We start from the raw sequence: 72,089 nt of genomic DNA, 5'->3' as shown, positions 1-72,089 counted from the left end.
TATGTCACACAAAGGTGGTGTTCGAGGACTTGACGATATGTCACACACATGTGGTGTTCGCGGACACGACAATATGTCACACACATGTGGTGTTCGCGGACATGGCGATATATCACACACATGTGGTTTTCCCGGACATGGCGATATGTCACACATATGTGATGCTCGCTGATTGGCGATATGTCACACACATGTGGTGTTCGCGGACACTACGATATGTCACACACATGTGATGTCCGCGGACATGGCGATATATCACACATGTGGTTTTCGTGGACATGGCGATATGTCACACTCAAGTGGTGTTCGCGGACATGGTAAAATGTCACACACATGTGGTGTTTGCGGACTTTGCAAAATGTCACACACATGGGATGTTCGCTGACACGGCGATATGTCACACACATGTGGTGTTCGCGGACATGGCGATTAGTCACACACATGTGGTTTTCCCGGACATGGATAAATGTCACACACATGTGACGTTCGCGGACTTGACGAAATGTCAAACACATGTGGTGTTCGCGAACATGGCGAAATGTCACACACATGTGATGTTCGCGGACTTGGCGATATGTCACAGACGTGGTGTTAGCAGACTTGGCGATATGTCACACACATGTGGTGTTCGCGAACATGGCGATATGTCACACACATGTGGTGATCGCGGACATGGAGATATGTCACACACATGTGGTGTTCTCGGACATGGCGAAATGTCGCACACATCTGATGTTCGCGGACTTGGCGATATAACACCCACATGTGGTGGTCTCGGACTTGGCGATATGTCGCACACATCTTCTGTTCGCGGACTTGGCGATATGTCACATACATGTGGTGTTCGCGGACACTGCGATATGTCACACATATGTGGTTTTCCCGGACATGACTATATGTCACACATATGTGATGCTCGCTCACTTGGCGATATCTCACGCACATGTGGTTTTCGCGTACTTGGCGATATGTCACACACATGTGGAGTTCGCGAACATGGCGATATGTCACACACATGTGGTTTTCGCGGACTTGGCGATATTTCACACACATGTGATGTTCGCGGACACTGCGATATGTCACACACATGTGGCGTTCGCGGACACTGCGATATGTCACACACATGTGGTGCTCGCGGACATGGCAATATATCACACATGTGGTTTTCGCGGACATGGCGTTATGTCACACATATGTCATGCTTGCTGACTTGGCGATATGTCGCACATATGTGGTGTTCGCGGAGACCGCGATATGTCACACACGTGTGATGTTCGCGGACACGGCGATATGTCACACACATCCGGTGTTCGCGGACATGCCGATGTGTCACACACATTTAGTGTTCGGGGACATCGAGAAATGTCACAAACATGTGGTGTCCGCGGACTAGGCAATATGTCACACACATGTGGTGCTCGCAGACTGGGCGATATGTCACACAGATGTGGTTTTCGACGACATGTCGAAATGTCACACAGATATGGTGTTCGCATACATGGCGACATGTCACACACATGTGGTGTTCGCGGACTTGGCGATTTGTTACACACATGTGGTGTTCGCGGACATGGCGATATGTCACACATATGTGGTGTTCATAGACTCAGCGACATGTCACACACTTGTGGTGTTCGCGGAATTGGCGGTATGTCACACACATGTGGTGTTCACGGACACTGCGATATTTCACACACATGTGGTGTTCGCGGACATGGCAATATATCACACATGTGGTGTTTGAGAACATGGCGATATGTCACACACATGTGGTGTTCGCGAACATGGCGATATGTCACACACATGTCTTAGCGAACTTGACGATATGTCACACACGTGTGGTGTTCGCGAACATGGCGATATGTCGCACATATGTGGTGTTCACGGACATGGAGATATGTCACACACATGTGGTGTTCGCGGACATGGAGATATGTCACACACATGTGGTGTTCCCGCGGACAAGGCGATATTTCACACACATGTGATGTTCGCGGACTTAGCGATATGTCACACACATGTGGTGTTCGCGGACACTGCGATATGTCACACACATGTGGTGTTCGGGGACATGGCAATATGTCACACACATGTGGTGTTCGCGGACATGGCGAAATGTCACACACATCTGGTGTTCGCGGACTTGGCGATATGTCACACACATGTGGTGTTCGCGGACACTGCGATATGTCACACACAAGTGGTGTACGCGGACTTGGCGATATGTCACACACATGTGGTGTTCGCGAACATGGCGATATGTCGCACATGTGTGGTGTTCGCGGACATGGCGAAATGTCACACACATGGGATGTTCGTTGGCTTGGCGATCTGTCACACAAATGGTGTTCGCGTAGACGGCGATATGTCACACACATGTCATGTTTCAAGACACAGCGATATATGACACACATGTGGTGTTCGTGGAGACGGCGATATGTCACACACATGTGACGGTCGCGTACACGGCAATATGTCACACACATGTGGTGTTCGCGGACTTGGTAATATGTCACACACATGAGGTGTTCGCAGACTGGGTGATATGTCACACACATGTGGTTTTCGCGGACATGGCGAAATGTCACACACGTGGTGTTCACAGACATGGCGACAAGTTACACACATGTGGTGTTCGCGGACTTGGCGATTTGTCCCACACATGTGGTGTTTCCGGGCTTGGCGATATGTCACACACATGTGGTGTTCGTGAACATGGCGATATATCACACACATGTCTTCGCGAACTTGACGATATGTCACACACGTGTGGTGTTCGCGAACATGGCGATATGTCACACACATGTGGTGTTCGGGAACATGGCGATATGTCACACACATGTGGTGTTCGCGGACATGGAGATAAATCACACACATGTGGTGTTCGCGGAGAAGGCGATATTTCACACACATGTGATGTTCGCGGACTTGGCGATATGTCACACACATGTGGTGTTCGCTGACATGGCGATATGTCACACACATGTGGTGTTCGCAGACATGGCGATATGTCACACATATGTGATGCTTGCTGATTTGGCGATTTGTCGCACATATGTGGTGTTCGCGGTCTTGGCGATATGTCACACAAAGGTGGTGTTCGAGGACTTGACGATATGTCACACACATGTGGTGTTCGCGGACATGGCGATATGTCACACAAATGTGGTTTTCGCGGACATTGCGATATGTCACACATATGTGATGCTTGCTGACTTGGCGATATGTCGTACACATGTGGTGTTCGCGGACTTGGCGATATGTCACACAAAGGTGGTGTTCGAGGACTTGACGATATGTCAGAGAGATGTGGTGTTCGCGGACACGGCAATATGTCACACACATGTGGTGTTCGCGGACATGGCGATATATCACACGCATGTGGTGTTCCCGGACATGGCGATATGTCACACATATGTGATGATCGCTGACTTGGCGATATGTCACACACAGGTGGTTTTCGTGGACATGGCGATATGTTTCACACAAGTGGTGTTCGCGGACTTGGCGATATGTCACACACATGTGGTGTTCGCGAAAGTGGCGATATGTCACACACAAGTGGTGTTCGCGGACATGACGATATGTCACACACATGTGGTGTTCGCGGACATGGAGATACATGTATGTCACACACATGTGGTGTTCGCGGAATTGGCGATATGTCACACATGTGGTGTTCGCGGACACTGCGATATGTCACACACATGTGGTGTTCGCGGACATGGCAATATATCACACCTGTGGTTTTCGCGGACATGGCGATATGTCACACACAAGTGGTGTTCGCGAACATGGCGATATGTCACACACATGTGGTGTTCGCGGACATGGCGAAATGTCACACACATGGGATGTTCGCTGACACGGCGATATGTCACACAAATGGTGTTCACGGACATGGCGATATGTCACACAAATGTCATGTTACCAAACACAGTGATATATGACACACATGTGGTGTTCGTGGAGACGGTGATATGTCACACACATGTGATGTTCGTGGACACGCCGATATGTCACACACATGTGGTGTTCGCGGACATGGCGAAATGTCACACACATGCGGTGCTCGCAGACATGGCGACATGTCACACACATGTGGTGTTCGCGGACTTGGCGATTTGTCACACACATGTGGTGTTCGTGGGCTTGGTGATATGTCACACACATGTGGTGTTCGCGAACATGGCAATATGTCACACACATGTGGTGTTCGCGGACATGGAGATATGTCACACACATGTGGTGTTCGCGGACACTGCGATATGTCACACACATGTGGTGTTCGCAGACTGGGCGATATGTCACACACATGTGGTTTTCGCGGACATGGCGAAATGCCTCACCCATGTGGTGTTCTCGGACTTGGCGATATGTTACACACATGTGGTGTTCGCGGACTTGGCGATATGTCACACACATGTTGTGTTCGCGGACTTGGCGATATGTCACACACATGTTGTGTTCGCGGACTTGGCGATATGTCACACAAAGGTGGTGTTCGAGGACGTGAAAATGTCACACACATGTGGTGTTCGCGGACTGGGCGATATGTCACACAAATGTGGTTTTCGCGGACATGGCGAAATGTCTCAGAGATGTGGTTTTCGCGGACATGGCGATATGTCACACATATGTGATGCTTGCTGACTTGGCGATATGTCACATACATGTGATTTTCCCGGACTTGGCGATATGTCACATACATGTGATTTTCCCGGACTTGGCGATATGTCACACAGATGTCATTTTTCCGGACACGGCGATATATCACACACATGTGGTGTTCGTGGAGACGGCGATATGTCACACACGTGTGATGTTCGCGGACACGGCGATATGTCACACACATCCGGTGTTTGCGGACATGGTGATGTGTCACACACACGTGGTGTTCGCGGACACGGCGATATGTCACACACATGTGGTGTTCGCTGACATGGCGATGTGTCACACACATTTGGTGTTTGCGGACATGGCGAAACGTCACACACATGTGGTGTTCGCGGACATGGCGAAATGTCACACACATGTGGTGTCCGCGGACTAGGCAATATGTAACACACAATTGGTGCTCGCACACTGGGCGAAATGTCACACACATGTGGTTTTCGAGGACATGGCGAAATGTCACTCACATGTGGTGTTCGCGGACATGGCGAAATGTCACAAACATGTGGTGTTCGCGGACATGGCAATATATCACACATGTGGTTTTCACGGACATTGCGATATGTCACACATATGTGATGCTTGCTGACTTGGCGATATGTCGCACACATTAGGTGTTCGCGGACTTGGCGATATGTCACACACATGTGGTGTTCGCGGACACTGCGATATGTCACACAAACGTGGTGTTCGAGGACTTGACGATATGTCACACACATGTGGTGTTCGCGGACACGGCGATATGTCACACACATGTGGTTTTCGCGGACATGGCGATATGTCACACACATTCAGTGTTCGCGGACATAGCGATATGTCACACACATGTGGTGTTCGCGGACATGGAGATACATGTATGTCACACACATGTGGTGTTCGCGGAATTGGCGATATGTCACACACATGTGGTGTTCGCGGACACTACGATATGTCACACATATGTGGTGTTCGCGGACATGGTAATATATCACACATGTGGTTTTCGCGGACATGGCGATATGTCACACACAAGTGGTGTTCGCGGACTTGGCGATATGTCACACACATGTGGTGTTCACGAACATGGCGATATGTCACACAAATGTGGTGTTCACTGACATGGTGAAATGTCACACACATGGGATGTTCGGTGACTTGGCGATATGTCACACAAATTGTGTTCGCGGAGATGGCGATATGTCACACAAATGTCATGTTACCAAAGACAGCGATATATGACACACATGTGGTGCTCGTGGAGACGGTGATATGTCGCACACATGTGATGTTCGCGGACACGGCGATATGTCACACAAATGTGGTGTTCGCGGACATGGCGATGTGTCACACACATGTGGTGTTCGGGGACATGGCGATATGTCACACACATGTGGTGTTCGCGGACATGGCGAAATGTCACACACATGTGATGTTCGCAGACATTGCGACATGTCACAGATATGTGGTGTTCGCTGACTTGGCGATATGTCACACACATGTGGTGTTCGCGGGATTGGCGATATGCCACACATGTGGTGTTCGCGGACTTAGCGATATGTCACACATATGTGGTGTTCGCAGACTTGACGATATGTCACACACATGTGGTGTTCGCGGACATGGCGATATGTCAAAAACATGTTGTGTTGACGTACATGGCAAAATGTTACACACATGTGATGTTCGCCGACTTGGCGATATAACACCCACATGTGGTGTTTTCGGACTTGGCGATATGTCACACACATGTGGTGTTTGCAGACACGGCGATATGTCACACACATGTGGTGTTCTTGGATATGGCGATATGTCACTCACATGTGGTGTTCGCGGACATGACGATATGTCACACACATGTGGTTTTCGCAGACTTGGCGATATGTCACACAAATGTGGTGTTTGCGAACATGGCGATATGTCACACACATGTGGTGTTCGCGGACATGGCGAAATGTCACACACATGTGGTGTTCGCGGACATGGCGATATGTCACTCACATGTGGTGTTCGCGAACATGGCGATATGTCACACATATGTGGTGTTCGTGGACATGGCGATATATCACACATGTGGTTTTCGCGGACATGGCGATATGTCACACATATGTGATCTTCGCTGACTTGGCGATATGTCACACACATGTGGTGTTCACGGGATTGGCGATATGCCACACACATGTGGTGTTCGCGGACTTAGCGATATGTCACACATATGTGGTGTTCGCAGACTTGGCGATATGTCACACACATGTGATCTTCGCGGACATGGCGATATGTCACACACATGTTGTGTTGACGGACATGGCAAAATGTTACACACATGTGATGTTCGCGGACTTGGCGATATAACACCCACATGTGGTGTTTTCGGACTTGGCGATATGTCACACACATGTGGTGTTTGCGGACACGGCGATATGTCACACACATGTGGTGTTCTTGGATATGGCGATATGTCACTCACATGTGGTGTTCGCGGACATGGCGATATATCACACATGTGGTTTTCGCGGACATGGCGATATGTCACACATATGTGATCTTCGCTGACTTGGCGATATGTCACACACATGTGGTGTTCACGGGATTGGCGATATGCCACACACATGTGGTGTTCGCGGACTTAGCGATATGTCACACATATGTGGTGTTCGCAGACTTGGCGATATGTCACACACATGTGATCTTCGCGGACATGGCGATATGTCACACACATGTTGTGTTGACGGACATGGCAAAATGTTACATACATGTGATGTTCGCGGACTTGGCGATATAACACCCACATGTGGTGTTTTCGGACTTGGCGATATGTCACACACATGTGGTGTTCTTGGATATGGCGATATGTCACTCACATGTGGTGTTCGCGGACATGGCGATATGTCACACACATGTGGTGTTCGTGGACATGGCGATATATCACACATGTGGTTTTCGCGGACATGGCGATATGTCACACACATGTGATCTTCGCGGACATGGCGATATGTCACACACATGTTGTGTTGACGGACATGGCAAAATGTTACACACATGTGATGTTCGCGGACTTGGCGATATAACACCCACATGTGGTGTTTTCGGACTTGGCGATATGTCACACACATGTGGTGTTTGCGGACACGGCGATATGTCACACACATGTGGTGTTCTTGGATATGGCGATATGTCACTCACATGTGGTGTTCGCGGACATGGCGATATATCACACATGTGGTTTTCGCGGACATGGCGATATGTCACACATATGTGATCTTCGCTGACTTGGCGATATGTCACACACATGTGGTGTTCACGGGATTGGCGATATGCCACACACATGTGGTGTTCGCGGACTTAGCGATATGTCACACATATGTGGTGTTCGCAGACTTGGCGATATGTCACACACATGTGATCTTCGCGGACATGGCGATATGTCACACACATGTTGTGTTGACGGACATGGCAAAATGTTACATACATGTGATGTTCGCGGACTTGGCGATATAACACCCACATGTGGTGTTTTCGGACTTGGCGATATGTCACACACATGTGGTGTTCTTGGATATGGCGATATGTCACTCACATGTGGTGTTCGCGGACATGGCGATATGTCACACACATGTGGTGTTCGTGGACATGGCGATATATCACACATGTGGTTTTCGCGGACATGGCGATATGTCACACATATGTGATCTTCGCTGACTTGGCGATATGTCACACACATGTGGTGTTCACGGGATTGGCGATATGTCACAGACATGTGGTGTTCGCGGACTTAGCGATATGTCACACATATGTGGTGTTCGCAGACTTGGCGATATGTCACACACATGTGGTGTTCGCGGACATGGTAGCATACAAGTAACAGTATACTTACATCGAGAACACCTGTAAAGTATCTCCACGGCAAAATTTGGCAAGAAGGTTCCGTTACAGGTGATTAATAACTGCAGCGACACATTACAACTTCTTTGGCCGTTACAATTGAACACTTGAGAGAAGTTGGCGTTTGGGCTGTCGCACTCCTTGCTGACCTTACAGTCTGAGGTTGTAGGCCCAGCCAACACGGCATCTATAGTGATATACTGTCCAGGGTCGCAGGCCAGGGGGAGAGTGACATTGTTTGTGAAGATAGCACAATCCCTGGATGTTTCTGCGTGAAGATACACGATGATTATGTACTTAAGTGAAAACTAAGGTGCAGGGCCTAGATTTTCGAAGCTCTCTTAGCGCTAAGATAGTCGTAAGTTAATGTTAATTAATGTATGGCACTTACGACTATCTTAGCCCTAGGAGAGCTTCGCAAATCTAGGCCCAGGTAGACAGTTGGTATATGTCTTTGAAGATGTATTATTTACAATATTTACATGACGGTGAAATATTGTATCCATACGCTTGACGGGACCTATGAAGTTATTTATATACAAGTACAACGAATATTTCGTTCGTCTTATACAAGAAGTATTCACAAGTTTTATATTTCCTTTACAATGTCTGTTTCCACAGTCTGTATTGGAACTCTAGTATGTGGTGTAGAACATAGTTACAGGCGGGCTGTTTACCCTGTAGGCAGTTTTCTGTTCAATGGAAATATACTGAACAGCAAAAGAAACGCAAGTCTGGCTTTTCGTCAAGTTTTTGAATAGAAGAAAACCAAAATCATGTCTAATCATTTATTCTATAGAAACCTCTGTCAATTTAACAACTGAAAGGTGCTCTTGACATTGAATTGCAATAAGTTCAAATTGATCACAGTCCGTCAAATGGAGATACCCCTGAACGCGAAAAGTGACAGTCTCTTTAACAGCGTGTATAGCCACCTTGAACTTGCACATAGGCCGTGCAACGTGGCCTCATTGAGTTTACTAGAGTCTGAAAGGATGCCTGAGGCAATTGGTTCCGCTCAAACACCAATCTCTATTCCACTTGTGCAAGTATGAGTGGCTGTCTACCTGCCCCAATCCTCCGTCCAATTTCGTCCCAGAATGTTCCGAGAAAGAGACGGCCATGGAAAAATGTTAATGTTGTTCTGAGCTAGAAAATCCATCGACACCCTTGCTTTGTGAGGACTGCAAAGGTCGCTGGCGTTGTTGGCGTACCAAAATTGGCCCCACATATAGCTTTCGGCAGTGGATTCCAGCAGCCCGATGATGACGCCTAATCGCATTGCTGGACACTGCTCCCCTTGACCCAAGAACTAAGGCTACTGTAAATGTTGCTGCTTGGGTCGGTTCCTTAGATGAGTGACCCGGATGAACCGATCTTGTGTATGAGTTGTCACTCATTGCCGTCCGGTACGGGGACGATCATCAGCAACCCCGGTTTGCTGATGACTTTGACCAAGTCGTGTAATGGTGGTAAGATGACAGAAAAATTGTCTAGCTACAGCGGTTGCAGAGCTACCTCCGTGCAACTTTCTAATGCCCATTCCCCTCTGCTTAGTCGTTAGTCTAGGCATCGTTTGTGTTGCGTGTACACCTCCTAGTGTCAATACTGAACTGTTTTTTGGCACAGACCTTTATAAAGAATACCTCAGAGTGAAATGCATGCTTTCCATCCAGAACCGTCGATGCATGTGCTAAAATTACGGTTTTGCTGCATTGTTGGCGTGTTTGTGGGAATGGTTCGTATGGACGTCAAATTGCATGACATCATCTCATCTGGGATCATTACGTGAGTTTACCATGAACGTTCCATAAAGATGAACGCTTACCTGCATGAAATTTCATTTTTTCGAAACTTGCGTTTCTTTCGCTGTTCAGTATATATTACAAAGAAATGAACTCTCCAATACCGAAATGCACGACTGATTGCAGTATAATGAAGTTTGTTTCTTTCACCAAAATGGCTTAAAAATCGTTGAGGTCGCCATGGCTCATGAGCATGTACAGATGTGAATATTCAATGCAGGAACTTGTGCGTTGTTTGCTGACGTCTAAAACATCAAGTCCAAAACACACGTTAAATGTTTCACACGTGCAAATCATGGAAAACGTAAGGCTCTATTTGTCTATAACAGAAAACCATCTGTGTACAAATGTGTTACGTGGTTCTGCAGTTTTGAACTAAATCAACTATTCCACGACTCGACACTGCAACATGCGGCATGCAGCCCCCGCCTCCAGCTGGAGAGTCTGAGACAGCAGGTGGCCGTCGTCTCAATGTCAGAGTACAATTGCACGTCTCGTTGTACGCTATCAACATTCTTGGTCAGCCTGGAGACCATTCATTGGCTACGTCTTGCGACGTCATCACCACATGTTAGGCTTTCGTTGGTGTTCGAAGTGTGGAATCTGCGACGAGTTTGGTTAGTGATCATCATGTTTCCTCTGACAAAGACGCGATAGCCGAACTCCTGCTACAGACACCCAGAAGTGTTAACTCTGTTGTATACTCCCCAGGGAGTTGAGATTGATAATACGATGTGCCATTGATATTGACATCCAAAGATAGAGGGAAAAAATATCAGTGCCTTGAGCAAGCACTAGTTGCCTGCATATGTGCGCTATATAAGTATCCTATATCCTATATATTAACTAACGTTTTGTCCAAATTTCTATTCGTCAAGTGAATAGATTTGGTATATCATGCAGTCAACGTAGGAATCTTGCTCACATGCGGTTCAAACTGATGGCAATACGGTACAGAAACGATGTTTTGCACCAACACCTCTTCCCTGCCATTGACGTCAAGCTTGGGTTTGATCAAACATAACACCACTGAGAAGACGACTCGCGACACAGGAGCACTTTTGGACAATGACACTACCCATCCTTGGACATCCAGAGAGACAGATGTGAATCTAAATGTAAGATCTTTGGGATAAACTCGGCCGACTATTGCGACATCGCCAACCACAGCCTGCAACACTGCCAATGTCTGGACGTTGCCATGCGGTTGTGAAAGCTCGTGGTGGTCAAACAGACTTTGGCCTTCACGCCACCACTGACCATCTGCACGGCACCTAGACATCATATAGACAAACTGTGTAGCACAGAAGGATTTACAGAAGGAATATATATTTCCTATCATGTTATTTAATCTATATATACCAATTAACGGTTGTTGTTTTTTTACCCATGCGTTTCTGTGTTTGTCGGTCAAAGATTTACTATTTTTAATTCCCAGCCGTTCAACGCTACGGTATCCCCACCCAAACAATTCTCCTTCTCCTGACTAACTCCCGAAAAACATATTTACAGTTACTTCTTTACAATCTTAAACCGTCTACTCACTTTCAGCACAATCTGAAGGACCCGCGAGAACTAGAAACAGGAACCAGAAACAGCTCGCTGCTTCGCCAAGTCGTGTACAGCCAATCTTCATCTGTGGTCTACCCATAGTCAAGGAGTGTTTCAAACCAACTGACCAAGTATCATGATTCGGCGTGACAAGTATAGTCAGCGAAACACTGTGTGGAGTTTGTGCCGTCCACCGTCGTCTCGAGGTGACTCACTAATGCGGGGAAACACAACCCGATTGGAGGACCTGCTGCACTGATGGGTGGTCCAGCAGCTGTGGTAGTTGTTTGTTACCAGCTGTGTCATCTTGGTCAACAAAGGCGTCACCCAGGAAACTGCATCTCTGTGTAAATAATATTTAGCTAAAACATCACAGAAATATGATTACATTTGGGCGAGTGTGAAATGAATTGAAAAGAAGTGAGTTTTCCTGGAAGATGATGAGACGTATAAAACACGATGCATTTAAACACACACACACACTTCTCCAGACGTAATACCGAGATCGGACCAATCAATCAAAACCACAAGTAATATACTAGGAGAACCAAACTGACATTTTGCAGGTGGATGAGGAAAGAGAAATAATACGTTGCATGTGTAAATAGAGAAACATACTGTAACAGTATATAGGATAAAATGTTCTTGTTTAAACATTAGAATGTTTTCACTTCTCTGAACGTTAATATTTAGTGATGACAATTGTTTTGAGTTTCCAAACGTACTTTATTAACATAAAAAGGTCAAATTAATTTTGAGAAAGTTGTATGAATCGGAATATTGCTCGGACTGGCAATTCAGCTGTGGAATCTGGACAAGAAGGATAGCTTGAGCATCGGGTGATAGGTTAAACAGCTAGGTCTGTGCATATAGATTCACAGGAACACAAAGCCTCTCCACAGCAACACAAAGCCTCTCCACAGGAACACAAAAAGTGCGTCATTTCAAAAGTTCACCGCGGAATAGATTTAAATGTGTCCGTCCAGTTACTTCCTGCTTAACACCCCTGTACATAGCCAGGACAAACATCGGGACTGACTGCAGTAGACACTTTCATTGAAGCAGTTACTCCAGGAACGTCTACACTTCCTGCTTAACATCCCTGTACATAGCCCGGCCAAACATCGGGCCTGACTGCAGTAGACACTTTTATTGAAGCAGTTACACCAGGAACGTCTACACCTCCTGCTTAACACCCCTGTACATAGCCAGGACAAACATCGGGCCTGACTGCTGTAGACACTTTCATTGAAGCAGTTACACCAGGATCGTCTACACCTCCTGCTTAACACCCCTGTACATAGTCAGGACAAACATCGGGCTTGACTGCAGTAGACACTTTCATTGAAGCAGTTACACCAGGAACGTCTACACTTCCTGCTTAACACCCCTGTACATAGCCAGGGAAAACATCGGGCCTGACTACAGTAGACACTTTCATTGAAGCAGTTACACCAGGAACGTCTACACTTCCTGCTTAACACCCCTGTACATAGCCAGGGAAAACATCGGGCCTGACTGCAGTAGACACTTTCATTGAAGCAGTTACACCAGGAACGTCTACACCTCCTGCTTAACACCCCTGTACATAGCCAGGGAAAACATCGGGCCTGACTGCTGTAGACACTTTCATTGAAGCAGTTACACCAGGATCGTCTACACCTCCTGCTTAACACCCCTGTACATAGCCAGGGAAAACATCGGGCCTGACTGCTGTAGACACTTTCATTGAAGCAGTTACACCAGGAACGTCTACACCTCCTGCTTAACACCCCTGTACATAGTCAGGACAAACATCAGGACTGACTGCAGTAGACACTTTCATTGAAGCAGTTACTCCAGGAACGTCTACACTTCCTGCTTAACATCCCTGTACATAGCCCGGCCAAACATCGGGCCTGACTGCAGTAGACACTTTTATTGAAGCAGTTACACCAGGAACGTCTACACCTCCTGCTTAACACCCCTGTACATAGCCAGGACAAACATCGGGCCTGACTGCTGTAGACACTTTCATTGAAGCAGTTACACCAGGATCGTCTACACCTCCTGCTTAACACCCCTGTACATAGTCAGGACAAACATTGGGCTTGACTGCAGTAGACACTTTCATTGAAGCAGTTACACCAGGAACGTCTACACTTCCTGCTTAACACCCCTGTACATAGCCCGGTCAAACATCGGGCCTGACTGCTGTAGACGCTTTCATTGAAGCAGTTACACCAGGAACGTCTACACCTCCTGCTTAACATCCCTGTACATAGCCCGGCCAAACATCGGGCCTGACTGCTGTAGACGCTTTCATTGAAGCAGTTACACCAGGAACGTCTACACCTCCTGCTTAACACCCCTGAACATAGTCAGGACAAACATCGGGCCTGACTACAGTAGACACTTTCATTGAAGCAGTTACACCAGGAACGTCTACACTTCCTGCTTAACACCCCTGTACATAGCCCGGTCAAACATCGGGCCTGACTGCTGTAGACGCTTTCATTGAAGCAGTTACACCAGGAACGTCTACACCTCCTGCTTAACATCCCTGTACATAGCCCGGCCAAACATCGGGCCTGACTGCTGTAGACGCTTTCATTGAAGCAGTTACACCAGGAACGTCTACACCTCCTGCTTAACACCCCTGAACATAGTCAGGACAAACATCGGGCCTGACTACAGTAGACACTTTCATTGAAGCAGTTACACCAGGAACGTCTACACCTCCTGCTTAACACCCCTGTACATAGCCAGGGAAAACATCGGGCCTGACTACAGTAGACACTTTCATTGAAGCAGTTACACCAGGAACGTCTACACCTCCTGCTTAACACCCCTGTACATAGTCAGGACAAACATTGGGCCTGACTGCTGTAGACGCTTTCATTGAAGCAGTTACACCAGGAACGTCTACACCTCCTGCTTAACACCCCTGTACATAGCCAGGGACAACATCGGGCCTGACTACAGTAGACACTTTCATTGAAGCAGTTACACCAGGAACGTCTACACCTCCTGCTTAACACCCCTGTACATAGTCAGGACAAACATCGGGCCTGACTGCTGTAGACGCTTTCATTGAAGCAGTTACACCAGGAACGTCTACACCTCCTGCTTAACACCCCTGTACATAGCCAGCGAAAACATCGGGCCTGACTACAGTAGACACTTTCATTGAAGCAGTTACACCAGGAACGTCTACACCTCCTGCTTAACACCCCTGTACATAGTCAGGACAAACATTGGGCCTGACTGCAGTAGACACTTTCATTGAAGCAGTTACACCAGGAACGTCTACACCTCCTGCTTCACACCCCTGTACATAGTCAGGCCAAACATCGGGCCTGACTGCTGTAGACGCTTTCATTGAAGCAGTTACACCAGGAACGTCTACACCTCCTGCTTAACACCCCTGTACATAGTCAGGACAAACATCGGGCCTGACTGCTGTAGACGCTTTCATTGAAGCAGTTACACCAGGAACGTCTACACCTCCTGCTTAACATCCCTGTACATAGCCAGGGAAAACATCGGGCCTGACTACAGTAGACACTTTCATTGAAGCAGTTACACCAGGAACGTCTACACCTCCTGCTTAACACCCCTGTACATAGTCAGGACAAACATTGGGCCTGACTGCTGTAGACGCTTTCATTGAAGCAGTTACACCAGGAACGTCTACACCTCCTGCTTAACACCACTGTACATAGTCAGGACAAACATCGGGCCTGACTGCAGTAGACACTTTCATTGAAGCAGTTACACCAGGAACGTCTACACCTCCTGCTTAACACCCCTGTACATAGTCAGGACAAACATTGGGCCTGACTGCTGTAGACGCTTTCATTGAAGCAGTTACACCAGGAACGTCTACACTTCTGTACATAGTCAGGACAAACATCGGGCCTGACTGCAGTGGACGCTTTCATTGAAGCAGTTACACCAGGAACGTCTACACCTCCTGCTTAACACCCCTGTTAATAGTCAGGACAAACATCGGGCCTGACTACAGTAGACACTTTCATTGAAGCAGTTACACCAGGAACGTCTACACCTCCTGCTTAACACCCCTGTACATAGCCAGGGAAAACATCGGGCCTGACTACAGTAGACACTTTCATTGAAGCAGTTACACCAGGAACGTCTACACCTCCTGCTTAACACCCCTGTACATAGTCAGGACAAACATTGGGCCTGACTGCTGTAGACGCTTTCATTGAAGCAGTTACACCAGGAACGTCTACACCTCCTGCTTAACACCCCTGTACATAGTCAGGACAAACATCGGGCCTGACTGCTGTAGACGCTTTCATTGAAGCAGTTACACCAGGAACGTCTACACCTCCTGCTTAACACCCCTGTACATAGCCAGGACAAACATCGGGCCTGACTGCTGTAGACGCTTTCATTGAAGCAGTTACACCAGGAACGTCTACACTTCCTGCTTAACACCCCTGTACATAGCCAGGACAAACATTGGGACTGACTGCTGTAGACGCTTTCATTGAAGCAGTTACACCAGGAACGTCTACACCTCCTGCTTAACACCCTGTACATAGCCAGGACAAACATCGGGACCTGACTGCTGTAGACGCTTTCATTGAAGCAGTTACACCAGGAACGTCTACACTTCCTGCTTAACACCCTGTACATAGCCAGGGAAAACATCGGGCCTGACTACAGTAGACACTTTCATTGAAGCAGTTACACCAGGAACGTCTACACCTCCTGCTTAACACCCCTGTACATAGTCAGGACAAACATCGGGCCTGACTGCAGTAGACACTTTCATTGAAGCAGTTACACCAGGAACGTCTAAACCTCCTGCTTAACACCCCTGTACATATTCAGGACAAACATTGGGCCTGACTGCTGTAGACGCTTTCATTGAAGCAGTTACACCAGGAACGTCTACACCTCCTGTACAAAGCTAACTATCACAACGTATCGGATATTCAAGTGACTCGTGTTAAAAAAAACCTTGAAAATAGAGATGTTCATGTTATATGTGTGAAACAATGACTTCTGATGGACAACCTCTTTCAAAGAGAGTACAACCGATCTAACGATGCTTTGTACTAAGGTAAAGGTCCAGCTTAATACAAGTAATCGATGTTATTGTAGGACAGAGTGATTGATACTCCTACACACAGCATTACAAACTTGTTACATCATGTCAATGACGAGTAGAGTAAGATGTTGGGATTCGACTGCTGTGTACAATATGATATGGATGACAAAATACAGTACTGTGAATGTCGTTTGAACCAATCAACGTCTAGCCCAAAGGCGTCAACACCGTTTTTTTCACAAGAAAGGAAGAAGGAAAAATGATTCCACATATATTTAAGATTTGTTGCCTCTTCATCAGGGACCATTGGGACAGCACAAAGTGAGATCACGACTATACTCTGTGTCATGGACGGAAATCAGTGGACTGCTGCAAAGTGGACATCAGCAACCCGAAATATATTTACCAGTACTCACGACGGAAACTTGAAGGAAACTTTTATTAGATATCGGCTTGGTTTAAATGTAGAAATCACTCCACTGAAAAATCGAAACAAATATGTCAGTTATACGATATTGAAATTGAAAATGACATTCACTTTGTGTTTATCTGTTCATTTTATAGTGAAGCTTGAAAGAAATATATCAAAGATTATTTGATACAGGTGCCACGGATAAAAACTGTCGTATACATTTTTGGCGACAAGCAAGGAATTAATAATAATTTTATAGCGCGTCACCTACATCACTCAGGGACACGCTCTAAGCGCATAACATATATATAGGTTCTGTGTACAAGAAAGTTGGCGTTCACAGATATTTCTTGAAGAGATGAGTTTTGATCTTAGACTTAAAGACTTGCAGTGACGGGAAGGTTTTAAGATCTGATGGTAGAGAGTTCCAGAGGGTGGCAGCAGCATGAGCATATGATATTGCACCAAAGGTTTTGAGTTTGTACACGGGGCCAACTAGCAACAGTTGATCACTGGAGCGGAGAGATCATTCCGGTTTGTACAGTGTTATCAAGTCCTGGAGGTATGCTGGGCCAATGTTATAAATCGACTGATAGACAAGGGAGAGCAGTTTCAATTTAATCATCTCACGGATCCGGAGCCAATGAAGAGAATTGAGAGCTGGCGTAATATGATAGCGTAGTTTTTTCCTTGTGACGATGCGAGCAGCCCGGTTCTGTATTTTCTGGAAGCGCTGTAATTGCTCATAAGAGATACCAAATAGTAAACTTTTACACTTGTCCAAGCGTGTTAGAACTAGATTTCGAACGAGGGTGGCCGTTGCTTCCATACTTAAGATGTTGCGTATGGAACCAATATTTCGGAGATGGAAGTGACCTATTTTGCACAAGTGGTTGATATGACTTTTCATTGATAGATTTGAGTCCATATAAACACCAAGATTTCTTTCCTTTGACGTGAATTTCATATATTGAACATTTCACTAGATATGAAACATGCACCAGCCTAAAGAAACGATCTGTTTAAAGAACGTGTATCTTTGTTGTGTTACAGTATCTAATCTCTTGTATATGGGTCGGAGGCATCGTGTACAATAAGCCCCCTTGACCTGATACCTTGGAATATTCCGATAACAAATATCCTCAAATATCCAAACAATATTTATAATTTCCGGAACCACCAACCACTTCCTTTACAATCAACATTACATCCAGGCTATTCAGTAACAGGGAAGTAGTGCAGAACATCGTGATGTAAATTCCGCTACTTCAGCTGCACTGACTCATACTGCTGCCAGCCTGTATGTCAAAACAGGCTCTTCCCAACTGGGATTACAAATACACAATTTATTGGACGCTGTCGAAGAATGTACTACAAATGCGCCAAAAGAGAACTGTTTCCATTTGAACGTCTTTCAGAGAGGGTTAAGTCATATGTGATGTTATCGATCGTAGACGGGGAAAAAGATAGCATTATTATCACTGCTATCGAAATTACTTTGCATTGACTTGTAAGGATTTGTAAATGACACTTCATTATATCAAACATTTTTGGGGGTTTTTTTTGGTTTCACACTAAACACATTTCTGGATTAACTTTCAATTTTGAAATTGACATGTAATATGATCTTTGCGTACAGTGGCAAGGAATTCTCAACAAGACCCCACATGGGTACAATGTGTGAAACCCATTTCTGATGTCCCCCGCCGTGAAGTTGCTGGAATATTGCTAAAAGCTGCGTCAAATCAAACTCAGTCAGTCTCAACAAGATTCTATGATAACAGGGATAACTTCAGCTTTCCAATCCGTGAAGATCCGGGTTAGAATTGATCTTCAGTAAACCATGCTTGTCGAAAGGGTGACAAACTGGATCGGGTGGTCAGGCTCGCTGACTTGGTTGACACATGTCATCGGTTCCCAGTTGCGTAGATCGATGCTCATGATCGTTGATCACTGGATCGTCTGGTCCAGAATCGATCAGTTACAGGTCGCCACCATATAGCTGGAATACTGCTGAGTGCGGCGTGGAACGTAACTCACTCATTCACTCACTCAACTTTCCAGTAGTCACAGGTTCTCAGGTACATGCTTGTACGACTGTTTCTCAGAAGTTACAATACCCAAGGCCCCAGTGAAGCTTGCGGTAAGTCTCGTGGTAGACATGTGGAGGACAAGTCCAAAGTTGATGAACAACTAACTACTTCTGTAATTTGTTTATGAGGGCCGCTGGGAGGGTCAGGGTGACGCGGTGTCACAGGTTGGAAGCGCTGTCCACACGAAATGTGGAGTTGCCCCCAAATCAACTCCATTTCATCGCTGGCCAGTGAAAGAAGAACACGTGTCGCAATGGTTATTGTACGTTTTACCTCGCATATTCATTATTTTGCAAGTATATCAGGTTTTGTATATCAGGTTTTGCCATTTAGCGGAAGGATCTAGAAAGTTACAGATCTTTCTGTAATAGCTTGACATCCTCTATATTTATTACAATTGCGCGTTAAGCGAGGGCACCCTCCAGAGCGTCGAAAGAAAACGATCGTTTCAGCACGAAATATGACATCCTCATCAGCAGACACACCTTTTTTGGGGCTGTCAGTTCTTAGATATAGTGATTTTAGGTCTTCATTCACAGTTTAGGCTTTAATGCATCGGTAATTTTTCAGTTATCGTCGAAAAATCAAACTGTACATTTTACATGGGGTTGTTTTAAAACTGTCCATTGCTTTGAATGTTTACGTTGAAGTAACTGTCCATGTAGTTGCATGGATATTAGAGCATTAACTGCTGAACTCCCACAGTTGTTGATACCCCTTTCCGCTGCCTTGGCAATGGAAACGGCAGCTGTTGTGAAGGATCCCTTTAACATGCAGTCTGAGGCCAAACGAAGACTTGTAGAACTTGCCGCATATGTGGCAGCGGTCAAACCGAAACATGAGTCTCATGAACCAATTTAGACAATGACCTACTTTCCAGCCGATCTGAATTTTCTCGTGTGAAAGTGAAAACGAGACACTACAGACAACTATGGTTACACTAAATTCCAATTCCTTGTTTCATAAGAAATTGGTATTTACAAATGAACTTTAATAAAATCGTATTTCTATATTTTATGGCGAGGTGTAGGCAGCATGACGTTAACTAAGACGTCACAGACTGCCCCTGTTTCATGAGGTCGTAAAAAATGTTTCATAATTCCACGATTTCCAGATTTCCGTTTGTCAGAGCACCATGTACGACAGAGTACGGATTAGGGGAGAGTAGTGTCCAATATACAAGTGATTAGATGTATCAAATAATACTGATTGATATTTATATATCCAGTTGAATGAGTTGGTCTAAAAAATTCTGAACTGGTTATTGTACTAAGTTGCGCAATAGGACGGACCCTAGTCAGCAGGTAACGAGACTATTGTGAAATCAATGTTTTGATTCGTGGTCCATCCTGTTTCTTCTTTGATTTTCGGTTTGCTTGACAACAAATGACTGGTATTGAAGGATATGTGCGACTCGTCCAGTGGTTCAACTTCGAAATTCATTTCCTGAAACCTTAACATATCAAACTAATGCATATATTTACCACAGACTATGTACATTAACAGACCTGCCTACCCCCTTTGTCTGCAAGGTGTATTTATGGTGGTTTGAAAGTGTATTTTCAAGTGTCAAAAGCGTACAATCATATTTTATAAGAAAGAAAATCTGACACATTCCTGAATGCCAGAATGGTGTTTATCAATCAACTTCAACATAGTTTTGACTGACTTCGTAAGGAGGTCTACAGATAACATCGGCGAGTTCATTTTCTCATTAAATTGTGCCATTTAGATTTCTCCTTTATTCTTTTTACAACTACCATTGACTTGTCCATATCGCTGTTGGTGCCACCGGTGGGAACAAAGGAAGTCATTATTATATTTGATTTCGCACATTCAACATTGGTTAGGTGTCCCTGGGTGTTCAGATGCTTAGTGATGTGCTTTACCCGAATGTGCAGTACTAATATCTGAATGATAGTATGAACAATGTACATACTTTGGAATAACCTGGTCTTGGTTATTCCTGGGGTAGATGTATATTTGTTAATACACTTCTGATCGTACATGATTTTTGAAAATGTTTGAATCCTATGGCCCATATGAGCCCGATGAACGCTCCGCCATGATGCCACTGGTTGAGAAGCAATCGGATAAGATGGGTAGAAACCGGGAAAATACGACGATAAAGACCGGAAAAATCAGCTGATCAGATTACTTTATATTTTCACATCTACCGAAGTACTTGATCTATATCTTTCATCAATGAACATACTATACGGTCACGATTTTGAATAAATTAACTTTCGGTTGCACGCGCGAGAGTGACTTGAAAGGGAGGTCACTCTTGTTTAGCTTCTTTTTCATGTCGTGTTTACGCTGGCAAGTAAAGCTGAAACGAATGCATGTTTTTTAAAACAAATTCATTTGTGTTTTTATAGGTTTCCATCCAATAAATCCCACACAGGGTACAAAATACAATCAGGGTGTACAATCGTACTTGAAGATAAAAAATCGTAATAAATACGCCAGGTAGGCAGTAACAAAACATTCTTCTTCACAACAAATATCTCTAGAATAACGTTTGATCACCTGACCGTTAAAAGTATAAACTGTCGACTCCTGGACAGTAAAATCATAACGCATTGGACAGTTTGTTTGCTAAACGAGAACAACTCCATATAAAATGTACAGATTGATTTTTCGACGATCATTGAAAAAATGCTGACGCTTTAAAGTCTAAACTGCGAATGAAGACCTAATATAACTATATCTAAGAATTGACAGCAACAATGCTGATGAGGATGTCATATTTCGTGTCGAAACGATCATTTTCCGCTATCTTGTTTCGACACTCAGGAGGGTGCCCTCGCTTAACGCGCAATTGTAATAAATATAGAGGATGTCAAGCTATTACAGAAAGATCTGTAACTTTCTAGACCCGTCTGCCAAAAGGCAAAACCTGATATACTTGCAAAATAGTGACAATGCGAGGAAAAACCTACCTTTACTTTTCACCACGTGTCCTTCTTTCACTGTCCATCGAGGAAATGGAGTTGTTTTGGGGGCAACTCCACATTTCGTGTGGACAGCGCTTCTACCCTGTGGGTGTCATCACTTCTACCCTGTGGGTGTCATCACTTCTACCCTGTGGGTGTCATCACTTCTACCCTGTGGGTGTCATCACTTCTACCCTGTGGCTGTCATCACTTCTACCCTGTGGCTGTCATCACTTCTACCCTGTGGCTGTCATCACTTCTACCCTGTGGCTGTCATCACTCTTTCATCGTCAGTTATAGACGCATGCTCTATTCATCAAGATTTCAAAGAACATTCAGAGGATCCTTGCTAAAAGGTTGTTTGATCAAGGTTACAACATTAGTGCTTGTATAAAGAAGTCAAATGTCTGTAGGGTATATATGAAGGAAAATTCAAAATATGAAGCATGAAAGACAAAAATGATGTCAGATGCAATTTCCTGTTCTGACTTGTACCATCCGTTCCCGAATGTTTCAGGTGATCAATTGTCTAGTCTTTGCTAATGGTTCTGACGGGGGCCACCGATGGGCGCGGATACTTGGCATCATCAATATTTTGATGGTGATTCATGAAAACATCCTCATTATATAGTCCGAATTGTATAATTTTAGCAGAGATTTCTTGTGGCTGTGGAATAATTTTAGCAGAGGCTCATCATCAGCACAGACCCTCGCCCCCTCTACACGCAGCCCAGACGGCGAACTGGACTTCTCCCAGGAAACCCACCAAGAACAAGTGTAAGCGAGACATTTCAATGGCGAGGTCCGCAGATTTAGCATGCTTTTCACGAATCTTGCCAATCACGTTGCTGTCAAAAAAAGATAGAAAATTATGCAACATAAACAAATCATTGGCGAAAAGTACAAGATCAGTTTTGTCGGCAGGAATTCTGGCTGTATATAGCCCTATTGCAAAGAAGTTTAAAAGACTTTTCTATAACGCCTTTGGCTTGTTCAGGGTCACAATATGGATAGACCTCGGAGTCAAAGCCACTGGTATGGCGCAGACGCGAGTAGAAAAACGAGCCATGCCAACATGTCACTTCAGATATGATGTTTGTGCAGAGGAAGGGCATCAACTGACAAGACGCTGTACAGTAAATTCATTACAAAGACGATATTTCATGATATTATTTCTTCATGAATCACATCTTGGCGATTGCGAGTGGGAAGTGACTGGTCCTGAGCAGCAAACCCTTATAGCAAAGGTATTGGTGGCTTTCACCTTGTCTCGAGCATTTCTCAATGGCCAAAAGACAGTCAGGTATATACTCTATATTGATGCACTTATATTTACTCTGGAGACGTTGACTTTCAATAGCCAACACACAGTCAGGGATATACTCTATATTGATGCACTTATATTTACACTGGAGACGTTGACTTTCAATAGCCAACACACAGTCAGGGATATACTCTATATTGATGCACTTATATTTACACTGGAGACGTTGACTTTCAATAGCCAACACACAGTCAGGGATATACTCTATATTGATGCACTTATATTTACACTGGAGACGTTGACTTTCAATAGCCAACACACAGTCAGGGATATACTCTATATTGATGCACTTATATTTACACTGGAGACGTTGACTTTCAATAGCCAACACACAGTCAGGGATATACTCTATATTGATGCACTTATATTTACACTGGAGACGTTGACTATCAATAGCCAACACACAGTCAGGGATATACTCTATATTGATGCACTTATATTTACACTGGAGACGTTGACTGTCAATAGCCAACACACAGTCAGGGATATACTCTATATTGATGCACTTATATTTACACTGGAGACGTTGACTATATTCAATAGCCAACACACAGTCAGGGATATACTCTATATTGATGCACTTATATTTACACTGGAGACGTTGACTTTCAATAGCCAACACACAGTCAGGGATATACTCTATATTGATGCACGTATATTTACACTGGAGACGTTGACTATCAATAGCCAACACACAGTCAGGGATATACTCTATATTGATGCACGTATATTTACACTGGAGACGTTGACTATCAATAGCCAACACACAGTCAGGGATATACTCTATATTGATGCACGTATATTTACACTGGAGACGTTGACTGTCAATATTGGCCAACACACAGTCAGGGATATACTCTATATTGATGCACGTATATTTACACTGGAGACGTTGACTATCAATAGCCAACACACAGTCAGGGATATACTCTATATTGATGCACGTATATTTACACTGGAGACGTTGACTATCAATAGCCAACACACAGTCAGGGATATACTCTATATTGATGCACTTATATTTACACTGGAGACGTTGACATCCAATAGCCAACACACAGTCAGGGATATACTCTATATTGATGCACTTATATTTACACTGGAGACGTTGATATTCAATAGCCAACACACAGTCAGGGATATACTCTATATTGATGCACTTATATTTACACTGGAGACGTTGACATCCAATAGCCAACACACAGTCAGGGATATACTCTATATTGATGCACGTATATTTACACTGGAGACGTTGACATCCAATAGCCAACACACAGTCAGGGATATACTCTATATTGATGCACGTATATTTACACTGGAGACGTTGACATTCAATAGCCAACACACAGTCAGGGATATACTCTATATTGATGCACTTATATTTACACTGGAGACGTTGATATTCAATAGCCAACACACAGTCAGGGATATACTCTATATTGATGCACTTATATTTACACTGGAGACGTTGACATTCAATGGCCAACACACAGTTGGGATACTCAGGGATATACTCTAGTTCAGCTTGGGAACCACCTACAGTTCACCCTGGAACCACCCACAGTTCACCCTGGGAACCACCCACAGTTCATCCTGGGAACCACCTACAGTTCAGCTTGGGAACCACCCACAATTCACCCTGGGAACCATCTACAGTTCATCCTGGGAACCACCTACAGTTCAGCTTGGGCACCACCCACAGTTCACCCTGGGAACCACCTACAATTCACCCCTGGGAACCACCACAATTCATCCTGGGAACCACCTACAGTTCAGCTTGGGAACCACCTACAGTTCACCCTGGAATCACCTTCAGTTCAGCCTGGGAACCACCTACAGTTCAGCTTGGGAACCACCTACAGCTCACCCTGGAATCACCTTCAGTTCACCCTGGGACCCACCCACAGTTCACCCTGGGAACCACCTACAGTTCACCCTGGGAACCACCTACAGTTCACCCTGGGAACCACCCACAGTTCACCCTGGAAACCACCCACAGTTCACCCTGGGAACCACCCACAGTTCACACTGTGAACCACCTACAGTTCACCCTGGGAACAACCCACAGTTCACCCTGGAACCACCTACAGGTCACACTGGGAACCACCTTCACTTCACCTTGGGAACCACCTACAGTTCACCCTGGAATCACCTTCAGTTCAGCCTGGGAACCACCTACAGTTCAGCTTGGGAACCACCTACAGTTCACCCTGGAATAACCTTCAGTTCACCCTGGGAACCACCTATAGTTCAGCTTGGGAACCATCTACAGTTCACCCTGGAACCACCCACAGTTCACCCTGGGAACCACCCACAATTCATCCTGGGAACCACCTACAGTTCATCCTGGGAACCACCTACAGTTCAGCTTGGGAACCACCTACAGTTCACCCTGGAATCACCTTCAGTTCAGCCTGGGAACCACCTACAGTTCAGCTTGGGAACCACCTATAGTTCAGCTTGGGAACCACCTACAGTTCAGCTTGGGAACCACCTAGAGTTCAGCTTGCGAACCACCCACAATTCACCCTGGGAACCACCCACAATTCACCCTGGGAACCACCCACAATTCATCCTGGGAACCACCTACAGTTCAGCTTGGGAACCACCTACAGTTCACCCTGGAATCACCTTCAGTTCAGCCTGGGAACCACCTACAGTTCAGCTTGGGAACCACCTACAGTTCAGCTTGGGAACCACCTACAGTTCAGCTTGGGAACCACCTAGAGTTCAGCTTGCGAACCACCCACAATTCACCCTGGAAACCACCCACAATTCACCCTGGGAACCACCCACAATTCATCCTGGGAACCACCTACAGTTCAGCTTGGGAACCACCTACAGTCCACCCTGGAATCACCTTCAGTTCAGCCTGGAAACCACCTACAGTTCAGCTTGGGAACCACCTACAGTTCACCCTGGAATCACCTTCAGTTCACCCTGGGAACCACCTATAGTTCAGCTTGGGAACCACCTACAGTTCACCCTGGAACCACCCACAGTTCACCCTGGGAACCACCCACAATTCATCCTGGGAACCACCTACAGTTCAGCTTGGGAACCACCCACAATTCACCCTGGGAACCATCTACAATTCATCCTGGGAACCACCTACAGTTCAGCTTGGGCACCACCCACAATTCACCCTGGGAACCACCTACAATTCACCCTGGTAACCACCCACAATTCATCCTGGGAACCACCTACAGTTCAGCTTGGGAACCACCTACAGTTCACCCTGGAATCACCTTCAGTTCAGCCTGGGAACCACCTACAGTTCAGCTTGGGAACCACCTACAGCTCACCCTGGAATCACCTTCAGTTCACCCTGGGACCCACCCACAGTTCACCCTGGGAACCACCTACAGTTCACCCTGGGAACCACCTACAGTTCACCCTGGGAACCACCCACAGTTCACCCTGGAAACCACCCACAGTTCACCCTGGGAACCGCCTACAGTTCACACTGTGAACCACCTACAGTTCACCCTGGGAACAACCCACAGTTCACCCTGGGAACCACCCACAGTTCACCCTGGGAACCACCTACAGTTCACACTGGGAACCACCTTCACTTCACCTTGGGAACCACCTACAGTTCACCCTGGAATCACCTTCAGTTCAGCCTGGGAACCACCTACAGTTCAGCTTGGGAACCACCTACAGTTCACCCTGGAATCACCTTCAGTTCACCCTGGGAACCACCTATAGTTCAGCTTGGGAACCATCTACAGTTCACCCTGGAACCACCCACAGTTCACCCTGGGAACCACCCACAATTCATCCTGGGAACCACCTACAGTTCAGCTTGGGCACCACCCACACTTCACCCTGGGAACCACCTACAATTCACCCTGGGAACCACCCACAATTCATCCTGGGAACCACCTACAGTTCAGCTTCGGAACCACCTACAGTTCACCCTGGAATCACCTTCAGTTCACCCTGGGAACCACCTACAGTTCAGCTTGGGAACCACCTACAGTTCACCCTGGAATCACCTTCAGTTCACCCTGGGAACCACCCACAGTTCACCCTGGGAACCACCTACAGTTCACCCTAGGAACCACTTACAGTTCACCCTGGGAACCACCCACAGTTCATTCTGGAAACCACCCACAGTTCACCCTGGGAACTACCTACAGTTCACCCTGGGAACAACCCACAGTTCACCCTGGGAACCACCTACAGTTCACACTGGGAACCACCTTCACTTCACCTTGGGAACCACCTACAGTTCACCCTGGGAATCACCTTCAGTTCACCCTGGGAACCACCTACAGTTCACCCTGGGAACCACCTACAGTTCATCCTGGAATCACCTTCAGTTCACATTGGGAACCACCCATAGTTCACCCTGGGAACCACCTACAGTTCACCCCGGGAACCACCTACAGTTCACCCTGGGAACCACCTACAGTTCAGCTTGGGCACCACCCACACTTCACCCTGGGAACCACCTACAATTCACCCTGGGAACCAACCACAATTCATCCTGGGAACCACCTACGGTTCAGCTTGGGAACCACCCACAGTTCACCCTGGGAACCACCTACAGTTCAGCTTGGGAACCACCTTCACTTCACCTTGGGAACCACCTACAATTCATCCTGGGAACCACCTACAGTTCAGCTTGGGAACCACCCACAATTCACCCTGGGAACCACCCACAATTCATCCTGGGAACCACCTACAGTTCAGCTTGGGAACCACCCACAATTCACCCTGGGAACCACCTACAATTCATCCTGGGAACCACCTACAGTTCAGCTTGGGCACCACCCACAATTCACCCTGGGTACCACCTACAATTCACCCTAGGAACCACCCACAATTCATCCTGGGAACCACCTACAATTCAACTTGGAAACCACCTACAGTTCACCCTGGAATCACCTTCAGTTCAGCCTGGGAACCACCTACAGTTCAGCTTGGGAACCACCTACACTTCACCCTGGAATCACCTTCAGTTCACCCTGGGAACCACCCACAGTTCACCCTGGGAACCACCTACAGTTCACCCTGGGATCCACTTACAGTTCACCCTGGGAACCACCCACAGTTCACCCTGGAAACCACCCACAGTTCACCCTGGGAACCACCTACAGTTCACACTGTGAACCACCTACAGTTCACCCTGGGAACAACCCACAGTTCACCCTGGGAACCACCCACAGTTCACCCTGGGAACCACCTACAGTTCACCCTGGGAACCACCTTCACTTCACCTTGAGAACCACCTACAGTTCACCCTGAGAATCACCTTCAGTTCACCCTGGGAACCACCCACAGTTCACCCTGGGAACCACCTACAGTTCACCCTGGAATCACCTTCAGTTCACCCTGGTAACCACCCACAGTTCACCCTGGGAACCACCTACAGTTGACCCTGGAAACCACCTATAGTTCACCCTGGGAACCACCTACAGTTCACCCTGGGAACCGCCAACACAATCGGTGAAGTGATATACCAGTCAGAAGCGAAGGTCAAGCAGAGGGGTATCTAGCTACAATTGGCACTGCAAGAACATTGGAACTGCCCACGATAATGTAGACATGATGTGTATAAGGCAGCGCTTTGATGCTTTAAACTGAAAAGGCCATTTGCTTATTACCAACATTTATGTGAGGTTTTCATTAGAAGGACATAGAGGTAGCTGTGATATGATATCAAGATATAGATTTGAACGCCTCAGATATAAGTAATGAATGGTTGTGCTTCATTTAATTAAAACAAATTCTCAGGACTGCCATCATATCTAACAAGGTAATAATCGTGAAGGTTATTTTACAGAGTCAAAGCCTTACATGTTCAACATGTAGATATTGTTGAAGCCAGCGTGAAAGCCGGCTTAATATACAAATAATATATTCCAAATTGTAATAGTTCCAGTAATTTTCGAAAGAACTTTATTCCGACCATATCTATCCATTTGATATTTCTCACGGCAAACACAGACAATTGTTTTGTGGCGATTGGGCCTCAAAAAGGAAATGGTCGTTGACCTGTGAGTGTTTTACAAATCCTTGGATAGGTTAGAAACCACAGTGTTTGATAAATGATGTGACACCAAGCCACACACGCACATTACAATATGTTTCCATGACATGAAAGGACACTTCTCTTAACATGCTTGATGTTAAGAACATCCTCTATCCTGCAGAGTTCTCCGACATCACCTGTGGAAGAAGAAGCATTTTCCTTCCCTTGCCTCTGTGGGTTTCATGACACCGCAATGGACCAGCAAACTTATCATGCTTCCTTATGCGATACACGGCCTGAACCAAAGTGTCATATACAATTCACAGATACTACTGCCATATTACTGGTTGTTTGCTCCCACCATATACAATTCACAGATGCTACTGCCATATTACTGGTTGTTTGCTCCCACCATATACAATTCACAGATACTATTGCCATATTACTGGTTGTTTGCTCCCACCATATACAATTCACAGATACTACTGCCATATTACTGGTTGTTTGCTCCCACCATATACAATTCACAGATACTATTGCCATACTACTGGTTGTTTCCTCCCACCATATACAATTCGCAGATACTACTGCCATATTACTGGTTGTTTGCTCCCACCATATACAATTCGCAGATACTACTGCCATATTACTGGTTGTTTGCTCCCACCATATACAATTCACAGATACTACTGCCATACTACTGGTTGTTTGCTCCCACCATATACAATTCACAGATACTATTGCCATATTACTGGTTGTTTGCTCCCACCATATACAATTCACAGATACTACTGCCATACTACTGGTTGTTTGCTCCCACCATATACAATTCGCAGATACTACTGCCATATTACTGGTTGTTTGCTCCCACCATATACAATTCACAGATACTACTGCCATACTACTGGTTGTTTGCTCCCACCATATACAATTCGCAGATACTACTGCCATATTACTGGTTGTTTGCTCCCACCATATACAATTCGCAGATACTACTGCCATATTACTGGTTGTTTGCTCCCACCATATACAATTCACAGATACTATTGCCATATTACTGGTTGTTTGCTCCCACCATATACAATTCACAGATACTACTGCCATACTACTGGTTGTTTGCTCCCACCATATACAATTCGCAGATACTACTGCCATATTACTGGTTGTTTGCTCCCACCATATACAATTCGCAGATACTACTGCCGTACTTCTGGTTGTTTGCTCTCACCATATACAATTCACAGATACTACTGCCATATTACTGGTTGTTTGCTCCCACCATATACAATTCACAGATACTATTGCCATACTACTGGTTGTTTGCTCCCACCATATACAATTCACAGATACTACTGCCATACTACTGGTTGTTTGCTCTCACCATATACAATTCGCAGATACTATTGCCATATGACTGGTTGTTTGCTCCCACCATATACAATTCACAGATACTACTGCCATATTACTGGTTGTTTGCTCCCACCATATACAATTCACAGATACTACTGCCATACTACTGGTTGTTTGCTCCCATAATTTACAATTCACAGATACTACTGCCATACTACTGGTTGTTTGCTCCCACCATATACAATTCACAGATACTACTGCCATACTACTGGTTGTTTGCTCTCACCATATACAATTCGCAGATACTATCGCCATATTACTGGTTGTTTGCTCCCACCATATACAATTCACAGATACTATTGCCATATTACTGGTTGTTTGCTCCCACCATATACAATTCACAGATACTATCGCCATATTACTGGTTGTTTGCTCCCACCATATACAATTCACAGATACTATTGCCATATTACTGGTTGTTTGCTCCCACCATATACAATTCACAGATACTATCGCCATATTACTGGTTGTTTGCTCCCACCATATACAATTCACAGATACTACTGCCATACTACTGGTTGTTTGCTCCCATAATTTACAATTCACAGATACTACTGCCATACTACTGGTTGTTTGCTCCCACCATATACAATTCACAGATACTACTGCCATACTACTGGTTGTTTGCTCCCACCATATACAATTCACAGATACTACTGCCATACTACTGGTTGTTCCACAGATACTTTACCATCCCACCATATACTGTACTGGTTGTTTGCTCCCACAATTCAGATACTATTGCTGCCATACTGTTTGCTGGTTGTTTTCACAGATACTATCGCCATATTGCATATTTTGCTCCACAGATACTACAGCCATATTACTGGTTGTTTGCTCCCACCATATACAATTCACAGATACTATCGCCATATTACTGGTTGTTTACAATTCCCACCACCATATACCACCATATACACCATATACACACAGATACTATTGCCATATTACTGGTTGTTTGCTCCCACCATATACAATTCACAGATACTACTGCCATACTACTGGTTGTTTGCTCCCACCATATACAATTCACAGATACTACTGCCATATTACTGGTTGTTTGCTCCCACCATATACAATTCACCTATACATTCCACAGATGCTGCCATATTACTGGTTGTTTGCTCCACCATATACAATTCACAGATACTACTGCCATACTACTGGTTGTTTGCTCCCACCATATACAATTCGCAGATACTACTGCCATACTGGTTCATTGTTTGTTCCACCATATACAATTCACAGATACTACTGCCATATTACTGGTTGTTTGCTCCCACCATATACAATTCACAGATACTATTACCATACTACTGGTTGTTTGCTCCCACCATATACAATTCACAGATACTACTGCCATACTATCATTTGTTTGCTCCTCACCATATACAATTCACAGATACTACTGCCATACTACTGGTTGTTTGCTCCCACCATATACAATTCACAGATACTACTGCTATATTACTGGTTGTTTGCTCCATATACATGATTCAATTCTACATGATACTACTGGTTGTTTGCTCACATACTACAATTTCACAGATACACCATGTTTGCTCCCACCATATACAATTCACAGATACTAATGCCATACTACACTGGTTGTTTGCTCCACCATATACAATTCACAGATACTATTGGTTGTCCATACTACTCCACCAGTTGTTTGCTCCCACCATATACACCACAGATACTATCTGCCATACTACTGGTTGTTTGCTCCACCATATACAATTCACAGATACTACTGCCATATTACTGGTTGTTTGCTCCCACCATATACACAATTCACAGATACTACTGCCATATACCTTCCTTGTTTGCTCCCATACACCATACAATTCATTGATACTACTGCCATACTACTGGTTGTTTGCCCCATAATATACAATTCACAGATACTACTGCCATACTACTGGTTGTTTGCTCCCACCATAGATCACATTCACAGATACCATATGGTCACAGATACTGCCATACTGGGTTTGCTGTTTGCTTGGTCCACCATATTACAATTCACAGATACTCCACACCATACCACTGGTTGTTTGCAGGTTGTTACTGGGTACACAATTCACAGTACTTGTGCCATACTACTGGTTTGTTGTTCATATACAATTCACAGATACTATTGCCATACCATACTGGTTGTTTGCTCCCACCATATACACTTCATTTCACAGATACTATTCACATACTACTGGTTGTTTGCTCCCACCATATACAATTCACAGATACTTACATATTACTGGCTGGTTGTTTGTTCCCACCATATACAATTCACAGATACTACTGCCATATTACTGGTTGTTTGCTCCCACCATATACAATTCACAGATACTACTGGTTGTTTGCTCCTTGCCATATTACTGGTTGTTTGCTCTCCACCATATACAATTCACAGATACTACTGCCATACTACTGGTTGTTTGCCCCACCATATACAATTCACAGATACTTCACAGCCATACTGGTTGGTTGTTTGTCCACCTGGGTTGATTCACAGATACCTACTGCCATACTGTTTCCCACCATACATACAATTCACAGATACTACTGCCATACCACTGGTTGTTTGCTCCACCATATACAATACCACAGATACTACTATTGGTCCATGGTTGTTTGCTCCCACCATATACAATTCACAGCTGTTTGCCTCCCTCACAGATACTGGCCATGTTTCCTGGTCCATTCACATGCCAATGGTCCTGGTCATATGGGTCCACAGATATTCTGATACTACTGCCATACTGACTGGTTGTTTGCTCCCACCATATACAATTCACAGATACTATTGCCATACTACTGGTTGTTTGTTTCACCATATACAATTCACAGATACTATCGCCATATTACTGGTTGTTTGTTCCCACCATATACCATTCCACAGATACTACTGCCATACTACTGGTTGTTTCCTGGGCCACTATTCACCTGCCTGGGTGCTACTGGTTGTTTGTTCCTGGGCCACCATACAATTCCACAGATACTACTGCCATATTACTGGTTGTTTGCTGTTCCAGATACTACCATACCTGGGCCACAGATACTATCCTGCCATATTACTATTGTTTGTCTCCCACCATATACACAATTCACAGATACTATCGCCATATTACTGGTTGTTTGCTCCCACCATATACAATCTACAGATACATGGATGCTGCCACTGGTTGTTTGCTCCACCATGTTGCCATACTACTGGTGCTGGTTGTTTGCTCCCACCATATACAATTCACAGATACTACTGCCATACTACTGGTTGTTTGTTCCCACCATATACAGGGTTGTTTGCTCCCATTCACAGATACTACTGCCATATTACTGGTTGTTTGCTCCCACCATATACAATTCACAGATACTATCGCCATATTACTGGTTGTTTGCTCCCACCATATACAATTCACAGATACTATCGCCATATTACTGCTTGTTTGCTCCCACCATATACAATCTCACAGATACCACACAATTCATATACTACTGGTTGTTTGCTCCACCATATACAATTCACAGATACTACTACATATTACTGGTTGTTTGTCTCCCACCATATACAACTCACAGATACTATTGCCATATTACTGGTTGTTTGCTCCCACCATATACAATTCACAGATACTATCGCCATATCACTGGTTGTTTGCTCCCACCATATACAATTCACAGATACTATCGCCATATCACTGGTTGTTTGCTCCCACCATATACAATTCACAGATACTACTGCCATATTACTGGTTGTTTGCTCCCACCATATACAATTCACAGATACTATTGCCATACTACTGGTTGTTTGCTCCCACCATATACAATTCACAGATACTACTGCCATACTACTGGTTGTTTGCTCTCACCATATACAATTCGCAGATACTATTGCCATATGACTGGTTGTTTGCTCCCACCATATACAATTCACAGATACTACTGCCATATTACTGGTTGTTTGCTCCCACCATATACAATTCACAGATACTACTGCCATACTACTGGTTGTTTGCTCCCATAATTTACAATTCACAGATACTACTGCCATACTACTGGTTGTTTGCTCCCACCATATACAATTCGCAGATACTACTGCCATACTTCTGGTTGTTTGCTCTCACCATATACAATTCACAGATACTACTGCCATATTACTGGTTGTTTGCTCCCACCATATACAATTCACAGATACTATTGCCATACTACTACTGGTTGTTTGCTCCCACCATATACAATTCACACAGATACTACTGCCATATTACTGGTTGTTTGCTCCCACCATATACAATTCGCAGATACTACTGCCGTACTTCTGGTTGTTTGCTCTCACCATATACAATTCACAGATACTACTGCCATATTACTGGTTGTTTGCTCCCACCATATACAATTCACAGATACTATTGCCATACTACTGGTTGTTTGCTCCCACCATATACAATTCACAGATACTACTGCCATACTACTGGTTGTTTGCTCTCACCATATACAATTCGCAGATACTATTGCCATATGACTGGTTGTTTGCTCCCACCATATACAATTCACAGATACTACTGCCATATTACTGGTTGTTTGCTCCCACCATATACAATTCACAGATACTACTGCCATACTACTGGTTGTTTGCTCCCATAATTTACAATTCACAGATACTACTGCCATACTACTGGTTGTTTGCTCCCACCATATACAATTCACAGATACTATCGCCATATTACTGGTTGTTTGCTCCCACCATATACAATTCCCAGATACTATTGCCATATGACTGGTTGTTTGCTCCCACCATATACAATTCGCAGATACTACTGCCATATTACTGGTTGTTTGCTCCCACCATATACAATTCACAGATACTATTGCCATACTACTGGTTGTTTGCTCCCACCATATACAATTCACAGATACTACTGCCATATTACTGGTTGTTTGCTCCCACCATATACAATTCACAGATACTATTGCCATATTACTGGTTGTTTGCTCCCACCATATACAATTCACAGATACTACTGCCATATTACTGGTTGTTTGCTCCCGCCATATACAATTCACAGATACTACTGCCATACTACTGGTTGTTTGCTCCCATAATTTACAATTCACAGATACTACTGCCATACTACTGGTTGTTTGCTCCCACCATATACAATTCACAGATACTACTGCCATACTACTGGTTGTTTGCTCCCACCATATACAATTCACAGATACTATCGCCATATTACTGGTTGTTTGCTCCCACCATATACAATTCCCAGATACTATTGCCATATGACTGGTTGTTTGCTCCCACCATATACAATTCACAGATACTATCGCCATATTACTGGTTGTTTGCTCCCACCATATACAATTCACAGATACTATTGCCATACTACTGGTTGTTTGCTCCCACCATATACAATTCACAGATACTACTGCCATATTACTGGTTGTTTGCTCCCGCCATATACAATTCACAGATACTACTGCCATATTACTGGTTGTTTGCTCCCGCCATATACAATTCACAGATACTATTGCCATATTACTGGTTGTTTGCTCCCACCATATACAATTCACAGATACTATCGCCATATTACTGGTTGTTTGCTCCCACCATATACAATTCACAGATACTACTGCCATACTACTGGTTGTTTGCTCCCACCATATACAATTCACAGATACTATTGCCATGTTACTGGTTGTTTGCTCCCGCCATATACAATTCACAGATACTATTGCCATGTTACTGGTTGTTTGCTCCCGCCATATACAATTCGCAGATACTACTGCCATATTACTGGTTGTTTGCTCCCACCATATACATTTCACAGATACTATTGCCATATTACTGGTTGTTTGCTCCCACCATATACAATTCACAGATACTATTGCCATACTACTGGTTGTTTGCTCCCACCATATACAATTCACAGATACTACTGCCATATTACTGGTTGTTTGCTCTCACCTGCAAATCTTCTTAAAGACTGGATGTAGATTTAGCTTGTCTGTTTTCGAGGTTGTTATACGTTAAGTAAACTAGGGTTTTCCAAATGTATCTTGCAGCTCACCTCCCTCATTCAACCACCAACGCAAAACGTTTTGAGTCGGGCACCTGTTTGAATCCAATGTCCTCTTGAAGCTTGATTGATACTTCATTCTCCTCCTCGGGGAGAACAAAGACCTCCTCACACTGCTGTAGACACAACCTGGCGAGGTGGGACATGATCATCTTGGCATACCCCTTTCCCCGGTGTTCCGGTAGAACATGCAGCATGCCTATAGCGCCATAGTGATAGTTGAGAGCGAAGCCCACCATGTTGCCATCAGCATCATACAGACAGCACGACGGTAGTTTCCCGATAATGTCTTCAATGTAGATTTCCGAGTGTTTACCGTCATTATATTTCCACAAAGAGTTGACAACTGATGCTTGTTCTGGTTTGATGGAAGTTATCTTAAAGCCATCAGGTATTGGCCTTGAAAAGACAAGAAACAAGTGTTTTTAATTCGTAGTTTGATGTGTTCCATCTGTTAAATTTATCTGTCCCTCAAAATGTCGACTGGCTTTATTCGGTGGTCAGACTCTGAGTCAGTTTGATGTTATGGCAACCGTCAGCAGAAGGTGCTCGTGACATCAGTCTCCAGCATAGCGGAGATTAGACTTTATACTGGTCACCGCCATTGTGGCGCTTACAAGAACAAACAGCGAGGACATAATTCAGAAAAATCAGAATCTAATGTTGATGTTTGGTGCTGAATATCTTCATTGGATAGTTTCCACAACTCTTTGTGGAGGTGACTGTATGTATAATTTGAACTACTTTGATAGTAGATAAATACTGTTAAAATACAAGAGCTTCTGTACTACAGAAAAGACCAAACAAGGCTTATTTCCTCTTTGAAACATGTGCCTAACATTCATGTTATATGGTGGTGTGTATTTGATGGACGTACCTGGCGCGGAGTGTGTCCAGTGTGACGGTCATCAGGAGGTTAGGATGGTGTGTATTTGATGGACGTACCTGGCGCGGAGTGTGCGTGTGAGGGTCATCAGGAGGTTAGGATGGTGTGTATATGATGGACGTACCTGGCGCGGAGTGTGTCCCGTGTGACGGTCATCAGGAGGTTAGGATGGTGTGTATATGATGGACGTACCTGGCGCGGAGTGTGTCCAGTGTGACGGTCATCAGGAGGTTAGGATGGTGTGTATTTGATGGACGTACCTGGCGCGGAGTGTGTCCAGTGTGACGGTCATCAGGAGGTTAGGATGGTGTGTATTTGATGGACGTACCTGGCGCGGAGTGTGCGTGTGAGGGTCATCAGGAGGTTAGGATGGTGTGTATATGATGGACGTACCTGGCGCGGAGTGTGTCCCGTGTGACGGTCATCAGGAGGTTAGGATGGTGTGTATATGATGGACGTACCTGGCGCGGAGTGTGTCAGTGTGACGGTCATCAGGAGGTTAGGATGGTGTGTATTTGATGGACGTACCTGGCGCGGAGTGTGTCCAGTGTGACGGTCATCAGGAGGTTAGGATGGTGTGTATTTGATGGACGTACCTGGCGCGGAGTGTGCGTGTGAGGGTCATCAGGAGGTTAGGATGGTGTGTATATGATGGACGTACCTGGCGCGGAGTGTGTCCCGTGTGACGGTCATCAGGAGGTTAGGATGGTGTGTATATGATGGACGTACCTGGCGCGGAGTGTGTCCCGTGTGACGGTCATCAGGAGGTTAGGATGGTGTGTATTTGATGGACGTACCCGGCGCGGAGTGTGTCCAGTGTGACGGTCATCAGGAGGTTAGGATGGTGTGTATTTGATGGACGTTCCTGGCGCGGAGTGTGCGTGTGAGGGTCATCAGGAGGTTAGGATGGTGTGTATATGATGGACGTACCTGGCGCGGAGTGTGTCCCGTGTGACGGTCATCAGGAGGTTAGGATGGTGTGTATATGATGGACGTACCTGGCGCGGAGTGTGTCCAGTGTGACGGTCATCAGGAGGTTAGGATGGTGTGTATATGATGGACGTACCTGGTGCGGAGTGTGTCCCGTGTGACGGTCATCAGGAGGTTACGATGGTGTGTATATGATGGACGTACCTGGCGCGGAGTGTGTCCCGTGTGACGGTCATCAGGAGGTTACGATGGTGTGTATATGATGGACGTACCTGGCGCGGAGTGTGTCCCGTGTGACGGTCATCAGGAGGTAACGATGGTGTGTATATGATGGACGTACCTGGCGCGGAGTGTGTCCATTTCAACCTAGGACACAGTAAAAACATGCAAAATTGTGGGATCCGTCAGACTTCTTTTCACAGCTCTTTCTCATAAACAGGAGGTTACAATGGTGTGTATATGATGGACGTACCTGGTGCGGAGTGTGTGCCGTGTGACGGTCATCAGGAGGTTACGATGGTGTGTATATGATGGACGTACCTGGCGCGGAGTGTGTCCCGTGTGACGGTCATCAGGAGGTAACGATGGTGTGTATATGATGGACGTACCTGGCGCGGATTGTGTCCCGTGTGACGGTCATCAGGATGTTAGGATGGTGTGTATATGATGGACGTACCTGGTGCGGAGTGTGTCCCGTGTGACGGTCATCAGGAGGTAACGATTGTGTGTATATGATGGACGTACCTGGCGCGGAGTCTGTCCCGTGTGACGGTCATCAGGAGGTTAGGATGGTGTGTATATGATGGACGTACCTGGCGCGGAGTGTGTCCCGTGTGACCGTCATCAGGAGGTTAGGATGGTGTGTATATGATGGACGTACCTGGCGCTAAGTGTGTCCAGTGTGACGGTCATGGCGCGGAGTGTGTCCCGTGTGACGGTCATCAGGAGGTAACGATGGTGTGTATATGATGGACGTACCTGGCGCGGAGTGTGTCCAGTTCAACCTAGGACACAGTAAAAACATGCAAAATTTTGGGATCCGTCAGACTTCTTTTCACAGCTCTTTCTCATAAACAGGAGGTTACGATGGTGTGTATATGATGGACGTACCTGGTGCGGAGTGTGTCCCGTGTGACGGTCATCAGGAGGTTACGATGGTGTGTATATGATGGACGTACCTGGCGCGGAGTGTGTCCAGTGTGACGGTCATCAGGAGGTTACGATGGTGTGTATATGATGGACGTACCTGGCGCGGAGTGTGCGTGTGGGGTCATCAGGAGGTTAGGATGGTGTGTATATGATGGACGTACCTGGCGCGGAGTGTGTCCCGTGTGACGGTCATCAGGAGGTAACGATGGTGTGTATATGATGGACGTACCTGGCGCGGAGTGTGTCCGTGTGACGGTCATCAGGAGGTTAGGATGGTGTGTATATGATGGACGTACCTGGCGCGGAGTGTGCCGTGTGACGGTCATCAGGAGGTTAGGATGGTGTGTATATGATGGACGTACCTGGCGCGGAGTGTGCCGTGTGACGGTCATCAGGAGGTTAGGATGGTGTGTATATGATGGACGTACCTGGTGCGGAGTCTGCCGTGTGACGGTCATCAGGAGGTTAGGATGGTGTGTATATGATGGACGTACCTGGCGCTAAGTGTGTCCCGTGTGACGGTCATCAGGAGGTAACGATGGTGTGTATATGATGGACGTACCTGGCGCGGAGTGTGTCCCGTGTGACGGTCATCAGGAGGTTAGGATGGTGTGTATATGATGGACGTACCTGACGCGGAGTGTGCGTGTGACGGTCATCAGGAGGTTAGGATGGTGTGTATATGATGGACGTACCTGGCGCGGAGTGTGTCCAGTGTGACGGTCATCAGGAGGTTACGATGGTGTGTATATGATGGACGTACCTGGCGCGGAGTGTGTCCCGTGTGACGGTCATCAGGAGGTTAGGATGGTGTGTATATGATGGACGTACCTGGCGCGGAGTGTGTCCCGTGTGACGGTTATCAGGAGGTTACGATGGTGTGTATATGATGGACGTACCTGGCGCGGAGTGTGCCGTGTGACGGTCATCAGGAGGTTAGGATGGTGTGTATATGATGGACGTACCTGGCGCGGAGTGTGCCGTGTGACGGTCATCAGGAGGTTAGGATGGTGTGTATATGATGGACGTACCTGGCGCGGACTCTGCCGTGTGACGGTCATCAGGAGGTTAGGATGGTGTGTATATGATGGACGTACCTGGCGCTAAGTGTGTCCCGTGTGACGGTCATCAGGAGGTAACGATGGTGTGTATATGATGGACGTACCTGGTGCGGAGTGTGTCCAGTGTGACCGTCATCAGGAGGTTAGGATGGTGTGTATATGATGGACGTACCTGGCGCGGAGTGTGTCCAGCGTGACGGTCATCAGGAGGTTAGGATGGTGTGTATATGATGGACGTACCTGGCGCGGAGAGTGTGTCCAGCGTGACGGTCATCAGGAGGTTAGGATGGTGTGTATATGATGGACGTACCTGGTGCGGAGTGTGTCCCGTGTGACGGTCATCAGGAGGTTACGATGGTGTGTATATGATGGACGTACCTGGCGCGGAGTGTGTCCCGTGTGACGGTCATCAGGAGGTTAGGATGGTGTGTATATGATGGACGTACCTGGTGCGGAGTGTGTCCCGTGGGACGGTCATCAGGAGGTTACGATGGTGTGTATATGATGGACGTACCTGGTGCGGAGTGTGTCCCGTGTGACGGTCATCAGGAGGTTAGGATGGTGTGTATATGATGGACGTACCTGGCGCGGAGTGTGTCCAGTGTGACGGTCATCAGGAGGTTAGGATGGTGTGTATATGTTGGACGTACCTGGCGCGGAGTGTGTCCCGTGTGACGGTCATCAGGAGGTTAGGATGGTGTGTATATGATGGACGTACCTGTCGTGGAGTGTGTCCAGTGTGACCGTCATCATTAGGTTTCGATGGTGTGTATATGATGGACGTACCTGACGCGGAGTCTGTCCCGTGTGACGGTCATCAGGAGGTTAGGATGGTGTGTATATGATGGACGTACCTGGCGTGGAGTGTGTCCAGTGTGACCGTCATCAGGAGGTTTCGATGGTGTGTATATGACGGACGTACCTGGCGCGGAGTCTGTCCCGTGTGACGGTCATCAGGAGGTTAGGATGGTGTGTATATGATGGACGTACCTGGCGCGGAGTGTGTCCCGTGTGACCGTCATCAGGAGGTTAGGATGGTGTGTATATGATGGACGTACCTGGCGCTAAGTGTGTCCAGTGTGACGGTCATGGCGCGGAGTGTGTCCCGTGTGACGGTCATCAGGAGGTAACGATGGTGTGTATATGATGGACGTACCTGGCGCGAGTGTGTCCAGTTCAACCTAGGACACAGTAAAAACATGCAAAATTTTGGGATCCGTCAGACTTCTTTTCACAGCTCTTTCTCATAAACAGGAGGTTACGATGGTGTGTATATGATGGACGTACCTGGTGCGGAGTGTGTCCCGTGTGACGGTCATCAGGAGGTTACGATGGTGTGTATATGATGGACGTACCTGGCGCGGAGTGTGTCCAGTGTGACGGTCATCAGGAGGTTACGATGGTGTGTATATGATGGACGTACCTGGCGCGGAGTGTGCGTGTGAGGGTCATCAGGAGGTTAGGATGGTGTGTATATGATGGACGTACCTGGCGCGGAGTGTGTCCCGTGTGACGGTCATCAGGAGGTAACGATGGTGTGTATATGATGGACGTACCTGGCGCGGAGTGTGTCCCGTGTGACGGTCATCAGGAGGTTACGATGGTGTGTATATGATGGACGTACCTGGCGCGGAGTGTGCCGTGTGACGGTCATCAGGAGGTTAGGATGGTGTGTATATGATGGACGTACCTGGCGCGGAGTGTGCCGTGTGACGGTCATCAGGAGGTTAGGATGGTGTGTATATGATGGACGTACCTGGCGCGGAGTCTGCCGTGTGACGGTCATCAGGAGGTTAGGATGGTGTGTATATGATGGACGTACCTGACGCGGAGTGTGCCGTGTGACGGTCATCAGGAGGTTACGATGGTGTGTATATGATGGACGTACCTGGCGCGGAGTGTGTCCAGTGTGACGGTCATCAAGAGGTTACGATGGTGTGTATATGATGGACGTACCTGGCGCGGAGTGTGTCCCGTGTGACGGTCATCAGGAGGTTAGGATGGTGTGTATATGATGGACGTACCTGGCGCGGAGTGTGCCGTGTGACGGTCATCAGGAGGTTAGGATGGTGTGTATATGATGGACGTACCTGGCGCGGGTGTGCCGTGTGACGGTCATCAGGAGGTAACGATGGTGTGTATATGATGGACGTACCTGGCGCGGAGTGTGTCCCGTGTGACGGTCATCAGGAGGTTAGGATGGTGTATATGATGGACGTACCTGGCGCGGAGTGTGCCGTGTGACGGTCATCAGGAGGTTACGATGGTGTGTATATGATGGACGTACCTGGCGCGGAGTGTGTCCAGTGTGACGGTCATCAAGAGGTTACGATGGTGTGTATATGATGGACGTACCTGGCGCGGAGTGTGTCCCGTGTGACGGTCATCAGGAGGTTAGGATGGTGTGTATATGATGGACGTACCTGGCGCGGAGTGTGTCCCGTGTGACGGTTATCAGGAGGTTACGATGGTGTGTATATGATGGACGTACCTGGCGCGGAGTGTGCCGTGTGACGGTCATCAGGAGGTTAGGATGGTGTGTATATGATGGACGTACCTGGCGCGGAGTGTGTCCCGTGTGACGGTCATCAGGAGGTTAGGATGGTGTGTATATGATGGACGTACCTGGCGCGGACTCTGCCGTGTGACGGTCATCAGGAGGTTAGGATGGTGTGTATATGATGGACGTACCTGGCGCTAAGTGTGTCCCGTGTGACGGTCATCAGGAGGTTACGATGGTGTGTATATGATGGACGTACCTGGCGCGGAGTGTGTCCAGTGTGACCGTCATCAGGAGGTTAGGATGGTGTGTATATGATGGACGTACCTGGCGCGGAGTGTGTCCAGCGTGACGGTCATCAGGAGGTTAGGATGGTGTGTATATGATGGACGTACCTGGCGCGGAGTGTGTCCAGCGTGACGGTCATCAGGAGGTTAGGATGGTGTGTATATGATGGACGTACCTGGTGCGGGTGTGTCCCGTGTGACGGTCATCAGGAGGTTAGGATGGTGTGTATATGATGGACGTACCTGGCGCGGAGTGTGTCCCGTGTGACGGTCATCAGGAGGTTAGGATGGTGTGTATATGATGGACGTACCTGGTGCGGAGTGTGTCCCGTGTGACGGTCATCAGGAGGTTACGATGGTGTGTATATGATGGACGTACCTGGCGCGGAGTGTGTCCCGTGTGACGGTCATCAGGAGGTTAGGATGGTGTGTATATGATGGACGTACCTGGCGCGGAGTGTGTCCAGTGTGACGGTCATCAGGAGGTTAGGATGGTGTGTATATGATGGACGTACCTGGCGCTAAGTGTGTCCCGTGTGACGGTCATCAGGAGGTTAGGATGGTGTGTATATGATGGACGTACCTGGCGCTAAGTGTGTCCAGTGTGACGGTCATCAGGAGGTTAGGATGGTGTGTATATGATGGACGTACCTGGCGCGGAGTCTGTCCCGTGTGACGGTCATCAGGAGGTTAGGATGGTGTGTATATGATGGACGTACCTGGCGCGGAGTGTGTCCAGTGTGACGGTCATCAGGAGGTTAGGATGGTGTGTATATGACGGACGTACCTGGCGCGAGTCTGTCCCGTGTGACGGTCATCAGGAGGTTAGGATGGTGTGTATATGATGGACGTACCTGGCGCTAAGTGTGTCCCGTGTGACGGTCATCAGGAGGTTACAATGGTGTGTATATGATGGACGTACCTGGCGCTAAGTGTGTCCCGTGTGACGGTCATCAGGAGGTTAGGATGGTGTGTATATGATGGACGTACCTGGCGCGGAGTGTGTCCCGTGTGACGGTCATCAGGAGGTTACGATGGTGTGTATATGATGGACGTACCTGGCGCGGAGTGTGCCGTGTGACGGTCATCAGGAGGTTACGATGGTGTGTATATGATGGACGTACCTGGTGCGAAGTGTGTCCCGTGTGACGGTCATCAGGAGGTTAGGATGGTGTGTATATGATGGACGTACCTGGTGCGGAGTGTGTCCCGTGTGACGGTCATCAGGAGGTTACGATGGTGTGAATATTATGGACGTACCTGGTGCGGAGTGTGTCCCGTGTGACGGTCATCAGGAGGTTAGGATGGTGTGTATATGATGGACGTACCTGGTGCGGAGTGTGTCCACTGTGACGGTCATCAGGAGGTTAGGATGGTGTGTATATGATGGACGTACCTGGCGCGGAGTGTGTCCAGTGTGACGGTCATCAGGAGGTTAGGATGGTGTGTATATGATGGACGTACCTGGCGCGGAGTGTGTCCAGTGTGACGGTCATCAGGAGGTTAGGATGGTGTGTATATGATGGACGTACCTGGCGCGGAGTGTGTCCCGTGTGACGGTCATCAGGAGGTTACGATGGTGTGTATATGATGGACGTACCTGTCGTGGAGTGTGTCCCGTGTGACCGTCATCAGGAGGTTAGGATGGTGTGTATATGATGGACGTACCTGGCGCTAAGTGTGTCCCGTGTGACGGTCATCAGGAGGTTACAATGGTGTGTATATGATGGACGTACCTGGCGCTAAGTGTGTCCCGTGTGACCGTCATCAGGAGGTTAGGATGGTGTGTATATGATGGACGTAACTGGCGCGGAGTGTGTCCCGTGTGACGGTCATCAGGAGGTTACGATGGTGTGTATATGATGGACGTACCTGGCGCGGAGTGTGTCCCGTGTGACGGTCATCAGGAGGTTACGATGGTGTGTATATGATGGACGTACCTGGCGCGGAGTGTGCCGTGTGACGGTCATCAGGAGGTTAGGATGGTGTGTATATGATGGACGTACCTGGCGCGGAGTGTGCCGTGTGACGGTCATCAGGAGGTTAGGATGGTGTGTATATGATGGACGTACCTGGCGCGGAGTCTGCCGTGTGACGGTCATCAGGAGGTTAGGATGGTGTGTATATGATGGACGTACCTGGCGCTAAGTGTGTCCCGTGTGACGGTCATCAGGAGGTTACGATGGTGTGTATATGATGGACGTACCTGGCGCGGAGTGTGTCCCGTGTGACGGTCATCAGGAGGTTAGGATGGTGTGTATATGATGGACGTACCTGACGCGGAGTGTGCCGTGTGACGGTCATCAGGAGGTTAGGATGGTGTGTATATGATGGACGTACCTGGCGCGGAGTGTGTCCAGTGTGACGGTCATCAGGAGGTTAGGATGGTGTGTATATGATGGACGTACCTGGCGCGGAGTGTGTCCCGTGTGACGGTCATCAGGAGGTTAGGATGGTGTGTATATGATGGACGTACCTGGCGCGGAGTGTGCCGTGTGACGGTCATCAGGAGGTTAGAGATGGTGTGTATATGATGGACGTACCTGGCGCGGAGTGTGCCGTGTGACGGTCATCAGGAGGTTAGGATGGTGTGTATATGATGGACGTAATGGCGCGGAGTCTGCCGTGTGACGGTCATCAGGAGGTTAGGATGGTGTGTATATGATGGACGTACCTGGCGCTAAGTGTGTCCCGTGTGACGGTCATCAGGAGGTAACGATGGTGTGTATATGATGGACGTACCTGGCGCGGAGTGTGTCCCGTGTGACGGTCATCAGGAGGTTACGATGGTGTGTATATGATGGACGTACCTGACGCGGAGTGTGTCCCGTGTGGCGGTCATCAGGAGGTTAGGATGAGGTTAGGATGGTGTGTATATGATGGACGTACCTGGCGCGGAGTGTGTCCCGTGTGACGGTCATCAGGAGGTTACGATGGTGTGTATATGATGGACGTACCTGGCGCGGAGTGGTATCCCGTGACGGTCATCAGGAGGTTAGGAGGGTGGATGTGTATATGATGGACGTACCTGGCGCGGAGTGTGCCGTGTGACGGTCATCAGGAGGTTAGATGTGTGTATATGATGGACGTGGCGCGGAGTGTGCCGTGTGACGGTCATCAGGAGGTTAGAGATGGTGGATGGACGTACCTGGCGCGGACTCTGCCGTGTGACGGTCATCAGGAGGTTAGGATGGTGTGTATATGATGGACGTACCTGGCGCTAAGTGTGTCCCGTGTGACGGTCATCAGGAGGTAACGATGATGTGTGTATATGATGGACGTACCTGGCGCGGAGTGTGTCCAGTGTGACCGTCATCAGGAGGTTAGGATGGTGTGTATATGATGGACGTACCTGGCGCGGAGTGTGTCCAGCGTGACGGTCATCAGGAGGTTAGGATGGTGTGTATATGATGGACGTACCTGGCGCGGAGTGTGTCCAGCGTGACGGTCATCAGGAGGTTAGGATGGTGTGTATATGATGGACGTACCTGGTGCGGAGTGTGTCCCGTGTGACGGTCATCAGGAGGTTACGATGGTGTGTATATGATGGACGTACCTGGCGCGGAGTGTGTCCCGTGTGACGGTCATCAGGAGGTTAGGATGGTGTGTATATGATGGACGTACCTGGTGCGGAGTGTGTCCCGTGGGACGGTCATCAGGAGGTTACGATGGTGTGTATATGATGGACGTACCTGGTGCGGAGTGTGTCCCGTGTGACGGTCATCAGGAGGTTAGGATGGTGTGTATATGATGGACGTACCTGGCGCGGAGTGTGTCCAGTGTGACGGTCATCAGGAGGTTAGGATGGTGTGTATATGTTGGACGTACCTGGCGCGGAGTGTGTCCCGTGTGACGGTCATCAGGAGGTTAGGATGGTGTGTATATGATGGACGTACCTGTCGTGGAGTGTGTCCAGTGTGACCGTCATCAGGAGGTTTCGATGGTGTGTATATGATGGACGTACCTGACGCGGAGTCTGTCCCGTGTGACGGTCATCAGGAGGTTAGGATGGTGTGTATATGATGGACGTACCTGGCGTGGAGTGTGTCCAGTGTGACCGTCATCAGGAGGTTAGGATGGTGTGTATATGACGGACGTACCTGGCGCGGAGTCTGTCCCGTGTGATGGTCATCAGGAGGTTAGGATGGTGTGTATATGATGGACGTACCTGGCGCTAAGTGTGTCCCGTGTGACGGTCATCAGGAGGTTACAATGGTGTGTATATGATGGACGTACCTGGCGCTAAGTGTGTCCCGTGTGACGGTCATCAGGAGGTTACGATGGTGTGTATATGATGGACGTACCTGGCGCGGAGTGTGTCCCGTGTGACGGTCATCAGGAGGTTACGATGGTGTGTATATGATGGACGTACCTGGCGCGGAGTGTGCCGTGTAACGGTCATCAGGAGGAGGTTACGATGGTGTGTATATGATGGACGTACCTGGTGCGAAGTGTCCCGTGTGACGGTCATCAGGAGGTTAGGATGGTGTGTATATGATGGACGTACCTGGTGCGGAGTGTGTCCCGTGTGACGGTCATCAGGAGGTTACGATGGTGTGAATATTATGGACGTACCTGGTGCGGAGTGTGTCCCGTGTGACGGTCATCAGGAGGTTAGGATGGTGTGTATATGATGGACGTACCTGGTGCGGAGTGTGTCCACTGTGACGGTCATCAGGAGGTTAGGATGGTGTGTATATGATGGACGTACCTGGCGCGGAGTGTGTCCAGTGTGACGGTCATCAGGAGGTTAGGATGGTGTGTATATGATGGACGTACCTGGCGCGGAGTGTGTCCAGTGTGACGGTCATCAGGAGGTTAGGATGGTGTGTATATGTTGGACGTACCTGGCGCGGAGTGTGTCCCGTGTGACGGTCATCAGGAGGTTACGATGGTGTGTATATGATGGACGTACCTGTCGTGGAGTGTGTCCCGTGTGACCGTCATCAGGAGGTTTCGATGGTGTGTATATGATGGACGTACCTGGCGCTAAGTGTGTCCCGTGTGACGGTCATGAGGAGGTTACAATGGTGTGTATATGATGGACGTACCTGGCGCTAAGTGTGTCCCGTGTGACCGTCATCAAGAGGTTAGGATGGTGTGTATATGATGGACGTAACTGGCGCGGAGTGTGTCCCGTGTGACGGTCATCAGGAGGTTACGATGGTGTGTATATGATGGACGTACCTGGTGCGGAGTGTGCCCCGTGTGACGGTCATCAGGAGGTTAGGATGGTGTGTATATGATGGACGTACCTGGTGCGAAGTGTGTCCCGTGTGACGGTCATCAGGAGGTTAGGATGGTGTGTATATGATGGACGTACCTGGTGCGAAGTGTGTCCCGTGTGACGGTCATCAGGAGGTTAGGATGGTGTGTATATGATGGACGTACCTGGCGCTAAGTGTGTCCCGTGTGACCGTCATCAGGAGGTTAGGATGGTGTGTATATGATGGACGTAACTGGCGCGGAGTGTGTCCCGTGTGACGGTCATCAGGAGGTTACGATGGTGTGTATATGATGGACGTACCTGGTGCGGAGTGTGTCCGTGTGACGGTCATCAGGAGGTTACGATGGTGTGTATATGATGGACGTACCTGGTGCGAAGTGTGTCCCGTGTGACGGTCATCAGGAGGTTACGATGGTGTGTATATGATGGACGTACCTGGTGCGGAGTGTGTCCCGTGTGACGGTCATCAGGAGGTTAGGATGGTGTGTATATGATGGACGTACCTGGTGCGGAGTGTGTCCAGTGTGACGGTCATCAGGAGGTTAGGATGGTGTGTATATGATGGACGTACCTGGTGCGGAGTGTGTCCAGTGTGAAGGTCATCAGGAGGTTAGGATGGTGTGTATATGATGGACGTACCTGGTGCGGAGTGTGTCCCGTGTGACGGTCATCAGGAGGTTACGATGGTGTGTATATGATGGACGTACCTGGTGCGGAGTGTGTCCCGTGTGACGGTCATCAGGAGGTTACGATGGTGTGTATATGATGGACGTACCTGGTGCGGAGTGTGTCCCGTGTGACGGTCATCAGGAGGTTAGGATGGTGTGTATATGATGGACGTACCTGGTGCGGAGTGTGTCCAGTGTGACGGTCATCAGGAGGTTAGGATGGTGTGTATATGATGGACGTACCTGGTGCGGAGTGTGTCCCGTGTGACGGTCATCAGGAGGTTAGGATGGTGTGTACATGATGGACGTACCTGGTGCGGAGTGTGTCCCGTGTGACGGTCATCAGGAGGTTAGGATGGTGTGTATATGATGGACGTACCTGGCGCGGAGTGTGTCCCGTGTGAGGGTCATCAGGAGGTTAGGATGGTGTGTATATGATGGACGTACCTGGTGCGGAGTGTGTCCCGTGTGACGGTCATCAGGAGGTTAGGATGGTGTGTATATGATGGACGTACCTGGTGCGGAGTGTGTCCCGTGTGACGGTCATCAGGAGGTTAGATGGTGTGTATATGATGGACGTACCTGGTGCGGAGTGTCCCCTGTGACGGTCATCAGGAGGTTACGATGGTGTGTATATGATGGACGTACCTGGTGCGGAGTGTTTCCCGTGTGACGGTCATCAGGAGGTTAGGATGGTGTGTATATGATGGACGTACCTGGTGCGGAGTGTTTCCCGTGTGACGGTCATCAGGAGGTTAGGATGGTGTATATATGATGGACGTACCTGGTGCGGAGTGTGTCCCGTGTGACCGTCATCAGGAGGTTACGATGGTGTGTATATGATGGACGTACCTGGCGCGGAGTGTGTCCCGTGTGACGGTCATCAGGAGGTTACGATGGTGTGTATATGATGGACGTACCTGGTGCGGAGTGTTTCCCGTGTGACGGTCATCAGGAGGTTACGATGGTGTGTATATGATGGACGTACCTGGTGCGGAGTGTGTCCCGTGTGACGGTCATCAGGAGGTTACGATGGTGTGTATATGATGGACGTACCTGGTGCGGAGTGTGTCCCGTGTAACGGTCATCAGGAGGTTACGATGGTGTGTATATGATGGACGTACCTGGTGCGGAGTGTGTCCCGTGTGACGGTCATCAGGAGGTTAGGATGGTGTGTATATGATGGACGTACCTGGTGCGGAGTGTGCCGTGTGACGGTCATCAGGAGGTTAGGATGGTGTGTATATGATGGACGTACCTGGCGCGGAGTGTGCCGTGTGACGGTCATCAGGAGGTTAGGATGGTGTGTATATGATGGACGTACCTGGTGCGGAGTGTGTCCCGTGTGACGGTCATCAGGAGGTTACGATGGTGTGTATATGATTGACGTACCTGGTGCGGAGTGTGTCCCGTGTGACGGTCATCAGGAGGTTACGATGGTGTGTATATGATGGACGTACCTGGTGCGGAGTGTGTCCCGTGTAACGGTCATCAGGAGGTACTTGTCCACTGTATAAGGTTTTTGTTGATAATCGATGGCTTTCACAACAGCTGGCATGGCGCCCATGTCGACACCTGCATGGTTTGAATCAACAGATGTGATTTCTTCTATATAAGTGGCTTTTAGAAGCTGGTTTGATGAAGAGGAAACGTCGCATCTATTGCAATAAAGAAGCTGTCTATCCATAAAAAGTGGTCCTCTTCAACATGTAATGTTCATTTAGAAAACACAGCTTGTTATACAGTTAAACCATTGTAACACATGTGTTCAATAAAAGCAGCCTGTTATCTGTCATCGGCCGAGAGTATATGTTATCTGTAAATCGGTGGTCAGATGAAACATTATGTACAAATAGTTTCTACAAACGTACTTTCACTCGAAAGAAGGAATCTGGGCTGGGTTTAATACTTAATGGTGCCAGGGTTTCCATAGCAACACTTACAGACAAAGATGATCCTTGCTGACCAGTCCAGGACACCCGGTTGTCGCAGCAGCGTCTCCAGGTGTGCTGTTTGAGTCGCAAAGACGCTGACGAGGGGTCCGAGGTGGACAGGATACTGGCCAAACGTATATCACCACAATTAATATATTTGAGTGTTATTCAAAGGTACGTCACATGTATACCTGTGTTTGTATGTCAGATATACGTCACATGTATACCTGTGTTTGTATGTCAGATATACGTCACATACATACCTGTGTTTTGTATGTCAGATATACGTCACATACATACCTGTGTTTTGTATGTCAGATATACGTCACATGTATACCTGTGTTTGTATGTCAGATATACGTCACATGTATACCTGTGTTGGTATGTCAGAAATACGTCATACGTATAGCTGTGTTTGTATGTCAGATATACGCCACATATATACCTGTGTTTGTATGTCAGATATATGTGACATGTATACCCGTGTTTGTATGTCAGATATACGTGACATGTATACCTGTGTTTGTATGTCAGATATACTTCACATATATACCTGTGTTTGTATGTCAGATATACGTCACATGTATACCTGTGTTTGTATGTCAGATAAACGTCACATATATACCTTAGTTTGTATGTCAGATATACGCCACATGTATACCTGTGTTTGTATGTCAGATATACGTCACATGTATACCTGTGTTTGTATGTCAGATATACGTCACACACATACCTGTGTTTTGTATGTCAGATATACGTCACATGTATACCTGTGTTTGTATGTCAGATAAACGTCACATATATACCTTAGTTTGTATGTCAGATATACGCCACATGTATACCTGTGTTTGTATGTCAGATATACGTCACATGTATACCTGTGTTTGTATGTCAGATATACGTCACATACATACCTGTGTTTTGTATGTCAGAAATACGTCACATGTATACCTGTGTTTGTATGTCAGATATTCGTCACATGTATACCTGTGTTTGTATGTTAGATATACGTGACATGTATACCTGTGTTTGTATGTCAGATATTCGTCACATGTATACCTGTGTTGGTATGTCAGAAATACGTCACACGTATACCTGTGTTTGTATGTCAGATATACTTCACATATATACCTGTGTTTGTATGTCAGATATACGTGACATATATACCTGTGTTTGTATGTCAGATATACGTCACATGTATACCTGTGTTTGTATGTCGGAAATACGTCACATGTATACCTGTGTTTGTATGTCAGAAATACGTCACATGTATACCTGTGTTTGTATGTCAGAAATACTTCACATATATACCTGTGTTTGTATGTCAGATATTCGTCACATGTATACCTGTGTTTGTATGTTAGATATACGTGACATGTATACCTGTGTTTGTATGTCAGATATTCGTCACATGTATACCTGTGTTGGTATGTCAGAAATACGTCACACGTATACCTGTGTTTGTATGTCAGATATACTTCACATATATACCTGTGTTTGTATGTCAGATATTCGTCACATGTATACCTGTGTTTGTATGTTAGATATACGTGACATGTATACCTGTGTTTGTATGTCAGATATACGTCACATGTATACCTGTGTTTGTATGTCAGATATACGTCACATGTATACCCGTGTTTGTATGTCAGATATACGTGACATGTATACCTGTGTTTGTATGTCAGATATACGTGACATGTATACCTGTGTTTGTATGTCAGATATGCGTCACATGTATACCTGTGTTTGTATGTCAGATATACGTGACATGTATACCTGTGTTTGTATGTCAGATATACGTGACATGTATACCTGTGTTTGTATGTCAGATATACGTCACATGTATACCCGTGTTTGTATGTCAGATATACGTGACATGTATACCTGTGTTTGTATGTCAGATATGCGTGACATGTATACCCGTGTTTGTATGTCAGATATACGTGACATGTATGTCTGTGTTTGTATGTCAGATATGCGTCACATGTATACCCGTGTTTGTATGTCAGATATACGTCACATGTGTACATCATTACTATATACTGTATACAATGAGAATAGGTCATCCGTTCTATATATGGAACTAATAACATCATGATTGTAATGTGCTATTTTCCATGTACAACATGCTCAAAAGCGCAAGACATAGAATTACATGAAAACCAGACACTAAGAGATGATGAAAGACTAGAGATACATGAACACAATTCAATAGATTATTGTTTGCTCTCAGAGGCTATAGGGCTATATGGGGACGATGAGGCAGCCTGATAGTGGTTATATAGTGTTGGCTTGTCACGCTGGAGACCCAAGGTCGATCACAACACAGTTTGTCAAGCCCATTTCTGGTGTCCCCCGCCGAGATCTTGCTGGCATATTACTAAATACGGCGTAAAACTACACTTACTCAGTTTTATGGTGAGTATGAAGTACTATAGCGAATGGTGAGTAGGAAGTCTGTACTATAGTGTATGGCGAGAAGGAAGTCTGTACTATAGTGTATGGTGAGTAGGCATTCTGTACTATAGTGTATGATGAGTATGAAGTCTGTACTATAGTGTATGGTGAGTATGAAGTCTGTACTATAGTCTATGGTGAGTATGAAGTCTGTACTATAGTGTATGGTGAGTAGGCATTCTGTACTATAGTGTATGGTGAGTATGAAGTCTGTACTATAGTGTATGGTGAGTATGAAGTCTGTACTATAGTGTATGGTGAGTATGAAGTCTATTCTATAGTGTATGGTGAGTATGAAGTCTGTACTATAGTGTATGGTGAGTATGAAGTCTGTACTATAGTGTATGGTGAGTAGGCATTCTGTACTATAGTGTATGGTGAGTATGAAGTCTGTACTATAGTGTATGGTGAGTAGGCATTCTGTACTATAGTGTATGGTTAGTAGGAAGTCTGTACTATAGTGTATGGAGAGAAGGAAGTCTGTACTATAGTGTATGGTGAGTAGTCATTCTGTACTATAGTGTATGGTGAGTATGAAGTCTGTACTATAGTGAATGGCGAGAAGGAAGTCTGTACTATAGTGTATGGTGAGAAGGAAGTCTGTACTATAGTGTATGGTGAGTATGAAGTCTGTACTATAGTGAATGGCGAGTAGGAAGTCTGTACTGTAGTGTATGGAGAGAAGGAAGTCTGTACTATAGTGTATGGTGAGTAGGCATTCTGTACTATAGTGTATGGTGAGTATGAAGTCTGTACTATAGTGTATGGTGAGTAGGCATTCTGTACTATAGTGTATGGTGAGTATGAAGTCTGTACTATAGTGAATGGCGAGAAGGAAGTCTGTACTATAGTGTATGGAGAGAAGGAAGTCTCTACTATAGTGTATGGTGAGTAGGCATTCTGTACTATAATGTATTGTGAGTATGAAGTCTGTACTATAGTGTATGGTGAGTAGGCATTCTGTACTATAGTGTATGGTGAGTATGAATCTGTACTATAGTGTATGGTGAGTAGGTATTCTGTACTATAGTGTATGGTGAGTAGGTAGTTTGCTGTATGGTGAGTGAGTAGTCAGTTCACCTTGGCTGTGGTAGAATCTACTCGGACAACCGCCGCGGTGTAGTCTGGCCAACGGTCGACGATGAAGTCGTAGTCAGTTATCACGGAACACAGCTTTGAATTTATTTCACCTCGAATCTAATAAAAGACAGAAAAAAATGATTTAAGTGAACATTGCTGAACGTTAACATCCTATTACGACATAATAACACTTGACATCCTATTACGACATAATAACACTTGACATCCTATTGCGACATAATAACACTTGACATCCTATTGCGACATAATAACACTTGACATCCTATTGCGACATAATAACACTTGACATCCTATTGCGACATAATAACACTTGACATCCTATTACGACATAATAACACTTGACATCCTATTGCGACATAATAACACTTGACATCCTATTGCGACATAATAACACTTGACATCCTATTGCGACATAATAACACTTGACATCCTATTACGACATAATAACACTTGACATCCTATTGCGACATAATAACACTTGACATCCTATTACGACATAATAACACTTGACATCCTATTACGACATAATAACACTTGACATCCTATTGCGACATAATAACACTTGATATCCTATTGCGACATAATAACACTTGACATCCTATTGCGACATAATAACACTTGACATCATGAAACTCCCTGTGTTGCCTGTATATTCTTCTGTCCCCAACAAATGTAATACAATTCTAATTATATCCAATTACAAAAGCAGTGGATATTCAATAAAAAGGAGTGATGATTATTGATTTCTATCTTGAGATAAATAGTTTAACGTGTAACAGAGACATCTGACTAAGATTTGCAGGAGTCGTCGTACTTCAGATGACTATAGATTATGTTGGATGATTGGCGATTGGTAACAAACCATCACATCATTTACAAGGTGTAGTCAAACTCAATGATACCGCTGGAATCCGCCTCTCTTCTCAAGGCTATCTAGGAATCAACGAGGCATACTCCCAATCAAGCATCCAATGTCAACTTGGTTCAGTCCTTCGCATTCCTCCTGTACCTACACACGACACATCACTGTACAATGTACAGTTTTGTACACACTGGTGCAACCACTGCTGTATAGGACATATTGCACCATCAGTTGACAGGCTGCCGTATGCACGTAAACATAAAGCTGTTGAGTTTCACATATTGACGTTTAATAAGGGGGATGTGAAGCCCATATGTGGTGTCCCCCGCCGTGATATTGCTGGAATATTACTAAAAGCGGCGTAAAACCAAACTCACTCACTTATTCAAGGAAAACCTGTACTTACAAACACACACTCACGCACCAACACACACACTCACGCACGTTCTCACATTAACAACACAGACACACTCACGCACTCGCTCACATAAACCCACGCACGCACACACTCACTCACACACTATCAACACACAGACGCTCATGCACACATACACGCACGCACACTAACAACACACACTCACTGACACACTCGTACGTACACACATATATACTGACAACACACACACACACACACACAAGACATTCCCCTTTGTGAGACGGCCCCTAGATTACGTGCTCTGCGTGATGGTGTCATAGTTACATCAGTACTGTATTGTTTGCGATGCACACAGGTCGATACAATTTACTGTACCTACATGGATAGCTCTAGCGTCATCCCCCAGAGATGACAGAAACTCTGGGAGTAGATCAGCCGACAGGGTGACCGCCATTACTCCAGTAGATGACCTAAATAGGTTGAAGTGAGTCACGTGTTCAGCTCTCGCTGACCGGGCTGGCGTATAACGCAGTTTGTATAATTGCATGTTGTTATTCACGTTGCATTGGGAGACAAATTATGCAGTGAGTTTTTCCCCACCTGAAGCAATTGTTCTTGTATCACACAGAGGAGAACTATACATGGGCTTCTCACATCAGTGACCATACACCAACCTCCATATACTGGTGTATGGTCTCTGTAAAATTGAATCAATGCAGGGAATCAAACCTGGACCTTTGTCGAACGAAAACTTTAACAACTAGGCTACTTCGCTGATATTGTGTGACGTGGTATAGGGAGGCATGAAGTGTTACGACATGGTATGACATGGTATGACGATATAATACAAGGTATGAAGAGTCACGACATGGTACGACGGGATAACACAAGGTACGAAGTGCCACGACATGGTATGACATGGTATGACATGGTATGACGATATAATACAAGGTATGAAGAGTCACGACATGGTATGACGGGATAATACAAGGTACGAAGTGTCACGATATGGTATGACATGGTATGACGATATTTTGTTACGGTTAATAATTTGCCGTGACAAAAGGTTTAAGAGTCCCCTTTAAACCAGCAAAATAAAACACAGACAAGTCTAAAATATCCAATAATTTATATTGAACAAACAACGAGCAAGCTACAATGAATGACAATACATATTTTCTAGTACAATGCAATTGAGTCCCAAATCTAAAATATTGGGTCACAAATATAAAATATTAACTCACCAGAGTCTTCACGTTTATAGTGAGAACATATATACTGAATGAATGTTGTTTACAATGACAGCAGTTGAATAGACAAGCACAGTCGGTCTTGAAATGTTGATCAACGTGATGATGGCAGACAGATGTGTATAGATCTAATCATGTGAAACTCCCGTGTCGCACAGCTCCACAACCAGCCTTTATATAGCTCTTACACAGTTCTCGAGCATGCTAGCAAAGCTAGGCTCCATCATTATCCTCTCAGAACGTTACAGGATTTTCTCGATTACACGACATGATGAAAGCCGAAAGTCAAAGCAAGAGATCGCCAAGGGCAGGTTATTCTTATGCGCTATCTCAAAAAGGCGTACCGCTAAAAATACTATTGTCATTAAACATATATACTGAAAGCCATTAAAAATGCAATGTGACATTTATACTTTCTTTACTCACACTAATTTCAATATATATAAACCTAACTGGCAGATATGTTTTAAGTGAACATCTTAAATAATTTCATCTGAAAATGCCCTGTCAACAACAACATCAGTGACGCAACAACGACATCACACAAAAGAGGGGTAAATGCAGTCAATATCGCTTGTGTCCATCGTGCGCTGCAAGACATGCTCGCAGTCTTTGGGGCATTGAAAGACACACATTTCTCAGGAACAGCTGTTGGATGGTCTGCAGCCTCTGATGGTCTGTGGTCTGATCATGACACCACCCCCTCCAAAACGATCATGTTCAAGGACATAGTTTGGCGCAAGTCTTTCTCCTTAACGTCGATAAATCTGTTGACGTCCATCTGCAAAGGATAAGTAAACCTGGATTCATCTGAAAAAATGACATCTGGCCATGTCCTGTTGCCAAGATTGGCCCCATTTGCTGCCCATCGCTGTCGCGTAGTTTGGACTACGGTATGGGTGACGACACCGGATGTTGAAGGCAGCAAGGCGTCCTTGCACCTTTTGGGCGCTGAAATGACGTTGACCATGTATGGGCTTGTACAGAGATATGTGTTGATCAACATGCCATGTATGGGCTTGTACAGAGATATGTGTTGATCAGCATGCCATGTGTGGGTTTGTACAGAGATATGTGTTGATCAGCATGCCATGTATGGGCTTGTACAGAGACATATGTGTTGATCAGCCAGCCATGTGTGGGCTTGTACAGAGATATGTGTTGATCAGCATACCATGTGTGGATTTGTACAGAGATATGTGTTGATCAGCATGCCATGTGTGGGCTTGTACAGAGATATGTGTTGATCAGCATGCCATGTGTGGATTTGTACAGAAATATGTGTTGATCAGCATGCCATGTGTGGATTTGTACAGAGATATGTGTTGATCAGCATACCATTTGTGGATTTGTACAGAGATATGGGTTGATCAGCATGCCCTGTATGGGCTTGTACAGAGATATGTGTTGATCAGCATGCCCTGTATGGGCTTGTACAGAGATATGGGTTGATCAGCATACCATGTGTGGGTTTGTACAGAGATATGGGTTGATCAGCATGCCCTGTATGGGCTTGTACAGAGATATGGGTTGATCAGCATACCATGTGTGGGTTTGTACAGGGATATGGGTTGATCAGCATGCCCTGTATGGGCTTGTACAGATATATGTGTTGATCAGCATACCATGTGTGGGTTTGTACAGAGATATGTGTTGATCAGCATGCCCTGTATGGGCTTGTACAGAGGTATGTATTGATCAGCATGCCCTGTATGGGCTTGTTCAGAGATGTTCACGACTGACTGACTGAGTAAACAGGGTAAACGACAACAAAAACACGTTGCACAAATTGGATTTGAATTCTTCGTTTATACTTAAATGTGTTTTCTTAATGCAGGGTATATAATTATGTATTTCCCCACACCAATGCGTGTGATCACCTATTTAGACACCATGCATGACTATTGTTAGGGGATACACGGGGAAGTACTACTGCAGGTGGAGGACAGTTGTTTCCAAGGTAACGGTGAGCTGCACCAGTAGATACGCCAACAGCAACAGACTGTAAGCTTGATAAGGTTTCCGCCATCCGCTCTACTAGCCAAGCAACACCTTGTGTCAGCGTGACATCATTGTAGAACAGAATACGTTCATTGTTCACAGAAATCGATTTCCCCAAAGAAGCAAACAACTTATTTAAAAATCTGATTTACATACATTCATTGCTAAATTCCAGTACATTAGACACACACGAAGTACTCAGTAAAACGCCTAATGCTACATGATGCATGTGATTTAACACACTCGTACCCCGATACATGTGCATGTGTATTAATGATTATCACGAATCCATGCTCCATATCTATCTGTTAATGTTTGTGTTTGAATCTTTGCGATGCAGTCTTTACTATATACTCAACACGGTGATTAGATGCGACTGGCAGTGATTATAGATGTCCCACTTCAACACTAGGGGATAAAACATGACCTCAGTGGGAGTTGCCGGACTGGATCAGATGGCCAGTGCTGGCTGATGTTTATAATGTTATGAATTCGTTAAGTGGAGTATTGCTGACTGTAGCGGTCACCAACAAACAAACACTCTTGTATTGACACGTGGTATCATCCCTAACTCAGTCAGAGGCTAATCGGCCCCATCTGAAGTTTACAAAGAAAACGGTACATGCTGGTTCATTCAGAACACAGGAATCATGTGACAACAAAATGATCTCTATGATCCAATGTTACTGCCTTACAGTCAAAACATAAATCAATTATTGTAGAAGTAACGATCCCACATCTGAATAAAGGTGAGAAAAGCACATCATCCCAATATATACAAACTATATAGGTGAACATTCGATGGATATTAGCGAGTGTATTCACGGGTATAAACAATATGCTCTTCAATGAGGGCACTCATTCCGAAGGTAGAGTGATACTTTTTTAACAGACTTGCAATGCTGCGAAAACATATAGGAATGGATTAAACGTGTTTTCAAAAGAAAAAGCATATATCGGGCATCAACGTCATAATAAGTACCTTGTTTATGACAGTCAGTATGGACAATAAAACCACACTTCAGGACAGAAAATAGATCTGGATTACAATTACTAGATCATATATTTCTGCGATACTCTGTAAATACAATGTGATAACACAACAATGTTCCCAACTGTGTCTATGAAAGGTGAGTATTCACAGTGAAATACGTTGACATGGAATATGCCTGCACCCAAACATGCTGTGATACCAGTGTGTTCATGTCACCATTGAACATGCCTGCACCTAAACAATGCTGAGATACCAGTGTGTTGGTGTCACCATGGAACATGCCTGCACCTTAGCAAGCTAAGATACCAGTGTGTTGGTGTCACCATGGAACATGCCTGCACCCAAACAATGCTGAGATACCAGTGTGTTCATGTCACCATGGAACATTCCTGCACCTAAACAATGCGTAGATACCAGTGTGTTCGTGTCACCATGGAACATGCCTGCACCCAAACATGCTGTGATACCAGTGTGTTCATGTCACCAATGAAACATGCCTGCACCTAAACAATGCTTAGATACCAGTGTGTTCGTGTCACCATGGAACATGCCTGCACCTAAACAATGCTTAGATACCAGTGTGTTCGTGTCACCATTGAACATGCCTGTACCTAAACAATGCTGAGATACCAGTGTGTTGGTGTCACCATGGAACATGCCTCCACCCAAACAATGCAGAGATACCAGTGTGTTCATGTCACCATGGAACATGCCTCCACCCAAACAATGCTGTGATACAGTGTGTGCTCATGTCACCATGGAACATGCCTGCACCCAAACAATGCTGTGATACAGTGTGTGCTCATGTCACCATGGAACATGCCTGCACCCAAACAATGCTGAGATACCAGTGTGTTCGTGTTACCATGGAACATGCCTGCACCCAAACATGCTGAGATACCAGTGTGTTCATGTCACCATGGAACATGTCCGCACCTTAACAATGCTGAGATACCAGTGTGTTCATGTCACCATGGAACATGCCTGCACCCAAACATGCTGAGATACCAGTGTGTTCATGTCACCATGGAACATGCCTGCACCTTAACAATGCTGTGATACCAGTGTGTTCGTGTCACCATGGAACATGCCTGCACCTAAACAATGCTTAGATACCAGTGTGTTCATGTCACCATGGAACATGCCTGCACCCAAACAATGCTGAGATACCAGTATGTTCATGTCACCATGGAACATGCCTGCACCCAATGTCTCAAGCGCCACAACTGAAGTATGGTAACATGTGTGTATCAATGAACACGGTTTCTCTTGAGTGTATTTGTCCTTCATGTATCCATGACGACGGTTGCTATGCTACATGAGTGTATCCATGATGAAGGTCGGCATGTCACAGTCCTCCACTTCTTTCATTTCTTCGTTGGATTCCGTCACTTCAATGGCGTACTGCTTCTCAGAACCGATAGTCTTCTTCCTGCAGGGTAATTAGCGTGTGGTTACAATGTAGTAATTACAGAACATGTCCTTACCATCATATTTAGATAATATCACTTTAAGTAAATATAACACTATACATAAGCATCTCTATTCCCCTGCTGGACGCTCACCGGAACACAATGACTGCGACAGCCATGATGACCATGACGACCAGTACTGCGCCAACTGCGGCAGAGACGGTGATGACGACAATCGACTTTTGGAAGCCTGCTTCTTGAAACAAGAAAATAGCAACATTAAATAAATATATTTATAAAGGAGATTTGACAAGAAGAAATATCTGGACTCATATTTTATATATTTATTGCTTATACACCTGCAGAAATCACTTGTTTATATATATTGAAACTTTCCTTCACATAATATGTTTCTTCTGGTGACCGCCTTGATGATGGAGTAACTTGGTAGTTAATCTCACCATGTCCCAGTGGCTCCTTGCTCGGACCAGTCATGTTAGCTGATGGCGTCGCGTTGCTTGCTGTCAAATATATATTGTGTGTGGGAGTTATCCAGCATACAAGCTACATTATCAATATACTCTGACAGCATATGGAAACTGTAACGCCGGTTTGACTTTATTAAGTTATCCTGAGGAGAACCAACTTAGACTGTACAGGTAAAACTGTTGCTGGTCTCAGATCTTTACCACATCTGTGAAACCCATGGGCGTGGATAGTGACTAACAAACCATGAACCATAATCAGGGTGAAAGTTGGATCCGAACCCCTGATTCTGACATATCTAAGGGAAACAACTCTGCACAGCTCAGAGATGAGTCGTTATCCATAATGTCTGACAATGTGTCATAAGAATATAAAATCATCAAATATATGTCCCCTGTGTACAGCGTAATACCCGAAAGGCATTCTCTGCCTTCTACTGACCTGTCCCAGCCGGGGCCAGCGTCGTGAAGGACGGTACCGTTATGTTGTCGTCTCCATGGTAACAGGTTGCTGTCATCCTGGAAGACCCTGAATGCAATGCAGATATATGCTTTCTTAGGTAACAGATTTCAAGATGTTTGCATTAATACGTTCTAGATTGGAATACAGGGATGTGTACCCTCAATGTGTTAAGCATACCATAGTCTGTTTGGATCAAAATCATATACTGTTGAATCACATTCTAACTCAAAATCGACTCATGATCAAGCATTCATTTCAGCTCAGAATGAAATGAAAACATCAGACCAGTTTCATAACGTTTGTCTCCAAAATAGAAAAGTTACTTAAGAAACAATCATCGTGATTGTGACCCATTGTGACCCAAACAGAAGATGATGCTGATGTATAGCACAGACATGTAACTGTATTAAAATCAAATCTTTTGGCCTCTACAAGCGTACTGTTTCTATGGAAACACAGCCTATTACTGGCACGAAAGTCGGTTCCACAAGTAGTTGAAAATGATACAATTGTAGTTGTTTTTATGTTTTATTTTCCTACATGTCATCTGTCAACCTCCAGCAAATTGGTTTTGCTATGTTCGAGCCTCACGATCCCAATTTGGTTTTCCATTTATCTTCGTACCCTAAAAAACGCAAAATCTGCAATAAATGCATCATGAACTTCAGGAAACAAAATATGCAAGAAATATTTGTGTGTTTGAGACAGGTAGAAATTCCGCTTGAATCAAACTTAGATATTAAAGCGCATAAAAATGCAATCTGAAACTATAATCGCTTATAGTGGCTGCTTCTCCATGTTTACTGAAAGAGCTTGTTTTGAAGAAACTATCCAGCCCCTTTCAGATGACGTAATCATAAGGGCATAGCATATTCTAATGTTTTCACTTATTCATACATGATGCCAAAGGTTCAAACTAAATACTGAATGGTCACACAAGTGTCAGCTGACAATATATTGTAAAAACTGCCAGCTTGAATATCTGAACACAATGTTTTTGAAAGATTAAAATGGGGTGTCCTTGAAAAACAGCCCCTGTCTAACTGTAAATCAAGCAAACCAAATATTTGAATGTTGATTATGACGGGAAGTCATCCTATAATACACTAAACATACTGACGCAGGACTGTACATACTCGCCTGGGCAAAATGAAATATAGATAACAGTGGTGGTAAAGCGTTCGCGTAAATGATGATGATAGGGGTGATGAACAACAAAAGTTTCATGGCTGTACAACATATTTACTATAATTGTATGTCCATAGAACATTCCCCGTTGTTCATCACACCAGCTTCTAAACGCACTCAAAGATCATAGTGGTGATGATGATGATAGTGGTGATGATGATGATAGTGGTGATGATGATGATGATAGTGGTGATGATGATGATAGTTGTGATGATGATGATAGTGGTGATGATGATAGTGGTGATGACGATAATGATGATGATGATGGTGGTGATGATGATGATAGTGATGATGATGATAGTGGTGATGATGATAGTGGTGATGATGATGATAGTGGTGATGATGATAATGGTAGTGATGATAATAGTATGCTGATGTTCACAGTGTGATGATGATAGTGGTGATGATGATAGTGATGATGACGATAGTGGTGATGATGATAGTGGTGATGATGATGATACTGGTAGTGATAATAATAGTATGCTGATGTTCACAGTGTGATGATGATAGTGGTGATGATGATAGTGATGATGACGATAGTGGTGATGATGATTATAGTGGTAGTGATGATAATAGTATGCTGATGTTCACAGTGTGATGATGATAGTGATGATGATGATAGCGGTGATGACGAGAGTGGTGATGATGACGATAGTGATGATGATGATATTGGCAGTGATGATAATAGTATGCTGATGTTCACAGTGTGATGATGATAGTGATGATGATGATAGCGGTGATGATGATGATAGTGATGATGATGATTATAGTGGTAGTGATGATAATAGTATGCAGATGTTCACAGTGTGATGATGATAGTGATGATGATGATAGCGGTGATGACGATAGTGGTGATGATGAGGATAGTGGTGATGATGATGATAATGGTAGTGATGATAATAGTATGCTGATGTTCTCAGTGTGATGATGATAGTGATGATGATGATAGCGGTGATGACGATAGTGGTGATGATGATGATAGTGGTGATGATGATGATAATGGTACTGATGATAATAGTATGCTGATGTTCACAGTGTGATGATGATAGTGATGATGATGATAGCGATGATGACGAGAGTGGTGATGATGATGATAGTGATGATGATGATAATGGTAGTGATGATAATAGTATGCTGATGTTCACAGTGTGATGATGATAGTGATGATGATGATAGCGATGATGACGAGAGTGGTGATGATGATGATAGTGATGATGATGATAATGGTAGTGATGCTAATAGTATGCTGATGTTCACAGTGTGATGATGATAGTGATGATGATGATAGTGATGATGATGATGATAGTGGTGGTGATGATGATAGTGGTGATGATGATGATAGTGGTAGTGATAATAATAGTATGCTGATGTTCACAGTGTGATGATGATAGTGGTGATGATGATAGTGATGATGACGATAGTGGTGATGACGATAGTGGTGATGATGATGATAGTGGTAGTGATAATAATAGTATGCTGATGTTCACAGTGTGATGATGATAGTGGTGATGATGATAGTGGCGATGATGATTATAGTGGTAGTGATGATAATAGTATGCTGATGTTCACAGTGTGATGATGATAGTGGTGATGATGATAGTGATGATGACGATAGTGGTGATGACGATAGTGGTGATGATGATGATAGTGATGATGATGATGATACGGGTGGTGATGATGATAGTGGTGATGATGATTAAAGTGGTAGTGATGATGATGATAGTGGTGATGATGATGATAGTGGTGGTGATGATGATAGTGGTGATGATGATGATAGTGGTGATGATGATGATAGTGGTAATGATGATGATAGTGGTGGTGCTGATGATAGTGGTGATGATGATTATAGTGGTAGTGATGATAATAGTATGCTGATGTTCACGGTGTGATGATGATAGTGGTGATGATGATAGTGATAATGACGATAGTGGTAATGACGATAGTGGTGATGATGATGATGATAGTGGGGATGATGATTATAGTGGTGATGATGATGATAGTGGGGATGATGATAGTGATGATGACGATAGTTGTGATGACGATAGTGGTGATGATGATAGTGGTGATGATGATTATAGTGGTAGTGATGATTATAGTGTTCACAGTGATGATGATATGATGATAGTATGATCACGATGTGATGATGATAGTGGTGATGATGATATAGTGGTGATGATGATAGTGATGATCACGATAGTGGTGATGATGATAGTGGTGATGATGATGATAGTGGTAGTGATAATAATAGTATGCTGATGTTCATCGTGTGATGATGATAGTGATGATGATGATAGTGTGGTGACGATGATAATAGTCAGTCTTAGATCTATGTAAACTTATGCTCAGTATTATTCGTTACACTGCTATACAGAGTCTAACAAACCTTAGTAGATGGTCGCGCCAGCTAACCTTTTGGACTGACCAATCAGAACACAGCTTACCAAATCGCGAAAGTTAACATTCACACATACCGTTTGAACCTTTACCTCAAAAGCTCGAATGCCATTTTCCGCACGATCGCTTCCGAGTGATACACATGGAGGATGCAAAAAAGCCGTTTTTGTCAATATTCAAGAATGTCATCTTGTGGAAATATAAGCTAATAGTAACCATGGCATTACAAACCCCTGAGCGTATATACTGCAGGTCAAATACCTGTTTTTTATGCGGATTTTCGTTTGTTGATAGATCAGTGTCAGCGACCACGGAAGAGAAAATCCAAACACCGTTTTGTAAGCCCGCCGAACCCCAGCAAGTAGTCGTTGTCTGACTGGTTAAATCCGTTCCGTCTCGCGTTTGATTGGACGGTCATAGGTCGCTCAAAGGTTAGCTGACGCAACCTTCTACTAGGGTTTGGTAGACTCAGTATAGCAGTGTAGCGAATAATACTGAGCCTAAGTTTAGTTACCTAAGCTGATGATAATAGTATGCTGATGATGACAGTCTGATGACGCGAATGTGAGAGTGAAGAAGTTTAGTTTTACGCCGCACTCAGCACTATTCCAGCTATATGGCGGCATTCTGTAAATAATCTAGTCTGGACCAGACAATCTAGTGATCAACAGCATGCGCATCGATTTGCGCAATTGGGAACCGATGACATGTGTCACCAAAGCCAGCGAGCCTGACCACCCGATCCCGTTAGTCGCTTTTTACGACAAGCATCAGTTATTGAAGGCCAATTCCAACCCAGACCTCCACGGGTATGATGATGAGAGTGTGATTATGATTATGATAATAGTGGTAATGATGATGACAGTGGTGATGATACTGAAAGTGTAATGATGATGATGATGATGATAATGTGATGATGATTACGGTGGTAATGATGACAGCGATGATGATAGTGGTGATGATTGTGATGATGATGATGATGATGATGAGGATGATGGTGGTGGTGGTGATGATGATAGTGATTATGATCGTTTGATGATTGTGTGATGATGATGATGATGATGATGATGATGATGATGATGATGATGATGATGATGATGGTTGTGGTGATGATGATGATAGTGATTATGATCGTGTGATGATAGTGGTGATGATGATGGTGGTGGTGGTGATGATGATGATAGTGAGTATTATCGTGTGATGATGATAGTGATGATTCTGATTATAATAATGATAGTGATAGTGATGACAATAGTGTGATGATGATAACGGTACTAGAGTAGCATGGATTATAATGGATTATCATGGTGATGATTATGATGACAACGGTGAGGATGTTTGCAGGAAATTGAGAGTACAGTCACCTGAAACTTTAAGCCACATATCCTGGCTGATCTGCCCAAAGTCGTTAAAGGCAACCTTGATTTTTTCTGTATAACTGATTATTTCTTTATTGAACACGACAGGGACGAGGTCGTCTGTCGTCCAGGCCGCCGTGTCTCCGATCACAACCAGTCTGCCTCTTATTCCGTGACCCGTGTTTCGGAAGACGACCTCCAGGATGTCGACTTTCATCATCGTTCCCGTGATGTCGCAAACGCATGTGCCGTTGGTTTTCATGTTCCCGGAACCACGTGGGTAAGTTGGGGAGGCAAAATATAGCATGTTGTCACGCGACACGGTTGTGACGTTGCAGATGTTGATGGGGGTTTCTGAAATACCACCATCCAGGAAATTAAAACCCAACACATTTCTATGTTTGAATAGGCAAATCAGCGGTTGATAGCAAGAGAAACGACCCAACACACTGATCTGACGTACCTGCAATGCATTCGTAGACAACAGTCGCCAGTGCGGTGCTGCTTCCACATGTCTGGTTTATCCAGAACATTGTAACCTCTTCTCCACAGTGCCACACCCCGTTACACGTGGTAGCTGGGGCGTCCTCCGTGTAGGTACAGCCGGTTGGCGCTTCCTCACAGGTGCTTGTGGCCTTCTGGTAGAACTTGCTGATCACGTGGATCCTCTGTGACCCCTCACATGTTAGGTTCACTGCCGTCTGGGAGTTAGTCACACAAGAACTCGCATTGCGACCTTGACCTTTTATAAAAACATCTATTATGAAGACGCATTGGCGTCACACTAATGGTTTATAAACCTGCAGACGCAACGAGCTACACCAATATTGTACATATGCATATTGTTTAGTTTTAATTCCCAAGTCGAAACTAAATCGTTAACCGAGAATCCGTCCGAAGGAAACTAACCGTGCAGGAAACTAACAAGCAACACAGAAATGTGTTGTAATAAACAATTGTATTCAAAATAAACAAATCAGTACAAATCAATACAAAGGTATCACTAATGCAGTACAACTTGTGTGGCAGTACAACTTGTGTAGCAATACGGTATAACACAACAGCAGACATCACAGCAATACAGACCATGGTGGTAATATATATAGTCTCCTGTCAGCGACAGTAATCCAAAGGTTGAAGGAGTTAGGCTGAGAGTATCCAGGGTATAATTATCCCATACCGAGCTGGGCCTCTCGTGGCTTCAGATGTAATGTGAGAGGAAAGGCAATAGCTCACCCTACTCGGCGTCATTAACACTATTTCTAAAGACTTGTAAAATCTCTGTTTTGTTTGAAATATATACAACTGAATGTTTTAACTTTCTTAACAGTATGGAAAAGCACAACAGACCGTAGAGATGTCAATATCACGTTCTTCAACGTCCGATACGTTCTGTTACAAATGGCAATTTTTTCATTGAAATTGTCAATATGGAAATCCACCTGCCTCTTAATGTCAATGACTTGACATGCAAGTCACTCTATCCATGGAAGATGGAGGACAATACACATGCAAGTCATTCTATCCATGGAAGATGGAGGACAATACACATGCAAGTCACTCTATCCATGGAAGATGGAGGACAATACACATGCAAGTCATTCTATCCATGGAAGGTGGAAGGCAATACACATGCAAGTCACTCTATTCATGGAAGGTGGAGGACAATACACATGCAAGTCGCTCTATCCATGGAAGGTGGAAAGCAATACACATGCAAGTCGCTCTATCCATGAAAGGTGGAAGGCAATACACATGCAAGTCACTCTATCCATGGAAGGTGGAGGACAATACACATGCAAGTCGCTCTATCCATGAAAGGTGGAAAGCAATACACATGCAAGTCACTCTATCCATGGAAGGTGGGGGACAATACACATGCAAGTCACTCTATCCATGGAAGGTGGAAGGCAATACACATGCAAGTCACTCTATCCATGGAAGATGGAGGACAATACACATACAAAGTCACTCTATCCATGGAAGGTAGAAGAGGACAATACACATGCGAGTCACTCTATCCATGGAAGGTGGAGGACAATACACATGCAATGATGATTTTTCACTGTTGTTCACTGTTCAGGAACCTGTTTGAAATCGCACCTTAAAATGAGACTGAAAGGGGTCAACTATAGGCCTTTTGGAATCTGGTCAAACTCAGCGGCAGGTTGCTGTCCGCTTTAATGTGAGTCAGAGTGCTATTGGTAGACTGTGGCAGAGATTTCAAGCCAATGCATACGTGGAATATGCACGTCAACCAAACAGTACAAACAGTCCGAGATGATAGGCACATGATGAATACTGTGTTACTTAACGCAGCAGATCTTCAGACAGAAGACTTGGATGTTAAAATGTAAGGATATCCAGGAGCATCGTTCGTCAACGATTAAAGGCAGCCTGACACCGCTGTAGGCGACCTGCAGTTCGTTCACCACTAACACCACGTCGCAGGCAGGCGCGTTTTAGATGGAATAGACATCATGGACGCTGGAATCAACGTCAATGGTCTCGTGTGCTCTTCACAGATGAAAGCAGATTCAGTTTGTCCTCCCATGATGGCCGGCAGAGGATGTATCGCCGCAATGGAGAGCGAATCACCATTCCAACTGTGGCCACGCACAACCGATTTGGCAGGGTCAGTCACGATTTGGGATAACTCCTAATGGACGCACTCCTCTGCATGTGGTCGACGGTAGTGTTATCGGGACAATTGAGCATGCCTGGGATGAACTCGGTCGACGTGTGTACACACGTCACCCAGCACCAGTGGATCTCAGAGGACTCCGCAGAGCTCTAGTAGAGGAATGGAATTCCGCAAGCTTTCTTTATGAACTTGATAGGGAGCATGAGAACAAGGTGCACCTGTGTCTTCGACGCGCGAGGAGGGTACACAAGATTGCATTACATGGTCTTTGATGAGTTTTAAGGATTATTATTTTCCGGGAATGTATTAGTATCAGATATAACTATGGTATGGATGTGGCTATGTTTAGAAACTTTGGTTTGTGTAATCAGCAATGGTGGAGAACGGCTGCACACAGCGATGTACTGGCCCGTCTAGAAATTAATAGACTACATGGGTAGGCGTGATTACATCATAACACAATACATCAATGTGTACATCATATTTTCACCCCTGGGTATGTAGAAGAGGGCAGTTTTGAAGCCTTGACCACTGTCGGTGCCAGATAACTGTCATGGACGTCATAGCTATGAACACTGCTGTGTAATACCGCCGCCATTGCCTTGCCTGTTCATCCAATGCGTACTGACATTGTAGAGTGCTTTGCACTAATTAGTAATGATTTGTATACTTAGTTACTTATAGAATGCAAATGTGAATTGGTTTCACACAGTTTTCTTGGCTTCACTCTAACTTCTTTTGCATATGGATTTTATTTTCTTCAGTCATGGAGTCTAAATGTCTAAAAGAAAGATTCAGTAGTTTGAAAATATCTTGGAAACATTTGAGAATCATATAACTCCTATGACCAACGTTCTATAATGTGACTAGGTTGTCACGGAGATATGACCCAGTGTTTGACAACGTACACTGACCATGCTTTAACGGAGTGCATCTGCTCCACGACAGACAGACTTACACTCCATAAAGGCCAACATGACCAGCATCAAGTGACACAATGAGGCCGTCATCTTCTCACAAGTAGTATACAGCATCACCAGTAACATAGAGATCAGATGTTTGCCTGTTCCTCCAACATCTACTCATACACTGTTGTCAATAATGGCGTCGAGCTCCAGTGTCTGCTGTCTAATCCACGTTATCATCTGGGATCACTGTTTCCTTTTGTATTACAGAGATGTTTGAAGTCAGACTTGCTCCGCCAGTACAACATGTTTAAACGTGCTTGATGTATGTGATTATAAGACCATTATCGGGAGTATATTTAATTA

General features: G+C 45.4%; 2 protein-coding genes across 4 annotated transcripts; both read right to left on the bottom strand.

The window, feature by feature from the left end:
- Window positions 1–23,090: 23,090 nt before the first annotated feature.
- On the bottom strand, window positions 23,091–57,238 carry LOC124260430 (glycine N-acyltransferase-like). 3 transcript variants are annotated; one of them, XM_046694744.1, is made up of 6 exons: window positions 57,009–57,238; window positions 55,371–55,487; window positions 51,840–51,954; window positions 51,357–51,471; window positions 37,224–37,587; window positions 23,091–23,245 (listed from the first exon to the last, which is right to left on the bottom strand). In XM_046694744.1, exons 1-6 carry the CDS (start codon window positions 57,174–57,176, stop codon window positions 23,222–23,224), a joined length of 903 nt encoding a protein of 300 aa, XP_046550700.1. In that variant the 5' UTR covers window positions 57,177–57,238; the 3' UTR covers window positions 23,091–23,221. The 3 variants fall into 3 exon arrangements, with proteins under 3 accessions (XP_046550700.1, XP_046550699.1, XP_046550698.1); XM_046694743.1 differs by having other exon boundaries at window positions 37,180–37,587; window positions 57,009–57,236; XM_046694742.1 differs by lacking the exon at window positions 23,091–23,245 and having other exon boundaries at window positions 36,966–37,587; window positions 57,009–57,235.
- Window positions 57,239–62,122: 4,884 nt separating this feature from the next.
- LOC124260422 lies at window positions 62,123–71,828 on the bottom strand. The gene is made up of 7 exons (XM_046694733.1): window positions 71,777–71,828; window positions 68,638–68,916; window positions 68,181–68,528; window positions 63,214–63,300; window positions 62,748–62,807; window positions 62,440–62,542; window positions 62,123–62,306 (listed from the first exon to the last, which is right to left on the bottom strand). The coding sequence occupies exons 1-7, from the start codon at window positions 71,826–71,828 to the stop codon at window positions 62,189–62,191; spliced, it is 1,047 nt and encodes a 348-aa protein (XP_046550689.1). The 3' UTR covers window positions 62,123–62,188.
- Between the last annotated feature and the right edge of the window lie 261 nt (window positions 71,829–72,089).

This window comes from Haliotis rubra, unplaced genomic scaffold (genome assembly GCF_003918875.1).
Source record: "Haliotis rubra isolate DU_JTF1 unplaced genomic scaffold, ASM391887v1 Scf762, whole genome shotgun sequence".
NCBI classification, from domain to species: Eukaryota; Metazoa; Mollusca; class Gastropoda; order Lepetellida; family Haliotidae; genus Haliotis; species Haliotis rubra.
The sequence above is the reverse complement of the archived record's forward strand: the minus strand, read 5'-3'. Positions and strand labels throughout refer to the sequence as shown.

Excerpts from the sequence above, each read along its gene's own strand:
- LOC124260430 (XM_046694743.1), bottom strand. The coding sequence starts at position 57,176 with ATGCAATTATACAAACTGCGTTATACGCCAGCCCGGTCAGCGAGAGCT. Across the intron at positions 55,488-57,008 it reads ATGACGCTAGAGCTATCCAT|ATTCGAGGTGAAATAAATTC; the intron begins GTAGGTACAGTA and ends GTCTTTTATTAG. Across the intron at positions 37,588-51,356 it reads CGGGACACACTCCGCACCAG|GCCAATACCTGATGGCTTTA; the intron begins GTACGTCCATCA and ends TGTCTTTTCAAG.
- LOC124260422 (XM_046694733.1), bottom strand. The coding sequence starts at position 71,828 with ATGACGGCCTCATTGTGTCACTTGATGCTGGTCATGTTGGCCTTTATG. Across the intron at positions 68,917-71,776 it reads CATGTTGGCCTTTATGGAGT|GTCAAGGTCGCAATGCGAGT; the intron begins GTAAGTCTGTCT and ends TTTTTATAAAAG. Across the intron at positions 62,543-62,747 it reads CAAGGAGCCACTGGGACATG|AAGCAGGCTTCCAAAAGTCG; the intron begins GTGAGATTAACT and ends TCTTGTTTCAAG.